At 42.4% G+C, this 54,186-nt stretch overlaps 18 non-coding genes across 18 annotated transcripts; all 18 read right to left on the reverse strand.

Annotated features, from left to right (window-relative positions):
* Positions 1-1,030: 1,030 nt before the first annotated feature.
* trnav-uac lies at positions 1,031-1,103 on the reverse strand. The gene has a single exon. It is a non-coding gene; the product is annotated as a tRNA-Val (tRNA).
* Positions 1,104-1,178: 75 nt separating this feature from the next.
* On the reverse strand, positions 1,179-1,251 carry trnav-aac. The gene has a single exon. It is a non-coding gene; the product is annotated as a tRNA-Val (tRNA).
* Positions 1,252-2,130: 879 nt separating this feature from the next.
* Positions 2,131-2,205, reverse strand: trnav-aac. The gene has a single exon. It is a non-coding gene; the product is annotated as a tRNA-Val (tRNA).
* Positions 2,206-8,834: 6,629 nt separating this feature from the next.
* Positions 8,835-8,907, reverse strand: trnav-cac. Its single transcript has one exon. It is a non-coding gene; the product is annotated as a tRNA-Val (tRNA).
* Positions 8,908-8,994: 87 nt separating this feature from the next.
* trnav-aac lies at positions 8,995-9,067 on the reverse strand. Its single transcript has one exon. It is a non-coding gene; the product is annotated as a tRNA-Val (tRNA).
* Positions 9,068-12,108: 3,041 nt separating this feature from the next.
* trnav-aac lies at positions 12,109-12,182 on the reverse strand. The gene has a single exon. It is a non-coding gene; the product is annotated as a tRNA-Val (tRNA).
* Positions 12,183-14,139: 1,957 nt separating this feature from the next.
* On the reverse strand, positions 14,140-14,208 carry trnav-uac. The gene has a single exon. It is a non-coding gene; the product is annotated as a tRNA-Val (tRNA).
* Positions 14,209-17,307: 3,099 nt separating this feature from the next.
* Positions 17,308-17,380, reverse strand: trnav-aac. Its single transcript has one exon. It is a non-coding gene; the product is annotated as a tRNA-Val (tRNA).
* A 2,330-nt stretch (positions 17,381-19,710) lies between these two features.
* On the reverse strand, positions 19,711-19,783 carry trnav-aac. Its single transcript has one exon. It is a non-coding gene; the product is annotated as a tRNA-Val (tRNA).
* A 745-nt stretch (positions 19,784-20,528) lies between these two features.
* Positions 20,529-20,601, reverse strand: trnav-cac. The gene has a single exon. It is a non-coding gene; the product is annotated as a tRNA-Val (tRNA).
* Positions 20,602-20,690: 89 nt separating this feature from the next.
* trnav-aac lies at positions 20,691-20,763 on the reverse strand. The gene has a single exon. It is a non-coding gene; the product is annotated as a tRNA-Val (tRNA).
* Positions 20,764-22,676: 1,913 nt separating this feature from the next.
* trnav-uac lies at positions 22,677-22,745 on the reverse strand. Its single transcript has one exon. It is a non-coding gene; the product is annotated as a tRNA-Val (tRNA).
* An 87-nt stretch (positions 22,746-22,832) lies between these two features.
* Positions 22,833-22,905, reverse strand: trnav-aac. The gene has a single exon. It is a non-coding gene; the product is annotated as a tRNA-Val (tRNA).
* A 739-nt stretch (positions 22,906-23,644) lies between these two features.
* Positions 23,645-23,717, reverse strand: trnav-cac. The gene has a single exon. It is a non-coding gene; the product is annotated as a tRNA-Val (tRNA).
* Positions 23,718-23,792: 75 nt separating this feature from the next.
* On the reverse strand, positions 23,793-23,865 carry trnav-aac. The gene has a single exon. It is a non-coding gene; the product is annotated as a tRNA-Val (tRNA).
* Positions 23,866-28,908: 5,043 nt separating this feature from the next.
* trnav-aac lies at positions 28,909-28,983 on the reverse strand. Its single transcript has one exon. It is a non-coding gene; the product is annotated as a tRNA-Val (tRNA).
* Positions 28,984-31,419: 2,436 nt separating this feature from the next.
* Positions 31,420-31,492, reverse strand: trnav-aac. The gene has a single exon. It is a non-coding gene; the product is annotated as a tRNA-Val (tRNA).
* A 4,623-nt stretch (positions 31,493-36,115) lies between these two features.
* Positions 36,116-36,188, reverse strand: trnav-aac. Its single transcript has one exon. It is a non-coding gene; the product is annotated as a tRNA-Val (tRNA).
* Positions 36,189-54,186: the final 17,998 nt, after the last annotated feature.

A 54,186-nucleotide genomic window follows, 5' to 3' on the forward strand; every position in this document is an offset into this window, starting at 1 on the left:
CAGCTTCACAGCAGATTGACAAGGCAGACTTCCAGACTTCCTTGAGTTCCTGCTTTAACCTACTCAAAGAGTAAAAGCCTTTGTAGCGTGAAAAACCATTTTATCAGGTGGCCATTTCTTTACAGAAACTACTGGCTTGTGCTGTGCTCTGTCAGGAAAAATTGGACACCTTTAAAGCAAATTGACAAGCTGCGTGAAATCCAGACACCTGTCAAGGCAGACTTCTTCCTTGAGTTCCTGCTCTAACCTACTCAGAGATAAAAGCCTTCATAGAGTGAAAAACCTTTTATCAGGGGGCCATTTCTTTACAGAAAATACTGGAGCTTGTGCTGTGCTCTGTCAGGAAAAATTGGACACCTTCACAGCAAATTGACAAGCTGCGTGAAATCCAGACATGTCAAGGCAGACTTCCTTGAGTTCCTGCTCTAACCTACTTGGAGATAAAAAAGCCTTCTTAGAGTGAAAAACCTTTTATCAGGTGGCCATTTCTTTACAGAAAATACTGGAGCTTGTGCTGTGCTCTGTCAGGAAAATTGGACAGCTTCACAGCAGATTGACAAGCAGCGTGAAATCCAACACACAGTCAAGGCAGACTTCCTTGAGTTCCTGCTCTAACCTACTTGGAGATAAAAGCCTTCTTAGAGTGAAAAACCTTTTATCAGGGGCCATTTCTTTTACAGAAAATACTGGAGCTTGTGCTGTGCTCTGTCAGGAAAATTGGACAGCTTCACAGCAGATTGACAAATCCAGATTACAATGTCAGACTTCCTTGAGTTCCTGCTCTAACCTACTTGGAGATAAAAGCCTTCTTAGAGTGAAAAACCTTTTATTTGGGGGCCATTTCTTTACAGAAAATCCTGGAGCTTGTGCTGTGCTCTGTCAGGGAAAGTTGGACAGCCTCACAGCAGATTGACAATTCAGACTTCCTTGAGTTCCTGCTCTAACCTATGTGGAGATAAAAGCCTTCTTAGCGTGAAAAACATTTTATCTGGGGGCCAAATCTCTACAGATAGCAAAAAAAGAGTGTGCCTGTTTCCACCCGGTTTCGAACCGGGGACCTTTCGCGTGTAAGGCGAACGTGATAACCACTACACTACGGAAACTTGCTCTTTTTTCTCTACCATGATTTACCTGGAACGTCGCAAAGACTTTATGAATTCTCGCAAAACAAGAAGAAATATTTCTGCTCGGTTTTGAACCGAGGGCCTTTCGCGGGTTAGGCGATCGTGATGACCACTACACTACAGAAATCCACACGTTTGCACAGAAGACCTCCTTAAGTTCACAGCAGGAGCTGCAGAACTGCTTTTTGAGAATCCACAGTGGTCATTTCTTTTGTGCTTTGTTGAAAATTACTTGGATACTAGCACAGACTCTGCTGGCCTGGCAGTTACCACAGCCTAGAGTGACTCAATATTTTTCTTCACACCTGTGTAAAGAAATGCCTTCACAGATTAGAGCGGCAGAAAAACCTTTTACCTTTGCTCTGTCAAGGAAAATTGGACAGCTTCACAGCAGATTGACAAGCTGCGTGAAATCCACACACGTGTCAAGGCAGACTTCCTTGAGTTCCTGCTTTAACCTACTCAGAGTTAAAAGCCTTGTAGCGTGAAAAACCTTTTATCAGGTGGCCATTTCTATACAGAAAATACTGGAGCTTGTGCTGTGCTCTGTCAGGGAAAATTGGACAGCTTCACAGCAGATTGACAAGGCAGACTTCTTTGAGTTCCTGCTTTAACCTACTCAGAGTTAAAAGCCTTTGTAGCGTGAAAAACCTATTATCAGGTGGCCATTTCTTTACAGAAACTACTGGAGCTTGTGCTGTGCTCTGTCAGGGAAAATTGGACAGCTTCACAGCAGATTGACAAGGCAGACTTCCTTGAGTTCCTTCTTTAACCTACTATGAGATAAAAGCCTTCTCAGAGTGAAAAACCTTTTATCTGGGGGCCATTTCTTTACAGAAAAATAAAGACTGTGCCTGTTTCACCCGTTTCAGAACCGGGGACCTTTCAGTGTGAGGAGGCGAACGTGATAACCACTACACTACTACGAAACTTGCCCTTCTTTCTCTACCATGATTTACCTGGAACGTCGCAAAGACATTAAGAATTCTCGCAAAACAAGAAGCAATGTTTCTGCTCGGTTTTGAACCGAGGACCTTTCGCGTGTTAGGCAAACGTGATGACCACTACACTACAGAAAAACTCCTGGAGCTCTACTTGTGCTCTGTCAGGAAAATTACACACCATTAGAGCAGATTGACAAGACAAGCTGCGTGAAATCCACACGCGTTTCACAGAAGACCTCCTTAAGTTCACAGCAGGAGCTGCAGAACTGCTTTTTGAGAATCCTCAGTGGTCATTTCTTTTGTGCTTTGTTGAAAATTACTTGGATACTAGCACAGACTCTGCTGGCCTGGCAGTTACCACAGCCTAGAGTGACTCAATATTTTTCTTCACACCTGTGTAAAGAAATGCCTTCACAGATTAGAGCGGCAGAAAAACCTTTTACCTTTGCTCTGTCAGGGAAAATTGGACAGCTTTACAGCAGATTGACAAGCTGCGTGAAATCCACACACACACACACACGTGTCAAGGCAGACTTCCTTGAGTTCCTGCTTTAACCTACTCAGAGTTAAAAGCCTTGTAGTGTGAAAAACCTTTTATCAGGTGGCCATTTCTTTACAGAAAGTACTGGAGCTTGTGCTGTGCTCTGTCAGGAAAATTGGACACCTTCACAGCAAATTGACAAGCTGCGTGAAATCCACACACGTGTCAAGGCAGACTTCCTTGAGTTCCTGCTTTAACCTACTCAGAGTTAAAAGCTTTTGTAGCGTGAAAAAAGCTTTATATCAGGTGGCCATTTCTTTACAGAAAATACTGGAGCTTGTGCTGTGCTCTGTCAGGAAAATTTGGACACCTTCACAGCAAATTGACAAGCTGCGTGAAATCCACACACGTGTCAATGCAGACTTCCTTGAGTTCCTGCTCTAACCTACTTGGAGATAAAAGCCTTCTTAAAGTGAAAAACCTTTTATCAGGTGGCCATTTCTTTACAGAAAATACTGGAGCTTGTGCTGTGCTCTGTCAGGGAAAATTGGACACCTTTACAGCAAATTGACAAGCTGCGTGAAATCCACACACGTGTCAAGGCAGACTTCCTTGAGTTCCTGCTCTAACCTACTTGGAGATAAAAGCCTTCTTAAAGTGAAAAACCTTTTATCAGGTGGCCATTTCTTTACAGAAAATACTGGAGCTTGTGCTGTGCTCTTTCAGAAAAAAACAGCTTGGACAGCTTCACAGCAGATTGACAAGGCAGACTTCCTTGAGTTCCTGCTTTAACCTACTCAAAGTTAAAAGCCTTTGTAGCGTGAAAAACCATTTATCAGGTGGCCATTTCTTTACAGAAACTACTGGAGCTTGTGTTGTGCTCTGTCAGGGAAAATTGGACACCTTTAAAGCAAATTGACAAGCTGCGTGAAATCCAGACACCTGTCAAGGCAGACTTCCTTGAGTTCCTGCTCTAACCTACTTCGAGATAAAAGCCTTCATAGAGTGAAAAACCTTTTATCTGGGGGCCTATTCTTTACAGAAAATACTGGAGCTTGTGCTGTGCTCTGTCAGGGAAAATTGGACACCTTCACAGCAAATTGACAAGCTGCGTGAAATCCAGACATGTGTCAAGGCAGACTTCAAGGCAGAGTTCCTGCTTCCTGCTCTAACCTACTTGGAGATAAAAGCCTTCTTAGAGTGAAAAACCTTTTATTTGGGGGCCATTTCTTTACAGAAAATACTGGAGCTTGTGCTGTGCTCTGTCAGGGAAAATTGGAAAGCTTCACAGCAGATTGACAAGGCAGACTTCCTTGAGACTTCCTTGAGTTCCTGCTCTAACCTACTTGGAGATAAAAGCCTTCTTAGAGTGAAAAACCTTTTATTTGGGGCCATTTCTTTACAGAAAATACTGGAGCTTGTGCTGTGCTCTGTCAGGGAAAATTGGACAGCTTCACAGCAGACAAGCTTGACAATTCAGACTTCCTTGAGTTCCTGCTTCTTGAGTTCCTGCTCTAACCTATGGAGATAAAAGCCTTCTTAGCGTGAAAAAATTTTTATCTGGGGCCATATCTCTACAGATAGCAAAAAAGACTGTGCCTGTTTCCACCCAGGGGAACTGGACCTTTCACGCAGTGTGAGGAGAAAACGATAACCACTACACCACTCTAAACTTGCTCTTTTTTTTCTACCATGATTTACCTGGAACGTCGCAAAGACTTTATGAATTCTCGCAAAACAAGAAGAAGAATATTTCTGCTCGGTTTTGAACCGAGGACCTTTCAGCGGTTAGGCGATCGTGATGACCACTACACTACAGAAATCCTGGACACTTGTGCTCTGTGGAAAATTACACAGAAGACCTCCTTAAATCCACAGCAGCGTTTCAGAAGACCTCCTTAAGTTCACAGCAGGAGCTGCAGAACTGCTTTTTGAGAATCCACAGTGGTCATTTCTTTTGTGCTTTGTTGAAAATTACTTGGATACTAGCACAGACTCTGCTGGCCTGGCAGTTACCACAGCCTAGAGTGACTCAATATTTTTCTTCACACCTGTGTAAAGAAATGCCTTCACAGATTAGAGCGGCAGAAAAACCTTTTACCTTTGCTCTGTCAGGGAAAATTGGACAGCTTCACAGCAGATTGACAAGCTGCGTGAAATCCACACACGTGTCAAGGCAGACTTCCTTGAGTTCCTGCTTTAACCTACTCAGAGTTAAAAGCCTTGTAGCGTGAAAAACCTTTTATCAGGTGGCCATTTCTTTACAGAAAATACTGGAGCTTGTGCTGTGCTCTGTCAGGAAAAATTGGACAGCTTCACAGCAAATTGACAAGCTTGAAATCCACACACAAAGGCAGACTTCCTTGAGTTCCTGCTTTAACCTACTCAGAGTTAAAAGCCTTTGTAGCGTGAAAAACCTTTTATCAGGTGGCCATTTCTTTACAGAAAATACTGGAGCTTGTGCTGTGCTCTGTCAGGGAAAATTGGACACCTTCACAGCAAATTGACAAGCTGCAGAAATCCACACACGTGTCAAGCAGACTTCTTCCTTGAGTTCCTGCTCTAACCTACTTGGAGATAAAAGCCTTCTTAGAGTGAAAAACCTTTTATCAGGTGGCCATTTCTTTACAGAAAATACTGGAGCTTGTGCTGTGCTCTGTCAGGGAAAAGTTGGACACCTTCACAGCAAAAATTGACAAAGCTGCGTCAGGTGTGCTTCATCCACAAATACTGGAGCTTGTGCTGTGCTCTGTCAGGAAAATTGGACACTTCAGCAGATGAGTTCCTGCTCTAGTTCCTGCTTTAACCTACTCAGAGTTAAAAGCCTTTGTAGCGTGAAAAACTTTTTTATCAGGTGGCCATTTCTTTACAGAAAATACTGGAGCTTGTGCTGTGCTCTGTCAGGAAAAATTGGACACCTTCACAGCAGATTGACAAGCTGCGTGAAATCCACAGACTCAAGGCAGACTTCCTTGAGTTCCTGCTTTAACCTACTTGAGTTAAAAGCCTTTTAGAGTGTGAAAAACCTTTTATCAGGTGGCCATTTCTTTACAGAAAATACTGGAGCTTGTGCTGTGCTCTGTCAGGAAAAATTGGACAGCTTCACAGCAGATTGACAAGCTGACTTCCTTGAGTTCCTGCTTTTGAGTTCCTGCTAACCTACTTGAGATAAAAGCCTTCTTAGAGTGAAAAACCTTTTATCTGGGGGCCATTTCTTTACAGATAGCAATAAAGCTGCTGTGCTTGTGCTTCCACCGAAAATTGACAGATTTCAAGCTTTCTCTGTCAGCTGCTTGACAATTGATGCAAGACTTCTTGATACTACAACTACACAGAACTTGCTTCTTTTCTCTAGCATGATTTACCTGGAGCGTCGCAAAGACATTAGAATTCTCAAAAAGCCTGCTGAAGCTGTGCTTCTTACTTTCTGCTCGGTTTTGAACCAAGGACTTTTTTTTGACAACAGACTTTTGAGTTAATGCTTAACCTGATGACAAAAACTACAAAACTGAGGAAATGATTTACTGAAAATACTGCTGCTTGTGCTGTGCTCTGTCAGGAAAAATTTTCACACCATTACAGCAGATTGACAAGCTTGCTGAGTGAAATCCACACAGCAATCCACGTTCTGCAGAAGACCTCCTTAAGTTCACAGCAGGAGCTGCAGAACTGCTTTTGAGAATCCTCAGTGGTCATTTCTTTTGTGCTTTGTTGAAAATTACTTGGATACTAGCACAGACTCTGCTGGCCTGGCAGTTACCACAGCCTAGAGTGACTCAATATTTTTTTTTCACACCTGTGTAAAGAAATGCCTTCACAGATTAGAGCGGCAGAAAAACCTTTTACCTTTGCTCTGTCAGGGAAAATTGGACAGCTTTCACAGCAGATTGATTGACAAGCTGCGTGAAATCCACACACGTGTCAAGGCAGACTTCCTTGAGTTCCTGCTTTAACCTACTCAGAGTTAAAAGCCTTGTAGTGTGAAAAACCTTTTATCAGGTGGCCATTTCTTTACAGAAAATACTGGAGCTTGTGCTGTGCTCTGTCAGGAAAAATTGGACACCTTCACAGCAAATTGACAAGCTGCGTGAAATCCACACACGTGTCAAGGCAGACTTCCTTGAGTTCCTGCTTTAACCTTTAACTACTCAGAGTTAAAAGCTTTTGTAGCGTGAAAAACCTTTTATCAGGTGGCCATTTCTTTACAGAAAATACTGGAGCTTGTGCTGTGCTCTGTCAGGGAAAATTGGACACCTTCACAGCAAATTGACAAGCTGCGTGAAATCCACACACGTGTCAAGGCAGACTTCCTTGAGTTCCTGCTCTAACCTACTTGGAGATAAAAGCCTTCTTAAAGTGAAAAACCTTTTATCAGGTGGCCATTTCTTTAGAAATACTGGAGCTTGTGCTGTGCTCTGTCAGGAAAATTGGACACCTTCACAGCAAATTGACAAGCTGCGTGAAATCCACACACGTGTGTCAAGGCAGACTTCCTTGAGTTCCTGCTCTAACCTACTTGGAGATAAAAGCCTTCTTAGCGTGAAAAACCTTTTTATCAGGTGGCCATTTCTTTACAGAAAATACTGGAGCTTGTGCTGTGCTCTGTCAGGAAAAATTGGACAGCTTCACAGCAGATTGACAAGCTGCGTGAAATCAGAAACCTGTCAAGGCAGACTTCCTTGAGTTCCTGCTTTAACCTTTAAGCAAAGTTAAAAGCCTTTGTAGCGTGAAAAGACCTACTTTAAAAGCCTTCAGGTGAAAAACCTTTTATCAGGTGGCCATTCTTTACAGAAAATACTGGAGCTTGTGCTGTGCTCTGTCAGGGAAAATTGGACACCTTCACAGCAAATTGACAAGCTGCGTGAAATCCAGACACCTGTCAAGGCAGACTTCCTTGAGTTCCTGCTCTAACCTACTTGGAGATAAAAGCCTTCTTAGAGTGAAAAACCTTTTATTTGGGGCCATTTCTTTACAGAAAATACTGGAGCTTGTGCTGTGCTCTGTCAGGAAAAATTGGACAAGCTTCACAGCAGATTTACAAGGCAGACTTCCTTGAGTTCCTGCTCTAACCTACTTGGAGATAAAAGCCTTCTTAGAGTGAAAAACCTTTTATTTGGGGGCCATTTCTTTACAGAAAATACTGGAGCTTGTGCTGTGCTCTGTCAGGGAAAGTTGGACAGCCTCACAGCAGATTGACAATTCAGACTTCCTTGAGTTCCTGCTCTAACCTATGTGGAGATAAAAGCCTTCTTAGCGTGAAAAACATTTTATCTGGGGGCCATTTCTCTACAGATAGCAAAAAGAGTGTGCCTGTTTCACCCTTCAGGAACCGGGGACCTTTCACGTGTGTAAGCTGACGTGATAACCACTACACTACGGAAACTTGCTCTTTTTCTCTACCATGATTTACTGGAACGTCGCAAAGACTTTATGAATTCTCGCAAAAAAAGAAGAAATGAAAAAGAAGAAATATTTCTGCTCGGTTTTGAACCGAGGGCCTTTCGCGGGTTAGGCTCTGATCGTGATGACCACTACACTACAGAAAAATCCACACGTGTTTGCACAGAAGACCTCCTTAAGTTCACAGCAGGAGCTGCAGAACTGCTTTTTGAGAATCCACAGTGGTCATTTCTTTTGTGCTTTGTTGAAAATTACTTGGATACTAGCACAGACTCTGCTGGCCTGGCAGTTACCACAGCCTAGAGTGACTCAATATTTTTCTTCACACCTGTGTAAAGAAATGCCTTCACAGATTAGAGCGGCAGAAAAACCTTTTACCTTTGCTCTGTCAAGGAAAATTGGACAGCTTCACAGCAGATTGACAAGCTGCGTGAAATCCACACACGTGTCAACACGGCAGAGACTTCCTTGAGTTCCTGCTTTAACCTACTCAGAGTTAAAAGCCTTGTAGCGTGAAAAACCTTTTATCAGGTGGCCATTTCTATACAGAAAATACTGGAGCTTGTGCTGTGCTCTGTCAGGGAAAATTGGACAGCTTCACAGCAGATTGACAAGGCAGACTTCTTTGAGTTCCTGCTTTAACCTACTCAGAGTTAAAAGCCTTTGTAGCGTGAAAAACCTATTATCAGGTGGCCATTTCTTTACAGAAACTACTGGAGCTTGTGCTGTGCTCTGTCAGGGAAAATTGGACAGCTTCACAGCAGATTGACAAGGCAGACTTCCTTGAGTTCCTTCTTTAACCTACTATGAGATAAAAGCCTTCTCAGAGTGAAAAACCTTTTATCTGGGGGCCATTTCTTTACAGATAGCAATAAAGACTGTGCCTGTTTCCACCCGGTTTCGAACCGGGGACCTTTCGCGTGTGAGGCGAACGTGATAACCACTACACTACGGAAACTTGCCCTTCTTTCTCTACCATGATTTACCTGGAACGTCGCAAAGACATTAAATTCTTCTCAAACAATTCTCGCAAAACAAGAAGCAATGTTTCTGCTCGGTTTTGAACCGAGGACCTTTCGCGTGTTAGGCGAACGTGATGACCACTACACTACAGAAACTCCTGGAGCTCTACTTGTGCTCTGTCAGGGAAAATTACACACCATTAGAGCAGATTGACAAGTTGCGTGAAATCCACACGCGTTTCACAGAAGACCTCCTTAAGTTCACAGCAGGAGCTGCAGAACTGCTTTTTGAGAATCCTCAGTGGTCATTTCTTTTTGTGCTTTGTTGAAAATTACTTGGATACTAGCACAGACTCTGCTGGCCTGGCAGTTACCACAGCCTAGAGTGACTCAATATTTTTCTTCACACCTGTGTAAAGAAATGCCTTCACAGATTAGAGCGGCAGAACAACCTTTTACCTTTGCTCTGTCAGGGAAAATTGGACAGCTTTACAGCAGATTGACAAGCTGCGTGAAATCCACACACGTGTCAAGGCAGACTTCCTTGAGTTCCTGCTTTAACCTACTCAGAGTTAAAAGCCTTGTAGTGTGAAAAACCTTTTATCAGGTGGCCATTTCTTTACAGAAAGTACTGGAGCTTGTGCTGTGCTCTGTCAGGGAAAATTGGACACCTTCACAGCAAATTGACAAGCTGCGTGAAATCCACACACACACGTCAAGGCAGACTTCCTTGAGTTCCTGCTTTAACCTACTCAGAGTTAAAAGCTTTTGTAGCGTGAAAAAGCTTTTATCAGGTGGCCATTTCTTTACAGAAAATACTGGAGCTTGTGCTGTGCTCTGTCAGGGAAAATTGGACACCTTCACAGCAAATTGACAAGCTGCGTGAAATCCACACACGTGTCAATGCAGACTTCCTTGAGTTCCTGCTCTAACCTACTTGGAGATAAAAGCCTTCTTAAAGTGAAAAACCTTTTTCCTCAGGTGGCCATTTCTTTACAGAAAATACTGGAGCTTGTGGTGTGCTCTGTCAGGGAAAATTGGACACCTTTACAGCAAATTGACAAGCTGCGTGAAATCCACACACGTGTCAAGGCAGACTTCCTTAAGTTCCTGCTCTAACCTACTTGGAGATAAAAGCCTTCTTAAAGTGAAAAACCTTTTATCAGGTGGCCATTTCTTTACAGAAAATACTGGAGCTTGTGCTGTGCTCTTTCAGGAAAAATTGGACAGCTTCACAGCAGATTGACAAGGCAGACTTCCTTGAGTTCCTGCTTTAACCTACTCAAAGTTAAAAGCCTTTGTAGCGTGAAAAACCATTTATCAGGTGGCCATTTCTTTACAGAAACTACTGGAGCTTGTGGAGCTGTGCTCTGTCAGGGAAAATTGGACACCTTTAAAGCAAATTGACAAGCTGCGTGAAATCCAGACACCTGTCAAGGCAGACTTCCTTGAGTTCCTGCTCTAACCTACTTCGAGATAAAAGCCTTCATAGAGTGAAAAACCTTTTATCTGGGGGCCTATTCTTTACAGAAAATACTGGAGCTTGTGCTGTGCTCTGTCAGGGAAAATTGGACACCTTCACAGCAAATTGACAAGCTGCGTGAAATCCAGACATGTGTCAAGGCAGACTTCCTTGAGTTCCTGCTCTAACCTACTTGGAGATAAAAGCCTTCTTAGAGTGAAAAACCTTTTATTTGGGGGCCATTTCTTTACAGAAAATACTGGAGCTTGTGCTGTGCTCTGTCAGGGAAAATTGGAAAGCTTCACAGCAGATTTACAAGGCAGACTTCCTTGAGTTCCTGCTCTAACCTACTTGGAGATAAAAGCCTTCTTAGAGTGAAAAACCTTTTATTTGGGGGCCATTTCTTTACAGAAAATCCTGGAGCTTGTGCTGTGCTCTGTCAGGGAAAGTTGGACAGCCTCACAGCAGATTGACAATTCAGACTTCACAGCTTGAGACTCCTGCTGCTAACCTATGTGGAGATAAAAAAGCCTTCTTAGCGTGAAAAACATTTTATCTGGGGGCATATTTCTACAGATAGCAAAAAAAGAGTGTGTCCTGTTTCCACCCGGTTTCAACCGGGGACCTTTCGCGTGTAAAGCGTGATAACCACTACACTACTTGCTGAAACTTACTTGATTTTTTCTCTACCATGATTTACCTGGAACGTCGCAAAGACTTTATGAATTCTCGCAAAACAAGAAGAAATATTTCTGCTCAGTTTTGAACCGAGGGCCTTTCGCGGGTTAGGCGATCGTGATGACCACTACACTACAGAAATCCACACGTGTTGCACAGAAGACCTCCTTAAGTTCACAGCAGGAGCTGCAGAACTGCTTTTTGAGAATCCACAGTGGTCATTTCTTTTGTGCTTTGTTGAAAATTACTTGGATACTAGCACAGACTCTGCTGGCCTGGCAGTTACCACAGCCTAGAGTGACTCAATATTTTTCTTCACACCTGTGTAAAGAAATGCCTTCACAGATTAGAGCGGCAGAAAAACCTTTTACCTTTGCTCTGTCAAGGAAAATTGGACAGCTTCACAGCAGATTGACAAGCTGCGTGAAATCCACACACGTGTCAAGGCAGACTTGTCTTGAGACTCCTTGAGTTCCTGCTTTAACCTACTCAGAGTTAAAAGCCTTGTAGCGTGAAAAACCTTTTATCAGGTGGCCATTTCTATACAGAAAATACTGGAGCTTGTGCTGTGCTCTGTCAGGAAAATTGGACAGCTTCACAGCAGATTGACAAGGCAGACTTCTTTGAGTTCCTTGAGTTCCTGCTTTAACCTACTCAGAGTTAAAAGCCTTTGTAGCGTGAAAAACCTATTATCAGGTGGCCATTTCTTTACAGAAACTACTGGAGCTTGTGCTGTGCTCTGTCAGGAAAATTGGACAGCTTCACAGCAGATTGACAAGGCAGACTTCCTTGAGTTCCTTGAGTTCCTTTTAACCTACTATGAGATAAAAGCCTTCTCAGAGTGAAAAACCTTTTATCTGGGGGCCATTTCTTTACAGATAGCAATAAAGACTGTGCTGTGTTTCCACCCGGTTCAGACCGGGACCTTTCGCGTGTGAGACGAACGTGATAACCACTACACTACTGGAACTTGAAACTTGCCTCCTTTCTCTACTTTGACCATGATTTACCTGGAACGTCGCAAAGACATTAAGAATTCTCGCAAAACAAGAAGCAATGTTTCTGCTCGGTTTTGAACCGAGGACCTTTACGCGTGTTAGGCAAACATGATGACCACTACACTACAGAAACTCCTGGAGCTCTTGTGTGCTCTGTCAGGGAAAATTACACACCATTAGAGCAGATTGACAAGTTGCGTGAAATCCACACGCGTTTCACAGAAGACCTCCTTAAGTTCACAGCAGGAGCTGCAGAACTGCTTTTGAGAATCCTCAGTGGTCATTTCTTTTGTGCTTTGTTGAAAATTACTTGGATACTAGCACAGACTCTGCTGGCCTGGCAGTTACCACAGCCTAGAGTGACTCAATATTTTTCTTCACACCTGTGTAAAGAAATGCCTTCACAGATTAGAGCGGCAGAAAAACCTTTTACCTTTGCTCTGTCAGGGAAAATTGGACAGCTTTACAGCAGATTGACAAGCTGCTGCGGAAATCCACACACGTGTCAAGGCAGACTTCCTTGAGTTCCTGCTTTAACCTACTCAGAGTTAAAAGCCTTGTAGTGTGAAAAACCTTTTATCAGGTGGCCATTTCTTTACAGAAAATACTGGAGCTTGTGCTGTGCTCTGTCAGGGAAAATTGGACACCTTCACAGCAAATTGACAAGCTGCGTGAAATCCACACACGTGTCAAGGCAGACTTCCTTGAGTTCCTGCTTTAACCTACTCAGAGTTAAAAGCTTTTGTAGCGTGAAAAACCTTTTATCAGGTGGCCATTTCTTTACAGAAAATACTGGAGCTTGTGCTGTGCTCTGTCAGGGAAAATTGGACACCTTCACAGCAAATTGACAAGCTGCGTGAAATCCACACACGTGTCAAAGCAGACTTCCTTGAGTTCCTGCTCTAACCTACTTGGAGATAAAAGCCTTCTTAAAGTGAAAAACCTTTTATCAGGTGGCCATTTCTTTACAGAAAATACTGGAGACTTGCTGAAATCCACACACGTGTCAAGGCAGACTTCCTTGAGTTCCTGCTCTAACCTACTTGGAGATAAAAGCCTTCTTAAAGTGAAAAACCTTTTATCAGGTGGCCATTTCTTTACAGAAAATACTGGAGCTTGTGCTACCTTTGTGCAAATTGACTGTCAGGAAAAAGATAAAAGCCTTCTTAAAGTGAAAAGCTTTATCAGGACTTTTTTTACAGAAAATACTGGAGCTTGTGCAAGCTTTCAGGAATTGACAGCTTCACAGCAGATTGACAAGGCAGACTTCCTTGAGTTCCTGCTTTAACCTACTCAAAGTTAAAAGCCTTTGTAGCGTGAAAAACCATTTATCAGGTGGCCATTTCTTTACAGAAACTACTGGAGCTTGTGTTGTGCTCTGTCAGGAAAATTGGACACCTTTAAAGCAAATTGACAAGCTGCGTGAAAATCCAGACACCTGTCAAGGCAGACTTCCTTGAGTTCCTGCTCTAACCTACTTCGAGATAAAAGCCTTCATAGAGTGAAAAACCTTTTATCTGGGGCCTATTTCTTTACAGAAAATACTGGAGCTTGTGCTGTGCTCTGTCAGGAAAAATTGGACACCTTCACAGCAAATTGACAAGCTGCGTGAAATCCAGACATGTGTGTCAAGGCAGACTTCCTTGAGTTCCTGCTCTAACCTACTTGGAGATAAAAGCCTTCTTAGAGTGAAAAACCTTTTATTTGGGGGCCCATTTCTTTACAGAAAATACTGGAGCTTGTGCTGTGCTCTGTCAGGAAAATTGGAAAGCTTCACAGCAGATTGAAAGGCAGACTTCCTTGAGTTCCTGCTCTAACCTGAGTTGGAGATAAAAGCCTTCTTAGAGTGAAAAACCTTTAGAGTGAAAAACCTTTTATTTGGGGGCCATTTCTTTACAGAAAATACTGGAGCTTGTGCTGTGCTCTGTCAGGAAAGTTGGACAGCCTCACAGCAGATTGACAATTCAGACTTCCTTGAGTTCCTGCTCTAACCTATGTGAGATAAAAGCCTTCTTAGCGTGAAAAAAAAAGCTTCTTAGCGTGAAAAACATTTGGGGGCCATATCTCAGATAGCAGCAAAAAAGTGTGCCTGTTTCCACCCGGTTTCGAACCGGGGACCTTTCGCGTGTAAGGCGAACGTGATAACCACTACACTACACTACGAACTTGCTTGCTTTTTTCTCTACCATGATTTACCTGGAGCGTCGCAAAGACTTTATGATTCTCGCAAAACAAGAAGAAATATTTCTGCTCGGTTTTGAACCGAGGGCCTTTTCGCGGTTAGGATCGTGATGACCACTACACTACAGAAACTACACTTCCTTGAGTTCCTGCTTTAACCTGTTGCAGGAAAACACACCAGATTGACAAGTTCACAGAAATCCACACGCAGTTTCTGAAGACTCCTTAAGTTCACAGCAGGAGCTGCAGAACTGCTTTTTGAGAATCCACAGTGGTCATTTCTTTTGTGCTTTGTTGAAAATTACTTGGATACTAGCACAGACTCTGCTGGCCTGGCAGTTACCACAGCCTAGAGTGACTCAATATTTTTCTTCACACCTGTGTAAAGAAATGCCTTCACAGATTAGAGCGGCAGAAAAACCTTTTACCTTTGCTCTGTCAGGAAAAAATTGGACAGCTTCACAGCAGATTGACAAGCTGCGTGAAATCCACACACGTGTCAAGGCAGACTTCCTTGAGTTCCTGCTTTAACCTACTCAGAGTTAAAAGCCTTGTAGCGTGAAAAACCTTTTATCAGGTGGCCATTTCTTTACAGAAAATACTGGAGCTTGTGCTGTGCTCTGTCAGGGAAAATTGGACACCTTCACAGCAGATTGACAAGCTGCGTGAAATCCACACACGACAAGGCAGACTTCCTTGAGTTCCTGCTTTAACCTACTCAGAGTTAAAAGCCTTTGTAGCGTGAAAAACCTTTTATCAGGTGGCCATTTCTTTACAGAAAATACTGGAGCTTGTGCTGTGCTCTGTCAGGAAAATTGGACACCTTCACAGCAGATTGACAAGCTGCGTGAAATCAGACACACGTGTCAAGGCAGACTTCCTGAGTTCCTGCTTAACCTACTAAGAGATAAAAAGCTTTCTTAGAGTGAAAAACCTTTTATCAGGTGGCCATTTCTTTAGATTGACAGAAAATACTGGAGCTTGTGCTGTGCTCTGTCAGGAAAATTGGGTGGCACTTTGACAGAAACTGGAGCTGGAGCTTGTGCTGTGCTCTGTCAGGAAAAATTGGACAGCTTTGACAAGCAGATTGACAAGGCAGACTTCCTTGAGTTCCTGCTTTAACCTACTTGAGATAAAAGCCTTCTTAGAGTGAAAACCTTTTATCTGGGGGCCATTTCTTTACAGATAAATAAAGACTGTGCTGCTGTTTCTGTCAGGAAAAAAATGGACACCTTTCAGCAGATTGACAGCTGCGTGAAACCACTTCACTCACGGAAGACTTCCTGAGTTCTTTTCTTTCTCTGCTTTCTGTATGATTTACCTGGAACGTCTTGTAAGACATTAAGAAAATCTCTTAAAAACAAGAAGCAATGTTTCTGCTCGGTTTTGAACCGAGGACCTTTCTTTGTTAGGCAAAAACTGTGATGACCACTTTTACAGAAACTCCTGGAGCTCTACTTGTGCTCTGTGAGGAAAATTACACACCATTAGAGCAGATTGACAAGTTGCTCTGTGAAATCCACACACAAGACAAGACTTCAGAAGACCCTGCTTAACCTTCAGGATTAGAGCTTCCTTAGCAGAACTGCTTTTTCAGAATTTCTTTACAGAAAATCACTTTCTTTTGTGCAGAACTTGCTTTGAGAAAAAAGTGGTCACTTCTTTTGTGCTTTGCACAGAATTACTGACTGGACAGACTCTGCTGGCCTGGCAGTTACCACAGCCTAGAGTGACTCAATATTTTGCTCTAACTACTTGGAGAGAAAAGCCTTTTGTTAAAAAAAACCTTTTACAGATTAGAATTTCTTTACAGAAAAACCTGGAGCTTTTGCTTGCTGCTCTGTCAGGGAAAATTGGACAGCTTTACAGCAGATTGACAAGCTGCGTGAAATCCACACACGTGTCAAGGCAGACTTCCTTGAGTTCCTGCTGCTAACCTACTCAGAGAGAAAAGCCTTGTAGTGTGAAAAACCTTTTATCAGGTGGCCATTTCTTTACAGAAAATACTGGAGCTTGTGCTGTGCTCTGTCAGGAAAATTGGACACCTTCACAGCAAATTGACAAGCTGCGTGAAATCCACACACGTGTCAAGGCAGACTTCCTTGAGTTCCTGCTTTAACCTACTCAGAGTTAAAAGCTTTTGTAGCGTGAAAAAACCTTTTATCAGGTGGCCATTTCTTTACAGAAAATACTGGAGCTTGTGCTGTGCTCTGTCAGGAAAAATTGGACACCTTCACAGCAAATTCAAGCTGCGTGAAATCCACACACGTGTCAAGGCAGACTTCCTTGAGTTCCTGCTCTAACCTACTTGGAGATAAAAGCCTTCTTAGAGTGAAAAACCTTTTATCAGGTGGCCATTCCTTTACAGAAAATACTGGAGCTTGTGCTGTGCTCTGTCAGGGAAAATTGGACAGCTTCACAGCAGGATTGACAAGACAAGCTGCGTGAAATCCACACACGTGTCAAGGCAGACTTCCTTGAGTTCCTGCTTTAACCTACTCAGAGATAAAAGCCTTTGTAGCGTGAAAAACCTTTTATCAGGTGGCCATTTCTTTACAGAAAATACTGGAGCTTGTGCTGTGCTCTGTCAGGAAAATTGGACAGCTTCACAGCAGATTGACAAGCTGCGCAGACAGACTTCCTTGAGTTCCTGCTTTAACCTACTCAGAGATAAAAGCCTTTTAGCGTGAAAAACCTTTTATCAGGTGGCCATTTCTTTACAGAAAATACTGGAGCTTGTGCTGTGCTCTGTCAGGGAAAATTGGACAGCTTCAAGCAGATTGAGCAGATTGACAAGGCAGACTTCCTTGAGTTCCTTCTTTAACCTACTATGAAAGCCTTCTTAAAAAAACCTTCTCAGAGTGAAAAACCTTTTATCTCTGTCAGGGCCATTTCTTTACAGATAGCAATAAAGACTGTGCCTGTTTCCACCCGGTTTCGAACCGGGGACCTTTCAGCGTGTGAGGCTGTGCTGCATTGATAACCACTACACTACGGAAACTTGCTTTTTTTCTCTACCATGATTTACCTGGAACGTCGCAAAGACATTAAGAATTCTCGCAAAAAACAAGAAGCAATGTTTCTGCTCGGTTTTGAACCGAGGACCTTTCGCGTGTTAGGCAAACGTGATGACCACTACACTACAGAAACTCCTGGAGCTCTACTTGTGCTCTGTCAGGAAAATTACACACCATTAGAGCAGATTGACAAGTTGCGTGAAATCCACACGCGTTTCACAGAAGACCTCCTTAAGTTCACAGCAGGAGCTGCAGAACTGCTTTTGAGAATCCTCAGTGGTCATTTCTTTTGTGCTTTGTTGAAAATTACTTGGATACTAGCACAGACTCTGCTGGCCTGGCAGTTACCACAGCCTAGAGTGACTCAATATTTTTCTTCACACCTGTGTAAAGAAATGCCTTCACAGATTAGAGCGGCAGAAAAACCTTTTACCTTTGCTCTGTCAGGGAAAATTGGACAGCTTTACAGCAGATTGACAAGCTGCGTGAAATCCACACACACGTGTCAAGGCAGACTTCCTTGAGTTCCTGCTTTAACCTACTCAGAGTTAAAAGCCTTGTAGTGTGAAAAACCTTTTTTATCAGGTGGCCATTTCTTTACAGAAAATACTGGAGCTTGTGCTGTGCTCTGTCAGGAAAATTGGACACCTTCACAGCAAATTGACAAGCTGCGTGAAAAATCCACACACGTGTCAAGGCAGACTTCCTTGAGTTCCTGCTTTAACCTACTCAGAGTTAAAAGCTTTTTTAACCTAGCGTGAAAAAAAAACCTTTTATCAGGTGGTGCCATTTCTTTACAGAAAATACTGGAGCTTGTGCTGTGCTCTGTCAGGAAAATTGGACACCTTCACAGCAAATTGACAAGCTGCGTGAAATCCACACACGTGTCAATGCAGACTTCCTTGAGTTCCTGCTCTAACCTACTTGGAGATAAAAGCCTTCTTAAAGTGAAAAACCTTTTATCAGGTGGCCATTTCTTTACAGAAAATACTGGAGCTTGTGCTGTGCTCTGTCAGGGAAAATTGGACACCTTTACAGCAAATTGACAAGCTGCGTGAAATCCACACACGTGTCAAGGCAGACTTCCTTAAGTTCCTGCTCTAACCTACTTGGAGATAAAAGCCTTCTTAAAGTGAAAAACCTTTTATCAGGTGGCCATTTCTTTACAGAAAATACTGGAGCTTGTGCTGTGCTCTGTCAGGGAAAATTGGACAGCAAATTGACAAGCAGAAATGACAAGGCAGACAGACTTTGAGTTCCTGCTTTAACCTACTCAAAGTTAAAAGCCTTTGTAGCGTGAAAAACCATTTATCAGGTGGCCATTTCTTTACAGAAACTACTGGAGCTTGTGTTGTGCTCTGTCAGGGAAAATTGGACACCTTTAAAGCAAATTGACAAGCTGCGTGAAATCCAGACACCTGTCAAGGCAGACTTCCTTGAGTTCCTGCTCTAACCTACTTGGAGATAAAAGCCTTCATAGAGTGAAAAAAACTTTATCAGGTGGCCATTTCTTTACAGAAAATACTGGAGCTTGTGCTGTGCTCTGTCAGGGAAAATTGGACACCTTCACAGCAAATTGACAAGCTGCAAGACACTGTCAAGGCAAAGTTCCTGACTGCCTTCACAGAGGTGGCTTCCTTTAGAAAATTCCTGCTGTGCTCTGTCACCTTGACAGATTTAAAGCAAGAGACTTCTTGAGTTCCTGCTTAACCTACCTTTTAAAAGCCTTCAGAGTGAAAAACCTTTTATCAGGTGGCCATTTCTTTACAGAAAATACTGGAGCTTGTGCTGTGCTCTGTCTCTCTGGAAAAATTGGACACCTTCACAGCAATGCAAGCTGAGTGAAAAACCTTAGAGTGAAAAACAGACTTCCTTTGAGTCCTTTTAACCTAGAGAGATAAAAGCCTTGTAGCTGTGTGAAAACTTTTATCAGGGGGCCATTTCTTTACAGAAAATACTGGAGCTTGTGCTGTGCTCTGTCAGGAAAAATGGACAAGCTTCACAGCAGATTTACAAGGCAGAAATTCCAGACAGTTCAGACTTCCTTGAGTTCCTGCTCTAACCTACTTGGAGATAAAAGCCTTCTTAGAGTGAAAAACCTTTTATTTGGGGCCATTTCTTTACAGAAAATACTGGAGCTTGTGCTGTGCTCTGTCAGGGAAAGTTGGACAGCCTCACAGCAGATTGACAATTCAGACTTCCTTGAGTTCCTGCTCTAACCTATGTGGAGATAAAAGCCTTCTTAGCGTGAGAAAAAGCCTTCTTTGAAAAACATTTTATCTGGGGCCATATCTCTACAGATAGCAAAAAAACTGTGCCTGTTTCCACCCGGTTTCAACCGGGGACCTTTCGCGTGTAAGAACGTGATAACCACTACACTACGGAAACTTGCTCTTTTTTCTCTACCATGATTTACCTGGAACGTCGCAAAGACTTTATGAATTCTCGCAAAACAAGAAGAAATATTTCTGCTCGGTTTTGAACCGAGGGCCTTTCGCGGGTTAGGCGATCGTGATGACCACTACACTACAGAAATCCACACGTGTTGCACACACTGAAGACCTCCTTAAGTTCACAGCAGGAGCTGCAGAACTGCTTTTGAGAATCCACAGTGGTCATTTCTTTTGTGCTTTGTTGAAAATTACTTGGATACTAGCACAGACTCTGCTGGCCTGGCAGTTACCACAGCCTAGAGTGACTCAATATTTTTCTTCACACCTGTGTAAAGAAATGCCTTCACAGATTAGAGCGGCAGAAAAACCTTTTACCTTTGCTCTGTCAAGGAAAATTGGACAGCTTCACAGCAGATTGACAAGCTGCGTGAAATCCACACACGTGTCAAGGCAGACTTCCTTGAGTTCCTGCTTTAACCTACTCAGAGTTAAAAGCCTTGTAGCGTGAAAAACCTTTTATCAGGTGGCCATTTCTATACAGAAAATACTGGAGCTTGTGCTGTGCTCTGTCAGGGAAAAATTGGACAGCTTCAGCAGCAGATTGACAAGGCAGACTTCTTCCTTGAGTTCCTGCTTTAACCTACTCAGAGTTAAAAGCCTTTGTAGCGTGAAAAACCTATTATCATCAGGTGGCCATTTCTTTACAGAAACTACTGGAGCTTGTGCTGTGCTCTGTCAGGAAAATTGGACAGCTTCACAGCAGATTGACAAGGCAGACTTCCTTGAGTTCCTTCTTTCCTGCCTAACTACTGAGATAAAAGCCTTCTCAGAGTGAAAAACCTTTTATCTGGGGGCCATTTCTTTACAGATAGCAATAAAGACTGTGCCTGTTTCCACCCGGTTTCGAACCGGGGACCTTTCGCGTGTGAGGCGAACGTGATAATAACCACTACACTACCACTACACTACGGAAACTTGCCCTTCTTTCTCTACCATGATTTACCTGGAACGTCGCAAAGACATTAAGAATTCTCGCAAAACAAGAAGCAATGTTTCTGCTCGGTTTTGAACCGAGGACCTTTCGCGTGTTAGGCGAACGTGATGACCACTACACTACAGAAACTCCTGGAGCTCTACTTGTGCTCTGTCAGGAAAATTACACACCATTAGAGCAGATTGACAAGTTGCGTGAAATCCAATCCACGCGTTTCACAGAAGACCTCCTTAAGTTCACAGCAGGAGCTGCAGAACTGCTTTTGAGAATCCTCAGTGGTCATTTCTTTTGTGCTTTGTTGAAAATTACTTGGATACTAGCACAGACTCTGCTGGCCTGGCAGTTACCACAGCCTAGAGTGACTCAATATTTTTCTTCACACCTGTGTAAAGAAATGCCTTCACAGATTAGAGCGGCAGAAAAACCTTTTACCTTTGCTCTGTCAGGGAAAATTGGACAGCTTTACAGCAGCTTTACAGCAGATTGAAGCTGCGTGAAATCCACACACGTGTCAAGGCAGACTTCCTTGAGTTCCTGCTTTAACCTACTCAGAGTTAAAAGCCTTGTAGTGTGAAAAAAACTTTTATCAGGTGGCCATTTCTTTACAGAAAGTACTGGAGCTTGTGCTGTGCTCTGTCAGGAAAATTGGACACCTTCACAGCAAATTGACAAGCTGCGTGAAATCCACACACGTGTCAAGGCAGACTTCCTTGAGTTCCTGCTTTAACCTACTCAGAGTTAAAAGCTTTTGTAGCGTGAAAAAAGCTTTTATCAGGTGGCCATTTCTTTACAGAAAATACTGGAGCTTGTGCTGTGCTCTGTCAGGAAAATTGGACACCTTCACAGCAAATTGACAAGCTGCGTGAAATCCACACACGTGTCAATGCAGACTTCCTTGAGTTCCTGCTCTAACCTACTTGGAGATAAAAGCCTTCTTAAAGTGAAAAAAACTTTTTATCAGGTGGCCATTTCTTTACAGAAAATACTGGAGCTTGTGGTGTGCTCTGTCAGGGAAAATTGGACACCTTTACAGCAAATTGACAAGCTGCGTGAAATCCACACACGTGTCAAGGCAGACTTCCTTAAGTTCCTGCTCTAACCTACTTGGAGATAAAAGCCTTCTTAAAGTGAAAAACCTTTTATCAGGTGGCCATTTCTTTACAGAAAATACTGGAGCTTGTGCTGTGCTCTTTCAGGAAAAATTGGACAGCTTCACAGCAGATTGACAAGGCAGACTGACAAGGCTTCCTTGAGTTCCTGCTTTAACCTACTCAAAGTTAAAAGCCTTTGTAGCGTGAAAAACCATTTATCAGGTGGCCATTTCTTTACAGAAACTACTGGAGCTTGTGTTGTGCTCTGTCAGGGAAAATTGGACACCTTTAAAGCAAATTGACAAGCTGCGTGAAATCCAGACACCTGTCAACACCTGTCAGACTTCCTTGAGTTCCTGCTCTAACCTACTTCGAGATAAAAGCCTTCATAGAGTGAAAAAAAACTTTTTATCTGCCTATTCTTTACAGAAAATACTGGAGCTTGTGCTGTGCTCTGTCAGGGAAAATTGGACACCTTCACAGCAAATTGACAAGCTGCGTGAAATCCAGACATGTGTCAAGGCAGACTTCCTTGAGTTCCTGCTCTAACCTACTTGGAGATAAAAGCCTTCTTAGAGTGAAAAACCTTTTATTTGGGGGCCATTTCTTTACAGAAAATACTGGAGCTTGTGCTGTGCTCTGTCAGGGAAAATTGGAAAGCTTCACAGCAGATTTACAAGGCAGACTTCCTTGAGTTCCTGCTCTAACCTACTTGGAGATAAAAGCCTTCTTAGAGTGAAAAACCTTTTATTTGGGGGCCATTTCTTTACAGAAAATACTGGAGCTTGTGCTGTGCTCTGTCAGGGAAAGTTGGACAGCCTCACAGCAGATTGACAATTCAGACTTCCTTGAGTTCCTGCTCTAACCTATGTGGAGATAAAAGCCTTCTTAGCGTGAAAAACATTTTATCTGGGGGCCAAATCTCTACAGATAGCAAAAAAAGAGTGTGCCTGTTTCCACCCGGTTTCGAACCGGGGACCTTTCGCGTGTAAGGCGAACGTGATAACCACTACACTACACTTTTTCTACAAACTTGCTCTTTTTCTCTACTTTGATTTACCTGGAACGTCGCAAAGACTTTATGAATTCTCTTTTATCAAGAAGAAATATTTCTGCTCGGTTTTGAACCGAGGGCCTTTCGCGGGTTAGGCGATCGTGATGACCACTACACTACAGAAATCCACACGTGTTGCACAGAAGACCTCCTTAAGTTCACAGCAGGAGCTGCAGAACTGCTTTTTGAGAATCCACAGTGGTCATTTCTTTTGTGCTTTGTTGAAAATTACTTGGATACTAGCACAGACTCTGCTGGCCTGGCAGTTACCACAGCCTAGAGTGACTCAATATTTTTCTTCACACCTGTGTAAAGAAATGCCTTCACAGATTAGAGCGGCAGAAAAACCTTTTACCTTTGCTCTGTCAGGGAACTTGGACAGCTTGGACAGCTTCACAGCAGATTGACAAGCTGCGTGAAATCCACACACGTGTCAAGGCAGACTTCCTTGAGTTCCTGCTTTAACCTACTCAGAGTTAAAAGCCTTGTAGCGTGAAAAACCTTTTATCAGGTGGCCATTTCTATACAGAAAATACTGGAGCTTGTGCTGTGCTCTGTCAGGGAAAATTGGACAGCTTCACAGCAGATTGACAAGGCAGACTTCTTTGAGTTCCTGCTTTAACCTACTCAGAGTTAAAAGCCTTTGTAGCGTGAAAAACCTATTATCAGGTGGCCATTTCTTTACAGAAACTACTGGAGCTTGTGCTGTGCTCTGTCAGGGAAAATTGGACAGCTTCACAGCAGATTGACAAGGCAGACTTCCTTGAGTTCCTTCTTTAACCTACTATGAGATAAAAGCCTTCTCAGAGTGAAAAACCTTTTATCTGGGGGCCATTTCTTTACAGATAGCAATAAAGACTGTGCCTGTTTCCACCCGGTTTCGAACCGGGGACCTTTCGCGTGTGAGGCGAACGTGATAACCACTACACTACGGAAACTTGCCCTTCTTTCTCTACCATGATTTACCTGGAACGTCGCAAAGACATTAAGAATTCTCGCAAAACAAGAAGCAATGTTTCTGCTCGGTTTTGAACCGAGGACCTTTCGCGTGTTAGGCAAACGTGATGACCACTACACTACAGAAACTCCTGGAGCTCTACTTGTGCTCTGTCAGGGAAAATTACACACCATTAGAGCAGATTGACAAGTTGCGTGAAATCCACACGCGTTTCACAGAAGACCTCCTTAAGTTCACAGCAGGAGCTGCAGAACTGCTTTTTGAGAATCCTCAGTGGTCATTTCTTTTGTGCTTTGTTGAAAATTACTTGGATACTAGCACAGACTCTGCTGGCCTGGCAGTTACCACAGCCTAGAGTGACTCAATATTTTTCTTCACACCTGTGTAAAGAAATGCCTTCACAGATTAGAGCGGCAGAAAAACCTTTTACCTTTGCTCTGTCAGGGAAAATTGGACAGCTTTACAGCAGATTGACAAGCTGCGTGAAATCCACACACACAGACTTCCTGTCAAGGCAGACTTCCTTGAGTTCCTGCTTTAACCTACTCAGAGTTAAAAGCCTTGTAGTGTGAAAAACCTTTTATCAGGTGGCCATTTCTTTACAGAAAGTACTGGAGCTTGTGCTGTGCTCTGTCAGGAAAATTGGACACCTTCACAGCAAATTGACAAGCTGCGTGAAATCCACACACGTGTCAAGGCAGACTTCCTTGAGTTCCTGCTTTAACCTACTCAGAGTTAAAAGCTTTTGTAGCGTGAAAAACCTTTTATCAGGTGGCCATTTCTTTACAGAAAATACTGGAGCTTGTGCTGTGCTCTGTCAGGGAAAATTGGACACCTTCACAGCAAATTGACAAGCTGCGTGAAATCCACACACGTGTCAATGCAGACTTCCTTGAGTTCCTGCTCTAACCTACTTGGAGATAAAAGCCTTCTTAAAGTGAAAAACCTTTTATCAGGTGGCCATTTCTTTACAGAAAATACTGGAGCTTGTGCTGTGCTCTGTCAGGGAAAATTGGACACCTTTACAGCAAATTGACAAGCTGCGTGAAATCCACACACGTGTCAAGGCAGACTTCCTTAAGTTCCTGCTCTAACCTACTTGGAGATAAAAGCCTTCTTAAAGTGAAAAACCTTTTATCAGGTGGCCATTTCTTTACAGAAAATACTGGAGCTTGTGCTGTGCTCTTTCAGGAAAAATTGGACAGCTTCACAGCAGATTGACAAGGCAGACTTCAAGGCTTCCTTGAGTTCCTGCTTTAACCTACTCAAAGTTAAAAGCCTTTGTAGCGTGAAAAACCATTTATCAGGTGGCCATTTCTTTACAGAAACTACTGGAGCTTGTGTTGTGCTCTGTCAGGGAAAATTGGACACCTTTAAAGCAAATTGACAAGCTGCGTGAAATCCAGACACCTGTCAAGGCAGACTTCCTTGAGTTCCTGCTCTAACCTACTTCTTCATAAAAGCCTTCATAGAGTGAAAAACCTTTTATCTGGGGGCCTATTCTTTACAGAAAATACTGGAGCTTGTGCTGTGCTCTGTCAGGGAAAATTGGACACCTTCACAGCAAATTGACAAGCTGCGTGAAATCCAGACATGTGTCAAGGCAGACTTCCTTGAGTTCCTGCTCTAACCTACTTGGAGATAAAAGCCTTCTTAGAGTGAAAAACCTTTTATTTGGGGCCATTTCTTTACAGAAAATACTGGAGCTTGTGCTGTGCTCTGTCAGGGAAAATTGGAAAGCTTCACAGCAGATTTACAAGGCAGACTTCCTTGAGTTCCTGCTCTAACCTACTTGGAGATAAAAGCCTTCTTAGAGTGAAAAACCTTTTATTTGGGGCCATTTCTTTACAGAAAATACTGGAGCTTGTGCTGTGCTCTGTCAGGGAAAGTTGGACAGCCTCACAGCAGATTGACAATTCAGACTTCCTTCCTTGAGTTCCTGCTCTACAACCTACTCTGAGATAAAAGCCTTCTTAGCGTGAAAAACATTTTATCTGGGGGCCATCTCTACAGATAGCAAAAAGAGTGTGTGTGCTGTGTCCACCCGGTTTTGAACCGGGGACCTTTCAGCGTGTGTTTTGCGTGATGACCACTACACTACAGGAAACTTGCTCTTTTTCTCTACCATGATTTACCTGGAACGTCGCAAAGACTTTATGAATTCTCGCAAAACAAGAAGAAATATTTGCTCTGTTTTGAACCGAGGCCCTTCGAGCAGCCTTTGCTACACTAGACTCCTGGAGCTGACTGTGCTCTGTCAGGAAAATTACCACACAGATTGACAAGTGCGTGCACAGTTTCACAGAAGACCTCCTTAAGTTCACAGCAGGAGCTGCAGAACTGCTTTTGAGAATCCACAGTGGTCATTTCTTTTGTGCTTTGTTGAAAATTACTTGGATACTAGCACAGACTCTGCTGGCCTGGCAGTTACCACAGCCTAGAGTGTGACTCAATATTTTTTCTTCACACCTGTGTAAAGAAATGCCTTCACAGATTAGAGCGGCAGCAGAAAAACCTTTTACCTTTGCTCTGTCAGGGAAAATTGGACAGCTTCACAGCAGATTGACAAGCTGCGTGAAATCCACACACGTGTCAAGGCAGACTTCCTTGAGTTCCTGCTTTAACCTACTCAGAGTTAAAAGCCTTGTAGCGTGAAAAACCTTTTATCAGGTGGCCATTTCTTTACAGAAAATACTGGAGCTTGTGCTGTGCTCTGTCAGGAAAAATTGGACAGCTTCACAGCAGATTGACAAGGCAGACTTCCACACACACGTGAGTTCCTGCTTTAACCTACTCAGAGTTAAAAGCCTTTGTAGCGTGAAAAACCTTTTATCAGGTGGCCATTTCTTTACAGAAAATACTGGAGCTTGTGCTGTGCTCTGTCAGGAAAAATTGGACACAGCAAATTGACAGCAGATTGACAAGGCAGACTTCCTTGAGTTCCTGCTTTAACCTACTATGAGATAAAAGCCTTCTCAGAGTGAAAAACCTTTTATCTGGTGGCCATTTCTTTACAGAAAATACTGGAATAAAGACTGTGCTCTGTCAGGAAAAATCACCTTTCACAGCAGGGGACCTTTCAGTGTGAGGCGAACGTGATAACCACTACACTCACGGAAACTTGCCCTTCTTTCTCTACCATGATTTACCTGGAACGTCGCAAAGACATTAAGAATTCTCGCAAAACAAGAAGCAATGTTTCTGCTTCGGTTTTGAACCGAGGACCTTTAACGTGTTAGGCCTTCGTGATGACCACCACTACTACAGAAACTCCTGGAGCTCTACTTGTGCTCTGTCAGGGAAAATTACACACCATTAGAGCAGATTGACAAGCTGCGTGAAATCCACACACGTTTCACAGAAGACCTCCTTAAGTTCACAGCAGGAGCTGCAGAACTGCTTTTTGAGAATCCTCAGTGGTCATTTCTTTTGTGCTTTGTTGAAAATTACTTGGATACTAGCACAGACTCTGCTGGCCTGGCAGTTACCACAGCCTAGAGTGACTCAATATTTTTCTTCACACCTGTGTAAAGAGAAATGCCTTCACAGATTAGAGCGGCAGAAAAACCTTTTACCTTTGCTCTGTCAGGGAAAATTGGACAGCTTTACAGCAGATTGACAAGCTGCGTGAAATCCACACACGTGTCAAGGCAGACTTCCTTGAGTTCCTGCTTTAACCTACTCAGAGTTAAAAGCCTTGTAGTGTGAAAAACCTTTTATCAGGTGGCCATTTCTTTACAGAAAATACTGGAGCTTGTGCTGTGCTCTGTCAGGGAAAATTGGACACCTTCACAGCAAATTGACAAGCTGCGTGAAATCCACACACGTGTCAAGGCAGACTTCCTTGAGTTCCTGCTTTAACCTACTCAGAGTTAAAAGCTTTTGTAGCGTGAAAAAGCTTTTATCAGGTGGCCATTTCTTTACAGAAAATACTGGAGCTTGTGCTGTGCTCTGTCAGGGAAAATTGGACACCTTCACAGCAAATTGACAAGCTGCGTGAAATCCACACACGTGTCAATCAGTCAAGGCAGACTTCCTTGAGTTCCTGCTCTAACCTACTTGGAGATAAAAGCCTTCTTAAAGTGAAAAACCTTTTATCAGGTGGCCATTTCTTTACAGAAAATACTGGAGCTTGTGCTGTGCTCTGTCAGGGAAAATTGGACACCTTTACAGCAAATTGACAAGCTGCGTGAAATCCACACACATGTCAAGGCAGACTTCCTTGAGTTCCTGCTTTAACCTACTCAGAGATAAAAGCCTTGTAAAGTGAAAAACCTTTTATCAGGTGGCCATTTCTTTACAGAAAATACTGGAGCTTGTGCTGTGCTCTGTCAGGGAAAATTGGACACCTTCACAGCAAATTGACAAGCTGCGTGAAATTGACAAGGCAGACTTCCTTGAGTTCCTGCTTTAACCTACTCAAAGTTAAAAGCCTTTGTAGCGTGAAAAACCTTTTATCAGGTGGCCATTTCTTTACAGAAAATACTGGAGCTTGTGCTGTGCTCTGTCAGGAAAATTGGACACCTTTCACAGCAATTGACAAGCTGCGTGAAATCCAGACACCTGTCAAGGCAGACTTCCTTGAGTTCCTGCTCTAACCTACTTGGAGATAAAAGCCTTCTTAGAGTGAAAAACCTTTTATCAGGTGGCCATTTCTTTACAGAAAATACTGGAGCTTGTGCTGTGCTCTGTCAGGGAAAATTGGACACCTTCACAGCAGATTGACAAGCTGCGTGAAATCCACACACGTGTCAAGGCAGACTTCCTTGAGTTCCTGCTCTAACCTACTTGGAGATAAAAGCCTTCTTAGAGTGAAAAACCTTTTATCTGGGGGCCATTTCTTTACAGAAAATACTGGAGCTTGTGCTGTGCTCTGTCAGGGAAAATTGGACAGCTTCACAGCAGATTGACAAGCTTCAGACTTCAAGAGTTCCTTGAGTTCTGCTTAACCTACTTGGAGATAAAAGCCTTCTTAGAGTGAAAAACCTTTTATCTGGGGGCCATTTCTTTCTTTAGATAGCAAAAAGACTGTGCCTGTTTCTTGTGCTGTGGGGACCTTTCAGGAGAAAACGTGATAACCACTACACTACGGAAACTTGCTCTTTTTTCTCTACCATGATTTACCTGGAACGTCGCAAAGACTTTAGGAATTCTCGCAAAACAAGAAGCAATGTTTCTGCTCGGTTTTGAACCGAGGACCTTTCGCGTGTTAGGCGAACGTGTGATGACCACTACACTACAGAAACTCCTGGAGCTTTACTTGTGCTCTGTCAGGAAAATTACACACCATTAGAGCAGATTGACAAGCTGCGTGAAATCCACACGCGCTTTAACACAGAAGACCTCCTTAAGTTCACAGCAAGACAGCAGGAGCTGCAGAACTGCTTTTGAGAATCCACAGTGGTCATTTCTTTTGTGCTTTGTTGAAAATTACTTGGATACTAGCACAGACTCTGCTGGCCTGGCAGTTACCACAGCCTAGAGTGACTCAATATTTTTCTTCACACCTGTGTAAAAAATGCCTCACAGATTAGAGCGGCAGAAAAACCTTTTACCTTTGCTCTGTCAGGAAAATTGGACAGCTTCACAGCAGATTGACAAGCTGCGTGAAATCCACACACGTGTCAAGGCAGACTTCCTTGAGTTCCTGCTTTAACCTACTCAGAGTTAAAAGCCTTCTTAGTAGTGTGAAAAACCTTTTATCAGGTGGCCATTTCTTTACAGAAAATACTGGAGCTTGTGCTGTGCTCTGTCAGGAAAATTGGACACCTTCACAGCAAATTGACAAGCTGCGTGAAATCCACACACGTGTCAAGGCAGACTTCCTTGAGTTCCTGCTTAACCTACTTGGAGTTAAAAGCCTTTGTAGCGTGAAAAACCTTTTATCAGGTGGCCATTTCTTTACAGAAAATACTGGAGCTTGTGCTGTGCTCTGTCAGGAAAATTGGACACCTTCACAGCAAATTGACAAGCTGCGTGAAATCAGACACGTTCAAAGCAGACTTCCTGAGTTTCTAACCTACTTGGAGATAAAAGCCTTCTTAGCGTGAAAAACCTTTTATCAGGTGGCCATTTCTTTACAGAAAAAATACTGGAGCTTGTGCTGTGCTCTGTCAGGAAAAATTGGACACCTTCACAGCAAATTGACAAGCTGCGTGAAATCCACACACGTGTCAAGGCAGACTTCCTTGAGTTCCTGCTCTAACCTACTTGGAGATAAAAGCCTTCTTAGCGTGAAAAACCTTTTATCAGGTGGCCATTTCTTTACAGAAAATACTGGAGCTTGTGCTGTGCTCTGTCAGGAAAATTGGACAGCTTCACAGCAGATTGACAAGGCAGACTTCCTTGAGTTCAAGGCAGACTTCCTTGAGTTCCTGCTTTAACCTACTCAGATAAAAAAAGCTTGTTGTAGTGAAAAACCTTTTATCAGGTGGCCATTTCTTTACAGAAAATACTGGAGCTTGTGCTGTGCTCTGTCAGGAAAATTGGACACCTTCACAGCAAATTGACAAGCTGCGTGAAATCCACACACGTGTCAAGGCAGACTTCCTTGAGTTCCTGCTTTAACCTACTTGGAGATAAAAGCCTTTTAGCGTGAAAAACCTTTTATCAGGTGGCCATTTCTTTACAGAAAATACTGGAGCTTGTGCTGTGCTCTGTCAGGAAAAATTGGACACCTTCACAGCAAATTGACAAGCTGCGTGAAATCCACACAAGGCAGACTTCCTTGAGTTCCTGCTTTAACCTACTTGGAGTTAAAAGCCTTCTTAGCGTGAAAAAAACCTTTTATCAGGTGGCCATTTCTTTACAGAAAATACTGGAGCTTGTGCTGTGCTCTGTCAGGGAAAATTGGACACCTTCACAGCAAATTGACAAGCAGATTGACAAGGCAGACTTCCTTGAGTTCCTGCTTTAACCTACTCAGAGTTAAAAGCCTTTGTAGCGTGAAAAACCTTTTATCAGGTGGCCATTTCTTTACAGAAAATACTGGAGCTTGTGCTGTGCTCTGTCAGGAAAATTGGACACCTTCACAGCAAATTGACAAGCTGCGTGAAATCCAGACACGTGTCAAGGGCAGACTTCCTTGAGTTCCTGCTCTAACCTACTTGGAGATAAAAGCCTTCTAGAGTGAAAAAACTTTTATCAGGTGGCCATTTCTTTACAGAAAATACTGGAGCTTGTGCTGTGCTCTGTCAGGAAAAATTGGACACCTTCAGCAAATTGACAAGCTGCGTGAAATCCACACACGTGTCAAGGCAGACTTCCTTGAGTTCCTGCTCTAACCTACTTGGAGATAAAAGCCTTCTTAGAGTGAAAAACCTTTTATCAGGTGGCCATTTCTTTACAGAAAATACTGGAGCTTGTGCTGTGCTCTGTCAGGAAAATTGGACAGCTTCACAGCAGATTGACAAGGCAGACTTCCTTGAGTTCCTGCTTTAACCTACTCAGAGATAAAAGCCTTCTTAGCGTGAAAAACCTTTTATCTGGGGGCCATTTCTTTACAGATAGCAATAAAGACTGTGCCTGTTTCCACCCGTTTCGAACCGGGGACCTTCCGCGTGTGAGGCGAACGTGATAACCACTACACTACAGAAACTTGCTCTTTTTTCTCTACCATGATTTACCTGGAACGTCGCAAAGACTTTATCTGGAATGCTCAATTCTCATAAAAAAAGAAGCAATGTTTCTGCTCGGTTTTGAACCGAGGACCTTTCGCGTGTTAGGCGAACGTGATGACCACTACACTACAGAAACTCCTGGAGCTCTGGCTTGTGCTCTGTCAGGAAAAATTACACACCATTAGAGCAGATTGACAAGCTGCGTGAAATCCACACGCCACACGTTTCACAGAAGACCTCCTTAAGTTCACAGCAGGAGCTGCAGAACTGCTTTTGAGAATCCACAGTGGTCATTTCTTTTGTGCTTTGTTGAAAATTACTTGGATACTAGCACAGACTCTGCTGGCCTGGCAGTTACCACAGCCTAGAGTGACTCAATATTTTTCTTCACACCTGTGTAAAGAAATGCCTTCACAGATTAGAGCGGCAGAAAAACCTTTTACCTTTGCTCTGTCAGGAAAATTGGACAGCTTCACAGCAGATTGACAAGCTGCGTGAAATCCACACACGTGTCAAGGCAGACTTCCTTGAGTTCCTGCTTTAACCTACTCAGAGTTAAAAGCTTTTGTAGCGTGAAAAACCTTTTATCAGGTGGCCATTTCTTTACAGAAAATACTGGAGCTTGTGCTGTGCTCTGTCAGGAAAAATTGGACACCTTCACAGCAAATTGACAAGCTGCGTGAAATCAACGTGTCAAGGCAGACTTCCTTGAGTTCCTGCTTTAACCTACTCAGAGTTAAAAGCCTTTGTAGCGTGAAAAACCTTTTATCAGGTGGCCATTTCTTTACAGAAAATACTGGAGCTTGTGCTGTGCTCTGTCAGGAAAATTGGACACCTTCACAGCAAATTGACAAGCTGCAGAAATCCACACACGTGTCAAGGCAGACTTCCTTGAGTTCCTGCTCTAACCTACTTGGAGAGATAAAAGCCTTCTTAGAGTGAAAAACCTTTTATCAGGTGGCCATTTCTTTACAGAAAATACTGGAGCTTGTGCTGTGCTCTGTCAGGAAAAATTGGACACTTTCAGCAAATTGTGCGTGCAGATTGTGTCAAGGCAGACTTCCTTGAGTTCCTGCTTTAACCTACTATGAGATAAAAGCCTTCTTAAAGTGAAAAACTTTTTATCAAGGGGCCATTTCTTTACAGATAGCAATAAAGACTGTTGTTTCCACCGAGGACCTTTCGCGTGTTAGGCGAACGTGATGACCACTACACTACAGAAACTCCTGGAGCTCTACTTGTGCTCTGTCAGGGAAAATTACACACCATTAGAGCAGATTGACAAGCTGCGTGAAATCCACACGCGTTTCACAGAAGACCTCCTTAAGTTCACAGCAGGAGCTGCAGAACTGCTTTTGAGAATCCATCAGTGGTCATTTCTTTTGTGCTTTGTTGAAAATTACTTGGATACTAGCACAGACTTGCTGGCCTGGCAGTTACCACAGCCTAGAGTGACTCAATATTTTTTTCACACCTGTGTAAAGTAAAAAAAGCCTTCACAGATTAGAGCGGCAGAAAAACCTTTTACCTTTGCTCTGTCAGGAAAAATGGACACAGCTTCACAGCAGATTGACAAGCTGCGTGAAATCCACACACGTGTCAAGGCAGACTTCCTTGAGTTCCTGCTTTAACCTACTCAGAGTTAAAAGCCTTGTAGTGTGAAAAACCTTTTATCAGGTGGCCATTTCTTTACAGAAAATACTGGAGCTTGTGCTGTGCTCTTTCAGGAAAAATTGGACAGCTTCACAGCAGATTGACAAGGCAGACTTCCTTGAGTTCCTGCTCTAACCTATTTGGAGATAAAAACCTTCTTAAAAGCTTTTGTAACAAACCTTTTATCAGGTGGCCATTTCTTTACAGAAAATACTGGAGCTTGTGCTGTGCTCTGTCAGGAAAAATTGGACAGCTTCACAGCAGATTGACAAGCTGCAGAAATCCACACACGTCAAGGCAGACTTCCTTGAGTTCCTGCTTTAACCTACTCAGAGTTAAAAGCCTTGTAGCCTGAGTGAAAAACCTTTTATCAGGTGGCCATTTCTTTACAGAAAATACTGGAGCTTGTGCTGTGCTCTGTCAGGGAAAATTGGACACCTTCACAGCAAATTGACAAGCTGCGTGAAATCCACACACGTGTCAAGGCAGACTTCCTTGAGTTCCTGCTTTAACCTACTCAGAGTTAAAAGCCTTCTTAGTGTGAAAAACCTTTTATCAGGTGGCCATTTCTTTACAGAAAATACTGGAGCTTGTGCTGTGCTCTGTCAGGAAAATTGGACACCTTCAGCAGACAAGCAGATTGACAAGGCAGACTTCCTTGAGTTCCTGCTTTAACCTACTCAGAGTTAAAAGCCTTTGTAGCGTGAAAAACCTTTTATCAGGTGGCCATTTCTTTACAGAAACTACTGGAGCTTGTGCTGTGCTCTGTCAGGAAAATTGGACACCTTCACAGCAAATTGACAAGCTGCGTGAAATCCAGACACGTGTCAAGGCAGACTTCCTTGAGTTCCTGCTCTAACCTACTTGGAGATAAAAGCCTTCTTAGAGTGAAAAACCTTTTATCAGGGGCCATTTCTTTACAGAAAATACTGGAGCTTGTGCTGTGCTCTGTCAGGAAAATTGGACAGCTTCACAGCAGATTGACAAGCTGCAGAAATCTTCAAGGCAGACTTCCTTGAGTTCCTGCTCTAACCTACTTGGAGATAAAAGCCTTTGTAGCGTGAAAAACCTTTTATCAGGTGGCCATTTCTTTACAGAAAATACTGGAGCTTGTGCTGTGTCTCTGTCAGGAAAATTGTGCAGACACCTTCACAGCAAATTATCTGGGGGCCATTTCTTTACAGAGAATACTGGAGCTTGTGCTGTGCTCTGTCAGGGAAAATCTGACACCTTCACAGCAAATTGACAAGCTGCGTGAAATCCACACATGTGTCAAGGCAGACTTCCTTGAGTTCCTGCTCTAACCTACTTGGAAAGCCTTCTTAGAAGAAAAAACCTTTTATCAGGGGCCATTTCTTTACAGAAAGCAACTGGAGAGTGTGCTGTGCTTTCCCCACACGTGCTCAGGAAAATGGGACCTTTCCGTGTGACAAACGTGATAACCCACAAACTGTCAAGGCTTGACTTCTTTGACCATGATCTACCATGCTCTAACCTACTTGGAGATAAAAGCCTTCTTAGAGTGAAAAACCTTTTTATCTGGTGGCCATTTCTTTACAGAAAATACTGGAGCTTGTGCTGTGCTCTGTCAGGGAAAATTGGACACCTTCACAGCAAATTGACAAGCTGCGTGAAATCCACACACGTGTCAAGGCAGACTTCCTTGAGTTCCTGCTTTAACCTACTCAGAGTTAAAAGCCTTGTAGCGTGAAAAACCTTTTATCAGGTGGCCATTTCTTTACAGAAAATACTGGAGCTTGTGCTGTGCTCTGTCAGGGAAAATTGGACACCTTCACAGCAGATTGACAAGGCAGACTTCAAGGCAGAGTTCCTGAGTTCTTTAACCTACTTGGAGTTAAAAGCCTTTGTAGTGTGAAAAACCTTTTATCAGGTGGCCATTTCTTTACAGAAACTACTGGAGCTTGTGCTGTGCTCTGTCAGGGAAAATTGGACACCTTCACAGCAAATTGACAAGCTGCGTGAAATCCACACACGTGTCAATGCAGACTTCCTTGAGTTCCTGCTCTAACCTACTTGGAGATAAAGCCTTCTTAGAGTGAAAAACCTTTTATCTGGGGGCCATTTCTTTACAGAAAATACTGGAGCTTGTGCTGTGCTCTGTCAGGGAAAATTGGACACCTTCACAGCAAATTATCTGGGGGCCATTTCTTTAGGCAAGGCAAGGCAAGGCAAGTTTATTTATATAGCACATTTCATACACAATGGTAATTCAAAGTGCTTTTGGAAATAAAATAATTACAAGATTTAAATAACAATAAAAGAAATTAAAATAAAATAAAAACACTGATTTAAGATAAATTGAAAGCTAAAAGCAAAAGAGACAGCTTCTTAAAACAGTTTAAAATAAAAGAAGCAAAGTAGCACAGTTCCATTTCTTTACGCACAGTGCTCATTCTGTAAATGCACAACTAAACAGATGAGTTTTGAGTCTGGATTTAAAAGTGACTAATGTTTCAGCACATCAGGATTGATCTCTTCAGGAAGCAAGCTGCGTTCCAGATCCTTGAGTTCCTGCTCTAACCTACTAAAGTTAAATTCTCCTTGTTTGGTGAAAAACCTTTGGTATTTCTAACATTTCTTTACAGAAAATACTGGAGCTTGTGCTGTGCTCTGTCAGGTGAAAATTGGACAGCTTCACAGCAATTGTATTTAGGTCCTAGACTTCATTGAGTTCCTTATTCTAACTAAACTACTGCTTTAAAAGCCTTCTAGCGTGAAAAACCTTTTATTTGGGTGGCCATTTCTTTACAGAAAATACTGGAGCTTGTGCTGTGCTCTGTCAGGGAAAATTGGACAGCTTCACAGCAGATTGACAAGCTGCGTGAAATCAGACTTCCTTGAGTTCAGACTTTCTTGAGTTCCTGCTCTAACCTACTTGGAAAGCCTTCTTAGAAGGAAAAACCTTTTATCTGGGGGCCATTTTTTTACAGATAGCAATAAAGACTGTGCCTGTTTCCACCCGGGGACCTTTCGCGTGTAAGGCGAACGTGATAACCACTACACTACAGAAACTTGCTCTTTTTCTCTACCATGATTTACCTGGAACGTCGCAAGACTTTAGGAATTCTCGCAAAACAAGAAGTAATGTTTCTGCTCGGTTTTGAACCGAGGACCTTTCGCGTGTTAGGCGAACGTGATGACCACTACACTACAGAAACTCCTGGAGCTTTACTTGTGCTCTGTCAGGGAAAATTACACACCATTAGAGCAGATTGACAAGCTGCGTGAAATCCACACGCGTTTCACAGAAGACCTCCTTAAGTTCACAGCAGGAGCTGCAGAACTGCTTTTTGAAAAATCCACAGTGGTCATTTCTTTTGTGCTTTGTTGAAAATTACTTGGATACTAGCACAGACTCTGCTGGCCTGGCAGTTACCACAGCCTAGAGTGACTCAATATTTTTCTTCACACCTGTGTAAAGAAATGCCTTCACAAATTAGAGCGGCAGAAAAACCTTTTACCATTGCACTGTCAGGGAAAATTGGACAGCTTCACAGCAGATTGACAAGCTGCGTGAAATCCACACACGTGTCAAGGCAGACTTCCTTGAGTTCCTGCTTTAACCTACTCAGAGTTAAAAGCCTTGTAGCATGAAAAACCTTTTATCAGGTGGCCATTTCTATACAGAAAATACTCTGAATTACCCTTGTTAATGAGGATCACAGGTGTAAGACAACAGATGTAAAATGCCAAAAACAGATGAGTTCTAAATAGTGGGGTTCTTAGCTTATGTCTGACTGCAGTTATGATAGTAACTAAATTATATAAGATTTACTTTATATTTTGATTAACAAAAACTTCTTCATATTTCCCCCTTTGAGACGTTTACGTCTCATTTTACTCTTGAGTGACATTTCATGATTCAGTCTGTTCTGTTAACGCTATCTAGTAACCAAAAAAATAGTCCCTATTTTACATTACAACAAGTCTAAGTCATGCCATTTCACTCAAGAAGGTGTTAGGGCCAAACCTCTTCCCTCGGTCTCTTTGGCTAGAAGGAAGTAAAAGACCATAACACCTTGATTTTACTTTATGGTCAATGTACAGGGGTTGTATACTTGGTTTTATTATGTCTATGGTTATCCTAATTATGGAACACATCTAGGTTGATAAAATAGATCAAACAAAGCATGAGTAAACATAAACAAATATGAATATGTAGGTAAGAAGGGTACCTCCTAAATGCTGATCAGAAACATCATAAAACAACATCATAAACCAAAAATATAAAACATGCATAATAGTTTTTTGTCATTCCCTTATTCCTCATCCGAGCTATTGGAAGTTTCTTCTGCTAGATGCAAGTTCACGGTTGTTTTGTAAAGTAGGTCTAGGTAATGCTCATTTTGATTTGAGTATATTTTTCCTCTAGGTCTCAATACTCCCATTTGCTTGACTGTGGACTTGATAATTAAGGATTTTAATAGAGGAAACACACAACAAAGTAGTACCCCTCCCATAGTACTTGCCATTGCGAGTTGTAGTCCTATTTTTGCTAACCGTTCTCCCCATGATCCTAAATTCAAATTAAACCAGTCCCACATTTTCTCATCTTTTCCAGCATTCTTTTTCATTTCTATCTGTAGTTCTTTGAGCTTGGTCATGGCTTTTGTAAATGTCCCTTCTGGTGAGGTGTTGTTAGGTATGTAAGTACAACATTGATTACCAAATAATACACATACTCCCCTTTGTCAGCTAACATCCAGTTAAGAGCTAGTCTATTTTGCCATGTCATTTTACTTGTTGCATCTAACTGTTCCCCTAAAGAGATTAATGCCTCGTTTGTGTAATTAATGAACCTTTGTTGATTGTAATATATATAATTTATCCATTCTGTATTTTTGTTCTGTGTAATCCAGATGAATATGGATTCAAGACCTGATTTAACTTCATTCCTAGCTTTAAATTGCTCAGGGTAAACCTCTTGGTTGGCCTACAGCATCTATATATACTCTAGGATCTGGTTTATAACTTCTCTTAGCTCTGGAGTTAGCTGCGTTATTTTTCCCGGAAAGGGATTCAGGATTCCATTCTGTAATATGGATTTCTTGTATCAACCGTACTCTAGTACATTTTCCTGTCCATCCTAGGGGTAATGAAGGTAAAAGTTTCCTATTTCCACAAATCCAGAAAAAGTCTGCTAGTGCTGCAGTTTGATCCTTGTATCTGTCTGCTTCGGGAAATGATATAGTTTGATTTTCACATGTTTTAGCTGGATATATTTTCCTTCCTCTCCTGATTCCTGATGCCCGGAAGGGTGGAAGTTCCATAGGATCATCAGCCTCTCTATAGATTTTGGCATCAAGGTTCCATGTGACGCTGCACCTCCCTTTGAATTGTCCCACACTTATACTTCCTGTTGGTTTGGCAAAGCACTCATATTCTTTACTATAGTCTATGGTGTACCAGGTTGGAATTTCTATTTGGTCCTTTTGAATTCTCATGTTCTCTGTTAGATCCAGACTTCTACATTTGGCTCTCAGTCTTGGTATGTGTTTGAAAAGAAGTTTGTGGTTGGCATTACTTAGGGAGCTTAAACATTCAGCGGGGCAGAAGGGTCGGAAGTCTCTTCCCAAATGGCAATAATCTCTTTTGAATTTTGCACAATGTTCGTAGTTGTATGGATTTGGAACGGCTATTACTTGGCTTCCCGGTGTTTTGGTACATACTAGGCAGTCTTTCTTATTTAATTCTGCTGTTGTGAAGGTGGCCCATTCATACCACTGATTGCTTTGTGCCAGTTCCCACAGAACATCTAGCTTGGTGTCATCCTCGTACATATTGTCATTGTCCTCGCTGTTCCTGCGTTGCTTTCCATGTTGTCCTGCTTCAACTGAGTCGCTGCTGGTTTTGGTGGAGGGCTGAAAAGTTGATGGTAGGGAAGTGAGGTTGTGCGGCAGCGAGTTGTTCTGTGCTTGACCTGTGGGGGATGGAGTTGTGATGTTGTCTTTGGCTTGAACTTGTGACAGACATGTGCTGATCAGGCATGTGGTCAACAATATTCTCGCCATTGTCTTGCTGAGCTGTCTCTGTTGCATGTTCTTTATTATTCTGTATCGTGGCTAGTCTTTCTTTGGGAACTCTTGTGCAGTGATTCAGATGGTACCAAGTGCTGCTTCCCTCTACTTGAACAGCAGTTGGTGTTGCTGCTGTGACGTTATACGGCCCTTCCCTTCTTGGCTCGTTCCATTTCCTTCTGAATACTCTCAGATAGACCTGATCTCCCGGGGTGATGGGACAGCTGGTTTCCGTCTGCTCCGACAGCTCCTTTCTTTTTTCCTGCGCACAAATAGCTTTATGGATAGCCGTTAGCTCTTTCATGTATGATTTTAACTCCATTTGTAGTTGTTCTAGTGGGGGTCCCTTGTATGGACCTCTGTTACATGGTGCAGGCATCATGCGTCCAGTAAGCATTTGGTGAGGTGTTAGATGTGTGTTTCGGGTTAGTTTGCATGCGGTAACTCATCAGTGCAAGAGGCAAAGCATCAACCCAATTTAATTTAGTGCTTGCACATATTTTGTTAATTTTGGATTTGAGAAGACCATTTACTTTTTCAACTTGTCCCTGGGACTGAGGATGGTAAACACAGCCTAGTCTTTGTTTTATTCTCAAATTCTGTAGGACTTGTTTTATAGTTTTTTGTATAAAAGCTGATCCATTGTCCGAACTTATTTCTGAAGGAATTCCAAATCTTGGAAACACTTCTCTTGTCAGAAATTTTATTACCGTTCCTGCTCCCTCATCTGCTGATGGTACTGCTTCTACCCACCGGCTAAACCTATCGACAACCACAAGCATGTATCTCTTTCCCTGTACCCGTTTTATCATGTCTACATAATCCATAACTAAATGTTTGAAAGGACCTTCTGGCACCGGTATATGTCCTACTGGGGTCGTTATACCCTTTCTGACATTGTATTTAGCACAGACTTCACACGTAGACAAAACCTCTTCTACCATCGCATACAAGTATGGAGACCAATATCCTTGTTGTTTAATTTTCCTTATAACTTCCCCCTTTGCACAATGGTCAAAACCATGTGCATCTAGGATGAGAATATTTAGAAGTGATGTGGGTGCAATAATTTGTCCTTCGTGTGATCGCCAAATATTTCGTGAATCTTTTGTTGCTCCTTTTTGATGCCACATTGACTGTTCATATGGCCCTGCTTGCTGCTGAATTCGGACTATGTCATCTAAGCTTGGCTGGGGTTCTATAATAACTTCTGGGGCTAATATAGCTACCTTGCAGCCAGAGGCCTTCTTAGCTTCTGAGTCAGCTAGGTTGTTTCCTTTAACCACAAGATCATTTCCTTTTTTGTGTGCTTGGCATTTGACAACCGCCAGATGCTTTGGTAACATCATAGCAGAAATCAGTTGTTCTATCTGCTCGGCATGCTGAATGGGGGTTCCATCACTTCTTTTAAAACCTCTCTGTTTCCATACTGCACCAAAGAGGTGACACACACCATGTGCATATGCGGAATCCGTGAAAATATTGGCTGTCTGTCCCTTTGCTAGTGTACATGCGGCCGTCAGAGCTTTAATTCCGCTAGTTGTGAGGAGCAAGGTTGTGTGCAATGTTGAGATAACACTGATACGAATTCTTCTCCATCTTTCTGTATTATAGCATAACCCGAATGAATGCCTAAGTGATCTCTAAAACTGGACACATCTACAAAGTAAGTAACTTCGGCTTCAGGGATCGGATTAGATTCAAGGTCCGGACGTAATCTGGTGAATGCTAACGAGTTTGCTACACAATCATGTGGTGTACCTTCATACTCCAAGGGTATCGATTCTGCAGGATTAATGGTATTACATCGTTTAACAGTAATGTCTGGATATGTAAGTAGTGTTGTATATGCTAATGTACGGGCTGGTGTTAAAACAAATTTCCCTTGTTCAATTAATTCAGCTGTTTTGTGATGTGTATAAATCAAAACTGGGTATCCCATAGTTATTTTAGATGCTTTTTCATACATTAGATTAACTGCTGCAAGACCTTGTTGGTAGCATGGGGGATATCCTTGAGCTACATTATCTAGTTTGGTGCTGTAATAAGCTATAGGCTGTTTTTTCCTACCGCTACATGTTTCCTGCATTAATGTGGCGGATGCGTATCCATCAACCCTGTTTGCAACATACAGGTGAAATGGTTTATTGTAGTCCGTGTACTTAAAGCTGGTGCCTTTTGTAACTCTTTTAATTGATTCAAAGGCCATTAGGGCATCTGTGTGCCATGTTAAAGAGGACTTTGAGTTTTGTAACCCCGCTTGTTTCATGAGATCTCTTAATGGTCCAGTTTTTATTGCATAATCTTCTATCCAGTCACTACTGAAACCAGTCATTCCTAGAAATGTCATCATTTGACCTACTGTTTGTGGCTGGGGTACTTTACTTATGCCTTCTAGATGTATGGGTGCAATGCTTTTTGTACCGAAGGAAATCAAACGTCCTAGATATTCTACTTCTGGTAAGCAATATTGCAGTTTGGTTTTGGATACTTTGTGACCTCCTTGAGCTAATTTCGTCAGTATTTTGATGGAATCTCTATGACATTGTTCTAGAGATGTTGAGCAGATGATCACATCATCCATGTACTGTAAACAGGTGCTCTCTAGCATAAGGTCTTCTAGGTCAGTCTTGAGAACCTGGTTAAAGATGTGTGGTGACAATTTGTATCCCATTGGGAGTCTCGCATAGGTGTATTGTTTACCTGCATACGTAAATGCAAACAGATACCTACTTTCCTCTGCTACAGGAATACTGAAAAAGGCAGAGCAAAGGTCAATTACTGTAAAGTACTTGGCTCTAGGGGGGATGTTTGTTAGCAATGTATGAGGGTTGGGAACATCTGTTGGCCAATCTTCTGTTACAGCATTGATTGCTCTCAGATCATGTACAAGATGCCATTTGACTTTGTTTGCTTTGAGTATAGGATAGATGGGTGTGTTGCAGTAACTGTTTGTTTCTACTAACACTTTTGCTTTCACAAGTCCCTCAATTGTGGTTTTTATGCCTAATTCAGCCTCTTGACTCAATGGGTATTGTATTTTCCGAGGAAGGCGTGCATTTGGTTTTAGCCTCACTTGTACTGGACTGGCTGACCTTACTAACCCTACGTCTGTCTCATGCTGGGACCATAGCTCAGCCGGCACCTGGTTTATTGCTCCCTGCAAAAGTTCAGCCGTAGTGCTTTCTGAGTCTGGTGTTGCCATTACTTGCTCGGATTGCTTTTGTTTGATAATCACCTCTTGTGGAATGCCTAATAATGAAGTCCCACATAGAATTTTTATGTAGTTTTGGTCAGTGGAATGAAAAATTAACGGATTTATTGTCGGTTCCCATTTACTTTGCGTAGCTTGTTTCATCATCTGTCCTAAATGCTTGGTTTCCCATTTTTTCCCTACATATAAAGGTATATGCAGTACTGAATCATTCACATCAAACCATTTGTTTATGAATTCGTTTTCTGTTATTTTTAAGGCTGCTCCTTGTTCACCTATTATTATGTATTGTGAGATCATTTCGATTTGTTGTTCTTTTGTTTCTTCCTGCCATTTTTCTTCTAAAATTTTGTTTCTTATTGGGTCATATTTCATTATGCAATGAAATCCTGTCTTGGGTATTCGTAACTCGGGGGTCTGTGCTTCAATGAATTTACCCCATTCGTTAATGATCTGCTTTACATCCTCTTCTATCTGCCCTATCCAATATACATTTGCTTCAGCTTCGGAAATCATCATTTGAGCTCCCTGCATATCTACATACACTCCTTCAGTGGAGCACCAAATTTGCAATCCTAACTTACACAATGCATCCCTTCCTAATAGGTTAATAGGCGTTTGATCTGATATCAGAATAGGCATGGTTACACTTTTGTCTTTTGTTTGCAGGCAAATTGGAGCTGTCATAGGGATTAACTGTATTTGTCCCGAGAATCCTACTGTCTTTACAAATTTTCCAGACATGGGGAGGTGTGAGGCATAATTTGATTTTACACATGTATAGACTGCTCCTGTGTCTATCATCATTGGAATTGTTTTGCCTTCTACTTCTATTTGCAATATGGGTTCTTGATTTGCATTGGTTGTTAAAACTGGTAGTAGACTCTCCCCTATAAGATTCTCTGGGCACCCCTAATAATTTGGATATGGATTTCTCCATGGGCCTGCAAAATTTTGATAGCGTGTCTGGTTCCCTGCCCACCTTCTAAACTCGGGGTCTGCTGTCCATGGGTTGGGACAATCTCTTCTTATATGTCCTGGCTGTCCACATTTCCAGCACAGTCCTGGAGGAAGATTAACAGCTCTGTTTCCTCCTTTTGGAGGTTGCAGTTGTTTTCTTTTCCACTCAGGGGGTCCTGGCTGGGCATAGACATTAACAATGGGTGTAGGTGTCGGGGTTGTATTTGGAGGGGTCAATGTGGGCACAGCTGGGTGTGAAACGTTAATGGGAGCCATTAAACTCATTTGGTTGGACTCCTCAGTTTTCACCACTGCTTGAGTCTTTTTCTTGTTTCTAGCTGTTAGTTCCTCAAGTTGCAACTGAGTCAGTTTTCGTTGAATCTCTTTCTCTTGCTCTTTGAGCCTCAGTTCATTTTTCCTATATTGTTCAACCGCATGAGTCACATGATCACAAAACTCTTTGTGTGATTTGGAGGTCAAACCGACTACATCCTCCAGCTTGCTTTTCACAGTTAGTGGCATGGCCTCTATTACAGAGTTTCTAAACAACGTAGACATAAGAGGGTCACCTTCTGGATTCCCTTCAGTTTCTTGTCTCCATCTTTTCAACTGTCTCTGTACATAGGTGATGGGATTTTCAGTTTCCCCCAACTGGTCTCCCCTCAATGCTTTCGGGTCGACCCTAGTGGGGTACTCAGCTCGTAGTGCCTGCCACATGTCGGGACGGTGTGCATCAAACTCAATGCCGTCCATGTTATGAGTGTCCACTGCTCCCTCGAGGCCCGCTGCCTGTAAGATTTCTTCCATCTTTATTCCTCCTATAGTTTTTGCTAGGAGTGCTTTGACATCCCCCACGGCCAAAAGTTTGCCTGCTGTCTCTTCCTCAAACACCCTAATCCATTTTCCAGCTCCCTCGTGCATGTCAGGTAATCGTGTGATCAGACACTCTACATCTTGTGTTGCCCATGGAATATATTGAGCTCTTGTACCCTTAATTAAAATTGGAAGCTGTTTGTTCTGTGATCTTAATCGTCCTTTATGGAGTGTTTCCCTGTTCTCATCAGATGCAAACTCTCTTAACCTCATTTCTGTATCTTTGAATTTTTGTGTTATTTCTTCTTCTAGCCCGCTTCCCTCATTGAGATCCTCATTTTCCCTTTCTGACTGAGATTTTTGTTCATATGGTATTTTCATTTTGTCTAAGGCTGTCTGTATTTCTCCGTAACAGTCTAAATAATCGCTTTCTTGTGGCTTTATAATTTGTTTGGTTTTGGGTCTTACTTCAGGTCCTGACGGCTTCTCTTGTTCTAAATCAATTTCCCCTTCCATCCCAAGCTCGCCTAACACTTGAACTTTTCCCTTGAGTAATGGAAATTGTCCTTCAGAGTTTCCATACGGAGGGGGATCTACTACCCTCTTTTCTTTTTCTTTATTTCTTGGTTTGCTTCTTTCAGAATTTTTCTAGCCTGTTTTAGGGTTTTAATAAATCTTCGCCTTCTTTTTAAATAATTTTAAAACTTCTTGCTCTTTTGTCTTTTTTTCTCTCTTTTTCCGGTTCAGGAATATGCCTTTAGTTTTGTAATTTTTACCAATGTTTCCATTTCCTCACACAATGTCACCTCAAATGTTCCCTCTTCAGGCCATTTAGTACTCAAATTTTTTGTTCTCTTTTGCCACTTTCTGCAGAGCTTATGTATCGGTTCCTTAAGCAGAGGATGCTTTGCTCCCAATGTTTCTGCAGGAGTTGTCATAACTTCGCTATAAGTCAACCTGTATAACCTGTAAGAATAGTTTTTCCCTTCAATAGCTCTTAAAGTGAGGACTCTTAAGTATTTTTACGATAACCGTCTACTGTACCCGTAAACCAAACAACAATATTCGCCACTTTTATCAGCAATAGATCGTATGTATCCTCAATAAGTTCACAACTTTCTATACCAGATATGTTTTATCACCGTACTATATAGTCACCAGAATCTATTCAAGCGATATTTAACTTTAGTCAATAACTTTAATTATGCGGTATACATTTATACATTCATGAACACACACTCCCTTTATTTACAGGGCTCATACATTCATCCCAACTGTGTCCCTTTATCCTATAGGGCTCATTTATTTTAACACTTACCAGCTATGTCCCTTTATATACAGGGCTCATTCGTTTAATCACTTATCATACGTCCCTTTATATATAGGGCTCATTTATATAATCCAAATAAGACAAAACTACAAAAGGTTCATACATTCATGCTTCAGTCACACCGTACACATTCAGTTGAGCTCACACAACTAGTACCTACTTTACATAGTACAATTTCTGAACACTAAAACACAAAACAAATATTTCATCGATACTCCTTCTCAATCCAATGAAATTACCTAACAACCAGGTACTCTGCCTCACTTGTTACTCTTCTGCTACCCAAGCGAAGACAATCTTTTTCCCAAATTTATACTTCACATGTGGTCCTTCAGACAGTCATTCAACTAACACTCATTCTAGCCCCCACATAGACCTCAATTCTTTTCTTCCACTCCCTATCTCGATTTTTCAACATACCCCTTCAACAATCTATCTTTCAAATTAGTAATAAACACATAAGACAAACAGAGCTAGCCCAAAATAACAAACCCCTGTGGGAATTTTCCACCTCAATTAATGTCTGGTTTTGGCATGATCCAGCTTTAAACAGTTTTAACCTTCTTTTCGGCTCGACCTTACTTTATTGTCACTTTATGTAATTACGGGTCCTTTATCCTTTTTGAATTTTTCTATTGTCGTTTTTGTATTACTTTCTGCGTTTTACTTGAGTTTGAAATGTAATTAATTTGTCCAATACCCACAAAAATTGGGAATTTTAATTGCCAAGGAGGAATTTACACTGAATTCAGGAATTTAACACCTCTCTTGGACTCACCCACAGCAGCGCTTTAATCCACCTGCAGGATTTTTCCTTTTATCTACAAACTAACATATATTTTATCTGCATTCACTGTTCTCCTCAAGTCCAAACCAACAGAAAATACAGATTACTGCATGCATTTAGTGTTTTTGAAATCAAAACCCAATTTTCTTTCAATTATCAGAATCTTTTCTTCACTTGGTTCGATTATTTTTAGAAGAACATAAGGTGTCTCACCACGAGTAGGTTCTGGCGAACAACACAACCTAACTATGAAGCAAAAACTGCTTACCTTTGGCCAAGTTGTTGTGTTGTCCGTCCAAAACTTGCTCGCAGTTGTCCACCCTGTTGTCCTTTTCTATCCTGTTCGTGACGCCAATTGTTGTGGATTCCCCGGATTAAAGAAGACTCCGAGCATAAGGTTTTGATAGCAAAAATTCAGACTTTTATTGATCAATACCAGCCGAGTCTGTCTAAGGTCCACACAGAACCACTCTATAGACAGCACTCCCGCTTACCACTATTCAGGGGTTTTTATATGGTCATCACACTACCACGTCACAGTAATAAATGGTGGCCTCCTGAATTACCCTTGTTAATGAGGATCACAGGTGTAAGACAACAGATGTAAAATGCCAAAAACAGATGAGTTCTAAATAGTGGGGTTCTTAGCTTATGTCTGACTGCAGTTATAATAGTAACTAAATTATTGTAAGAACTTCTCTTCTTCAGTGTATGCGTCCCCCTGTGTCCGTTCATCAGCAGTACAGAACAAATTCAGGCGCCTGGAAGCAACAGTCGGAACAAACCACACGAGTGAAATCAAATCTGGTTTATTCAGAATGCAGCTTAACACAGAGAGTAAAACATCAGCTTATATAGCCCTTATGGGGCGTTGACCTCTATTGCATAGCTGGACATGCCTCAACTGCCCACTACGGAGAGGACAAAAGACAACTCCATATATGGGTTGAAGATTCACAAAACTAGCAGACTAGAGACAAAGCAAGTCTATATAAGGAATGAAAGACTACAGAGTTAGTAGAGTAACCTGAAACTATACCTGCAGGGCGAAAAGGGACTAGAACAATTGTCATACCTTGCTCACACACACACAGTAATAGAGAATTAATTCTCTCAGTCCCCTCTTTTAGGCTGAAGAGCCTAATTTCTGGCCATTGGAGTATAACGAAGACCTGTCATACTGTCAATTGTGGCATACACACGATCCATCAAACATCTCATAATGCATGGTCCAAAAACACATAAAGCAAAACCGATTATTAAAATTGGTACAAGCATAGTAAAGAAAGGAGTCATCCAGCCAAACAGGTGATGTAAAATACCCCACCCCCAGTCCTGTATCTTTTGTTCATCATCATACAAGTCTTCTGCAACCTTTTTCATTTCCTTCACAGCATGGCCCACAGCACCAGCAGGTTCGTCCTCAGTTGGGACGTACGTACAACACTGGTCACCAACCAGAGCACATACTCCGCCTTCTTTTGCTAGCAACATGTCCAGGGCTAGTCGATTCTGTGTGGTCATCAGGCGCAGAGCACCCAGCTCCTCCGCGCTCCGTCTAATCCAATTGTGGTGTCATTAACAAATTTAGCCAGACGGTAGTGCAGAACTTCGGTCTGATGCCACAGATCACTGACACCATACGTGGGCACCAAAGAGGTCCAGAACCGGTGCCATTTAGTTGAGAGTTGATGTTCCTCAGGTGCGTCATCAGCTACAGATCTCTTCAACCTGTGGTACTGTTTCTTATGCTGTGAGGTATGCTGGAATATCTGAACAGGGTAAGATAACTCAATTGGGGTGCAAATACCACTCCAATTACCAGGTATATCTTTGAACAATGCCTGGGGACTACAATACCACCACCAATCAATATCTAGCAGTATACAATCCCTAGTCTTATTACAAAAGGTAGTAATCAGATCCCCTGGGTGTGTATCGTTATGTGAGCCAGATTTCTTATACCCTACTGGTTGATACACATTGACGCAAGCCCTAGGGTCAATGCTACCAACTGGGTCCGAATAATTCATACTGGTACCATTATAACAGAATTTAAAGGTAAAATTTCTCTGAAAAATTGGCCTTATCCCAAGATGTTCCTTCAGGAAAGGAACCTGTGTTGATGTCATTGTGCCGCTCCACCCATCACAGTTAACGGCAGGCTTCCAGCTATTAAGCGATCTACATACAGTTGTTATATTGTTTTGAGGCATGACAGGCATGGACACTGATACAGTTGATGACATGATTTGCTGACATACATAACATGACTCATTGGTGTGATGTCTAGCTGTCCAATTGGCATATTGCCAGAACAAATTATCAGTAGGTAAAACACAGTTCACACATTGTAATGATACAAAAATCATGAATACTAACAGAAGCTGCATTCTGATCAAATAATAATTAAATAATATAATCAAAGGATATGTGCAGTCAGTTTCTATGTCACCAACAGCGCTGCTGCGTGTTCAGCTCCTCTGTTGTGCAATAGCAACCAATCTACGTAAGAAGTCGTCAGGTCGTCAGTCCAGTAATGCGCACCGTCCAGCCCCTCCGTCCCGTGACAGTAGTGATCAATGATCCTACAAGAGTGGCCCCTTGTTCAGGTGTTGACGGCTAATAACAATCTGGTCAGAAAACTATTAGACATTCATACTGCTGAGTGATGCATTTTCAGCCTGGTTGCATGGATCCACTGTGGAAAAGAATCAGTTAGTACGGCGGTTCGAGTTACAGCAACAATTTTGGTAGGAGCACTATATTTTGTTTTGTCCAATGGGTCTCCCATTTTTAAGAATTGTTTCACTAATACTGTGTCACCCACTTGAAAAGGGTGAGTCATGTCAATTGGCATAGGTGCTGAACTCGAATGCATTTTGCTCCAATTCTTGTGGAGAGCTTCAATTAGTAACTGCACATATTCACTCATATGGACATCACATCCCCCATCTCCCAAAACACAACCCTCCCTTTCTCCAAGGCGCGGGGAAAGGGCGTCCCATCACCATCTCATACGGTGATAGACCTTTGAGACCCTTATGGGGTGACATTCTCATTTCTGCCAGGACAACGGGTAGCAGTGAGGTCCAGTCTTGGTGACCGACCGTTTGCATTGCTTTTCGTAATTTATCTTTGATAGTACGATTTGCCCTTTCGACTATACCAGATGATTGAGGATGATATGGAATGTGGTGTCTCCACGTGATCTGCAATTCTTTCATTAGGTTCATTAGTACTTTAGACACAAAGGCAGGGCCCTTATCAGAGTCTATGGCGAGTGGTATACCATATCTAGGAATTATTTCTTTGAGTAGATATCGTACCACAGTGGGGGCGTCTTCCTTTGGGCATGGAAACGCCTCCACCCACCTGGAAAATTTGTCCACAAACACCAATAGGTATTTGTATGGGCCCTCTTAGGTAGATGTGTGAAATCTACTTGCCATTGTTGCAATGGGCCCTCTGGCAGAGGGAGCTGTTGATGCGACGCCAAAAAGGTTTAGAACAATTATTCATAGCACAAACCATGCACCTGTCTAAAGTGGAATTAACATATATGGCTAAATGTTGGATGCACAAAAAATTGGTCATTTCATCCAATACCCCTCTTCGGCCGCGGTGTGTGACACCATGAAACTCTCTTACCAAGAACGGGGCACAGGAGGCTGGCACACACACACGGCCGGAAGAGTCAACCAAAATACCGTCGTCATTCTTTGACGCTCCCTCAGAGATCCAAAACGCCACATCCGCTTCTGTAGCAGCCGCCTGTATAGCACAAATATCTATGTCAGGTAACATATTACTAGTCATAACAGATGTCGAAACAGCAGAGACCGACAACCATGATGGCATCAATCCAGATGCTGCAGCAGTTTTGGCTGCATGGTCAGCTAAAGTGTTACCTCTAGCCTCAAGGGTATCAAGGACAGAATGGCCCTTAGTTTTGATGATGGACAACAAACTAGGAAGACGACAGGCCTGTATTAAGTCTTCGTATGGTACACAGGACACGAGGCCAACATCATCCTTGTGTAAGGCCCATAGCGAGTCAGGGAGAGCTGTAAGGGAAAGGCAGTCAGGGCCGCTGCTGTGAATACAAGAAACATTATGAGGAACTATAAGGCCTTGGACGGCAACCAAGGGTGCTGAGGGAGAGGAAGTAGTTTCAACCACAAGCTGTGACCCTGCAAAGGATAGAGACAAACACAGTTTGGACATCAAGTCTCTACCAAGCAAATTAAAAGGAGAGTCAGCCATGAAAACAAAACGATGCTTAAATTTACAGGTACAGAACAGGTACTGCCTTAATTACAGCGTTCTCATCGTAGGCTGCGCCTAATTTGCTATGCAGAATGAATCTATAATCAGCCCCAACTAATTGACAGTGGCGCGAGCATCTGATTAACATATCAACGAAAGCCACAGGATTCTCAACACCAGGAAGCATAGATAGGATATCTTTCAGAGCACTTGGAGAGGGTGGTTGAATATCAATTCCCTTATTCCTCGCTACCCATACCGCAGCTACATTATCTGGCGAGGTGGACATGCTGGCAGGGTCTATTACAGAACCCTCGTCAGGCCCCTCTTTTGGGGTGTTGTGACAACGCTCCTTTTCACCAGACAAAGCAGCTAGGGACGGATAAATGCTCGACACGGGCGGATTCTTTGGGAGCGGTGCATTAGGCACAGGCGGTGCAACATAAGGCGGCGGTTTCTGTCACACGCTTTAGACATTGTCAATGGTTTGTCTTTATCATTTTTCTTTGGTTTTGGTACAGTTTTCAAAACTGCTTTTGGAACATACGCATTCGTCTTTTCCTCCAAACCTCTGCCATTTTATACCACACGTCATATCCTCCTCTCATATAATTGTAATCCCAATCAGGTCGCCCTCACCTCCATATACTAAATTGTAAACTGTTTTCATATGACTTGGGTCGAAAGTGCCCTCACGCGGATAATCTCGCCACTGGGTACCCGCTGTCCATCCCGCCAAATTATCAAGATATGGAACCGTGTAGTATCCCCAACCACAACGTTCCATCCATGCTTTGGGTGTTTCAGAGGTTCAGGTTTAGGATATGTTTGTCCCATTCTGACCACTGATGACTCGGACACGTACTATAACAAGTCAATCTAGTCTGAATTTAATCAAACACGATACAATTGACTTACGCGGATACATCTACTCAGATAGTGAAACTATACTTTCTCTTACCTGGTCAGATGTATCCCGGACGAGCCCCAGAACTGTAAGAACTTCTCTTCTTCAGTGTATGCGTCCCCTGTGTCCGTTCATCAGCAGTACAGAACAAATTCAGGCGCCTGGAAGCAACAGTCGGAACAAACCACACGAGTGAAATCAAATCTGGTTTATTCAGAATGCAGCTTAACACAGAGAGTAAAACATCAGCTTATATAGCCCTTATGGGGCGTTGACCTCTATTGCATAGCTGGACATGCCTCAACTGCCCACTACGGAGAGGACAAAAGACAACTCCATATATGGGTTGAAGATTCACAAAACTAGCAGACTAGAGACAAAGCAAGTCTATATAAGGAATGAAAGACTACAGAGTTAGTAGAGTAACCTGAAACTATACCTGCAGGGCGAAAAGGGACTAGAACAATTGTCATACCTTGCTCACACACACACAGTAATAGAGAATTAATTCTCTCAATTATATAAGATTTACTTTATATTTTGATTAACAAAAACTTCTTCATATTAACCTACTTGGAGATAAAAGCCTTAATAGAGTGAAAAACCTTTTATCTGGGGGCCATTTCTTTACAGAAAATACTGGAGCTTGTGCTGTGCTCTGTCAGGGAAAATTGGACACCTTCACAGCAAATTGACAAGCTGCGTGAAATCCACACACGTGTCAATGCAGACTTCCTTGAGTTCCTGCTCTAACCTACTTGGTGATAAAAGCATTCTTAGAGTGAAAAACCTTTTATCTGGGTGCCATTTCTTTACAGATAGCAGTAAAGACTGTGCCTGTTTCCACCCGGGGACCTTTCGCGTGTGAGGCGAACGTGATAACCACTACACTACGGAAAATTACTCTTCTTTCTCTACCAAGATTTACCTGGAACGTCGCAAAGACTTTAGGAATTCTCGCAAAACAAGAAGCAAGGTTTCTGCTCGGTTTTGAACCAAGGACCTTTCAATCAATCAATCAATCATTTTTATTTGTATAGCGCTTTTAACAACACAGGTTGCATCAAAGCACTGTACAGTATAATGACAGGGATATATAGTGACGAGAGTGACCAATTTCTTATTAAATGCAGAGACGGTCTCTGTAGTCAATTCAACGATAGTCACTAGAAGTTAAGTGTCCCCAACCAAGCAAGCCAGAGGCGACAGCGGCAAGGAAACAAAACCCCATGCATATAGAATGGAGAAAAAAAAACCTTGGGAGAAACCAGACTCAGTTGGGGTCAGTTCTCCTCTGACCGGACGCCCAGCACTTAACCTCCAGTTCAATTTTAAACGCAGCTGTGTCAGATAGTGTAAATGACTTAGTGTGTGCGTGTGTGTGTGTGTGTGCATCAGGATCTGGTGATCTGTCGACGGGCGCATCTAGGTTTTCTGGTCTCTGATGAACATAATCTCTGGGTGCTGATCCACCATCTAGTCTGGATACAAACTGTGAAAACAGATTGAGAAAGAAACAGGACTAATATTAGCGTAGATGCCATTCTTTTACGATGTCACAAGTACATCGTATTTTAGGAGTAGTGTTCCCGGTTCCAGCAAATCTAAGTAATGCAGCCTAAAAATCCTTTAACGGATTTGAATAATAAAAGGTGTGTTGGTGTGTTATGTGTAGGCTAAGTTAAAAGATGTGTCTTTAATCTAGATTTAAACTGGCAGAGTGTGTCTGCTTCCCGAACAGAGTTAGGGAGATTGTTCCAGAGTTTAGGTGCTAGATAGGAAAATGATCTGCCGCCAAAAGTTGATTTTGATATTCTAGGTATTATCAAATGGCCAGAGTTTTGAGAGAACGCAGCGGACGTGCAGGACTATAATGTGATAAGAGCTCGCTCAAGTATTGAGGAGCTAAACCATTCAGGGCTTTATAGGTAATTAATAGGATTTTAAAATCTATTCGATGTTTGATAGGGAGCCAGTGCAGTGTTGACAGAACTGGGCTAATGTGATCATACTTCCTAGTTCTAGTAAGGACTCTGGCTGCTGCGTTTTGGACTAGCTGAAGTTTGTTTATCAAGCGTGTAGAACAACCACCCAATAAAGCATTGCAATAATCTAACCTTGAGGTCATAAACGCATGAATTAATATTTCTGCATTAGAGGTTGAAAGCATAGGTCGTAATTTAGATATATTTTTAAGATGGAAAAACGCAGTTTTACAGATGCTAGAAACATGATTTTCAAAGGAAAGATTGCGGTCATCAGCACACCTAGGTTCCTAACTGATGATGAAGAATTAACAGAGCAGCCATCAAGTGATAGGCTGTGTTCTAGATTATTATATGTGGGGTTTTAGGTCCAAATTATTAGCACCTCTGTTTTTTCAGAATTTAACATTAAGAAGTTACTCATCATCCAGCTTTTTATATCGACTATGCATTCTGTTAGATTCTCAATTTGGTGTGTATCACCAGGCTGCGCTGAAATATAGAGCTGAGTATCATCAGCATAGCAGTGAAAGCAAACACCATGACTCCTGATAATATCTCCCAGAGGTAACATGTAAAGGTTGAAAAGTAACGGTCCTAGCACTGAGCCTTGAGGAACTCCATATTTCACTTTTGATCGATATGATACCTCCTCATTTAATGCCACAAACTGATAGCGGTCAGATAGATATGATGTAAACCATGCTAAGGCGCTTCCTCTAATGCCAACATAGTTTTCTAGTCTATCCAAGAGAATGTTGTGATCGATAGTATCGAATGCTGCGCTAAGATCTAATAGCACTAATAACGAGATAAAACCACGATCAGATGATAGAAGCAGGTCATTAGTAACTCTAATGAGAGCAGTCTCAGT

This window comes from Puntigrus tetrazona, unplaced genomic scaffold, assembly GCF_018831695.1.
Source record: "Puntigrus tetrazona isolate hp1 unplaced genomic scaffold, ASM1883169v1 S000000499, whole genome shotgun sequence".
NCBI classification, from domain to species: domain Eukaryota; kingdom Metazoa; phylum Chordata; class Actinopteri; order Cypriniformes; family Cyprinidae; genus Puntigrus; species Puntigrus tetrazona.